Raw genomic sequence first — 72,089 nt, 5'->3', positions numbered from 1 at the left:
TCACAGATGTACTGCAGACGAAATGTGTTGAAAATCTGGAGTGGATGCTTCCAGAAGATGACACAAAAGACACTAGAATCATACTTTCCTTTCAGGGCCAGAGAGGTCTGGAGGAACTCATCGATACATTTGGCGGACTTGCCTCCAGCCTCAACGTGGATGAAATACCAGATAAACAACCTACTTTGCAGGGTAACTAGACTTTTCGAAAAATGTAACGCACAAAACAATTCTCCTAAACTTAAGAAGTGTCTTTCAAAAGTCTTGCTATAAGTTCATTGTATACAAATAAAAAATAACGGAAAATCGAAAACATTGACCATATTCCACGTATGAGTATCTTAGTTGAATTTTGTCAGTCCCATCTGCGGTGACAATCTCTCCAAATCTAGTTGTAGCATCTTGTAGGCTCGGAAACAATATGTCTTTATGCACAACACCCAGAAGTGTTTGACACCAAATTTCGTGTTCCAAGCACCATTCCCACAAACAAAGAGAATGTCTTCACTCTGTCAAAAAAATAAAAGAAAATGAGTTACGTAGTAATGGGTGCAATTCATACATAATTGTTTGATCTTTAATTTCCAAATTACATTATTGTATTTCTCACGTCTCACGTCTCACGTCTCTCGTTATTACAAGTTTGGTAGCTTTCATCACAAAGTGTTGTATATAACTTGGCTTGGCGAAATTCTAATTAACCTGCGTATGTACGTTTTCTCCTCAGATCTCCAGAAATGGAACATGCAGCTGACTTTAAAAGAAGAGAATATGCAGCTGACATTAAAACAGGAGAACATGCAGCTGACATTAAGAGAGGAATACACCAGGATGGTAATGTACTGCTCTTGTACAATAGACTCAATACACTGTTGAAAATGTTTTCAGAGAAAGAAGGTTAAAGGCGCTTATTGCTGAAAATCATTCATGGTTTGTATTCCATGTACGGAGATAAGGCATTCGATATAGCTGTGGTATATACAGGTACTCTGTACGTCGAAGTTATGTTCGGATATTTTTTACGTAAGCGTTGTTGTTTCAGGTACATAAAGTTCGCTGGCGTCAGCTTGGGGACATCATTCATCGTATCACAGGTAAAAGATGAAAGCTGGTTCAGATCATGAAAAAGGAGATAAAATACCGAATTAACTACATCACATTTCTGCTTTCAGTTGAATTATCGCATCACCGGTTGGTTTTATATAATATAGATAAGCTATACATAATAAGATATCATTGTCTTTATGTATTGAAATAGAGTTGAGACGTTGTTTGCAGCAGGAACTGTCCCCCGTCCATCTGAATCACCAGGATTACAGAGGACATCACAGGAAGTGCGACCTGAACAAGTGACAACACGGCAAACCGAACCTGAACCGTTGACGTCACGTGATGTTTTTGAAGCTGCTAAACATGTATGTTGAATGTCATACAAATATCCCAAAATGACAAGGTAAGGTCCATTTTATAGAAGAAATAGAAATTCGGTTTATCTCTGGTTCTTTGTCCACGAAGGTATTTAGATATATGTTTGAAATTCATACAAAGTAACGGTTTTCTCATTGTTTATTTTCAGTTCATAAGTCGAGCGTTCGTCCCTTCAGAGACACTTGGAGGTGGTTTATACCTGACAGGTTTGTACGTGAGGATTTGTTGTTTTGAGGTTGAAATTTTCTCTGAGTGAAAGTTATAGTTCCTAACATTTTTAGAAGCTGCATAACTTCTCCACGGAGAATTTCATTGTCCGGTAGCAGATGCTCAACAACTGAGACGGACAGCAAAGTATCTCGACTGTTTAGTGAACCGCCTATTTCCGACATATCACAACCAATTGCATCGAACGTACTTTCTGTAGTGAAACAATAAATATGTTAAAATAAATATGTTTCATTTAATTGGTATTATTGCTACTTATGAATTGTTGGATATCATGCAGTTTAAACGTACTGTGACATGTGACAGTGGAGCAGGGACTCAGAATGACCATTTTTGTTATCCGGAATATATTTGGCATTCTGGTGTCCGGGATGTTATGAGAAGGTACAGAATTGTAAACAATATTTATATCAATACAACCCCTTAAAAGACGATATGAGATGTGCCGTTCACTTAATCACGTGTTTCCTAACTTTATGTTTTGACATGGGTTGCCAATGTCGACTACAGTACCTCCGCTGATTGAGTAGAGCTGCGTTCCTTACATGTATGATATTTGTGTAATCCTAACCCAACAATGCTCAAAGTAGCGACGATCAAAACTCATTGACTCACTTTACTCTATCGAGCACATGTGATAGCCGAGTACAGAAACAAAGCCATGTGTTACCATGGAAACTCTGTTGCAGGGTATTCAGGGACGATTCACATCATCAGCTGCAAGGAGCGGGGTTCAGAATTCATCACCTGTAAGTAAATTCTATTCTTTTATGCAGTTTGATTGTCTGACGATTACTACAGTTCGTTTGACTCAAAAGTGGTCCGATGAATTGCAGTCTAACTCGAAACATAATAAGTAAAATATTCAATGAAACGTTTATCATACTCAAAACATCAGACCATCCCCGTGAGCTTTTTGCAGAATTGATGTCATAAAACTAAATTGTTGAACAGACTATTATTAAAACATTGACACTCTTCAGTATTTGTTACGAGGAAGGAGTACAGAGAAAGGGATAGCTTGGTGTACGAGAAAGGGTCAAGACGGCACAGCACACGTTAATAAATCAATAACTTTGTCGGCACTTGTGCACGTAGTTCTCGAACACCTGTCTGTCACTTGCACTCTACCCTCTTAACAATATGTGAACTGTGTCAACATTTTAGGGATAGTTCTAACTCCGGACACCACGTGTACCAAACCGTTCATTCATATATGTATGTAGTGTGTTTTTTATTTATGTTTCATTTTCTGTCTTAACTTGTCCACAACTGAAGGAGTTATTTAGGAGTTTCTGGTAGCAGTAATATTGTGTCTCCAATGTGACCCAAGCCGTTGTCCAAACCAGGTGCATTCATGTAGCAGAAGTACTTGTAGTTCCCTTGGTCGCTGCGGTGTGGCCGAACTCAGATACTTGTCTTGTTTCCTATAATGTGTCTTCGGCTTAGTCGACTTACTATATATTGTGTTTAAAATGGTTTCTATAGTATTAATAAGATACTTTGCTTATGTTACCAGTACCCTTACATGACATATTGTCACTATTTATCTTCTTTCCTTCCTTTCTTCCTCCCTCCCTCCCTCCCTCCCTCCCTACCTACCTACCTGCCTACCTTCCGATCGACATACATACATACATACATACATGCACGCAAGCACGCACGCACAGACAGACAGACAGGCAGGCAGGCAGGCAGGCAGGCAGGCAGGCAGGCAGGCAGGCAGGCAGGCAGGCACACAGGCAGGCAGGCACACAGGCAGGCGATGAGCAGCTGATAATCAAGTGATCAGTATACTGAACAGTGACTCATGTCATGGAGATATCATCACCTGGGATAGGTCAGAGTTTGGGAATATGTGAAAACCTGACGACCAACAAAATGTCACATGTAGTAAATTACTCTAGATGTCCGTTATAACACATCGGGAGTGACTTGACCTGGTCGGTAGTGCTAAATCATTGCTTGAAAACCATGTTATTAGGACAATCTGTTTTTCTGTAAAATGTGAATAATATGTCCACCATCTCTAATGTACCCAATGGAAATGCACTCTGCTTCTTGCATTTTGTTCAACACTTAAGTGGAAATTTAGGATGGGAAATCATACACGAAGAATGGTTTATAGATCCCTGCGATAAAACCACGTTTATATCTATTTTGGACATTTTTAACAGGAATTGCCGTGTTTGGCTATCCTGTTTGTGGCATTAATCAACAGGGATACGTGGAATAGGTTCACAGTGATCTGAAATTCAATTATTCAGTATATTTACACACACGAAGCAAAAAATGTTAGTAAATGAGAAAGAGTCGAGAATAATGGCATTACTTCGATCACAAACATGATACTATGCTTCAACATAGTGCAAATCATCGTTATTATACATCAGGTGGAATTATTGAGGTTTGTTGTGAGAATGGATGCATGTCATATTTCTTAATAACAATAACATAGCAATTTACTCAGTTCATTCACAAATATCTGTCCCCTTCCAGACATGAGACAAACCTCCTCACACAGCGGGTATCATGAAACTGTGTTCAGTGATTGAAGCGGACGTAGAAGATACCGGTTCACGTTCTGTCTGTTGAACACATAAATGTGAAAATATCGCCACACAGAATACTACCTGTCTCACTCTGTCCTATTTTAGGTGATATGACTCTAGAATACCTGTAGTGATAGATTTATTGTGAAATGATGTTGAAACATCTACATCTTTAGGCAGTAGTAGTGTCTATTTCTGGCCACCGTCACAACAAACTGCATTTGTGGGTCAAAATATTTGGGTGAAAGAGTACTTAAACCAAGGTTTATTTGTTTACCAATGTACGTAGAAATGAATGACAAACAGTTTAAATACCCATATGAATAGTATCATCTCGTTATTATTACTATCTAGGGCACGGGTGTCGTTGCGCTTACAGACGGACAGAAATGGCAGTCGATCAATTAGTGAGCTGTTTTGGATTCACTGAAACGGGACAAACAATACAATGACATCTTAGAGGAAATACAGTTGCTAAACTCCATTAAATGACACTTCTATATTTGCAGGTCCTAAACTCCACCTGGACGCTGGTCGAGCCAACACCTGCTGCTGCCATGTTACTACAGACGGTGAGCTGGTCAACTCGCCCCCCGCCACACAGCACACGGACAGGGACAGACGACAGAGACTGAGCGGGACACATAGCTCCAATCCCATCCCCCTTTCCCCATCCTCATCTGCTGTCACCCCAGTCCTACCCACAACACGATACTGGGAGGCCCACACCAGGGTGGGTGTGTTGAGTAGAGGGTGGTGGCCTATTATAGAGGTGGGGGTGGGGAAGGAGAACCAGGTGGACAGTAAGTGGTATGCTTGTCTACAGCGCCGCTCCTGGTGTGTCAATGTACTGAGATGTGACACACACCCGGGGAGTCTCTGTAACAGGGTGTGTCTCGCTGGGGTGTGGGGGAGGTGTTACAGAAACACAATGTCTGACACACCCGGCTCACAGGACACCCTTCACTATGGCGTTGTGTTGGATGTCAGGAGGGGTAGAATAGGATTTATTGATGTGGACAGGTCCGTTGTTTTGGGACAGGTTGATGTGAAGTTCAAGGGGGGTCTCCTGAATGTGTTTACTGTCAATCCAACAAGTCACTACACAGTAAACATGAAGGTATTCAGTGGGGAGGAGATCCTCATATCTGACACCAAGAAATCGCTCATTAGTGAAGCTCTGGCCTAAGAAATAAACTAAACATGACCCACTGTAAACTTTTAAATATCACACATCTACTTCAGACAAATGCAATACAACAGAACTGAAAGAAGCGGACAAAGACGTTACCCGTTCATGTGTTGTACGTCGTGTACAACAATGTAACAAGGGTAGCTAAATATGTCGGTTTTCTGCATGACAGGTTTCATGTGTGTACTACCAGCATTTTGCATCCACATATAGGTATTATTATGATTATTATTATGTAATAACTTATCACTTTATAAAACATTTCACACATTTCTGAGTTGATGATTGAGTAAAAAGGTGTTTCATATCATGAATATCTTGACATATTTTATTTTCACTCTCTAAAATTGATATCCACGTTACGTTTATGGATTGAAATACAATATTTGTAGCTGTAAAAATAGACATGTTGATGTAAGTTCAGTAGACAATGAAAGTGACTGACGCGGACATAAAATGTCCTAGTTTAAACGTGCAATGGTTCTTGTGTCAGCAAAGAAATGAGTTACTGAACTGTCCGTTTCTTCATTCTAATCAGTCCTGTTGTGTTTGAAATTATTTAAATTCCCCACAGAGTGTTTGTTTTGTGTTTTTCCTCTCGGTCAATTCATCTACACGCATAATGTCCAATGTACAATCCTACCATGTCAGCTTATTACATCACGGCTCCCGATGTGGTTAAATTGAAAGCTGTGTGTGATATACTGTTATGAAACACTTCCTCTAGTATGGAGTGTGTAGAGATGGATGTGCCACTCTTAGAAGTTTACACTGTGTTAGACTCAGATCTGTCGACTCCTCCTGTAAATTACAAGGCTTACCAGGGGATAAATTATCCCAGAATCCAGCATTTAGGAACTTCTTGTATTCAGTTACTTTACGATGTCAAGTTCACTAGTAGATGTGTCCGATAAATGTATGAGTTGACTGTCTAGTTTTCATACTGCATGTATATGATAAAATGTCTAATGTTCATTGTGCCGAGTACAGAAACAAAGCCATGTGTTACCATGGAAACTATGTTGCAGGGTATTCAGGCACGATACACATACCGTACACGGAAAACTGCCCAATTGGACAATCTCGTTGTGTATTTGCTTTATCGATTAGACTTTGATTTTGCGCCTAAATTATGGAAATTAGATGAATCAAATATATTTACATGGGGTTTAGGCAAGATGGTGACAACGGTGTTGCCATTGAACGGCGGTTGGTGGGATTTTCCATAGACGGGTTGGGTCGTGACCAATGAAAATGAAGGTTATGCGCGAATATCCGCCCAATTCAACGACAGCCGCCACAAATGAACAGAACATTAGGGCTAGGTTCGCTCTATGTGTAGGTAAGGGTAGTTCCAGTGAAACTCATGACAGGCAAGTTGAGCCTATGGAAGTTGATCACTTCCGACCCTGCCCACGTTGCCAGAACTGCAGTCGAGTAGGTCACGAAGCACGTGACTGCAGGATCTCAACTTATAGTTAGGAGATACCTACAGGGGAGACCTGATTCAGATGATGAAGACAACAACATTCCACTTGCAGAAATAGCAAAACGCATGAAGCAGAAGCCCATGGACACGAGTGTTGTTTCCGATTGAGAGAATCCAGTGATCCTGAGGACCCGGTAGAGAATTATCACTCCCAAATGGACAATGACACTGTAACGTGAAACCGACCCAAACAAAGGAATCGGTCAAAGCATTACTCAGAGCAGTACCCAAGCTGCTATAAGGCTACACAGTGGCAGGGTTTCGGATCATTTTATATAGTTGTCTTGGGGTTGTTTCATATGGTATTTTATAGTTACTCATTGTATCCACGTTCTGGTAATGGTCAATGTTGTAGGTAGTTTTAGTTAGTGAATGAATCGGCATTACACTACCTGATGTTATTAGTATAGTGATATACGATCTATACCTATGAAACGCCTTTTTAAAGAACTGTCACTCGTACGGAACTGGGATGGGAATATTGAAACGGGAAACCAGAAACATGCGGTTCTCATAATACTCTTCAACTCGGCATAGTGGTTACACTGATAATCGGTACCATGATTACACTAGGTCTAGTGTATAGACCCTGGTTCGCCAAAAAGTTCAGATTTGGTAGACACCCCCGATCCGATCCGGACCTAGAGATGGTGCCAAGAGAGCGGTTACCCTCTGCACCATTGCTGGCGGGAGGAACGACGGAAGGACTGGGAAACGGCATCCCAAGGTACGATCTTTGTATCCGGGCCTGGATGCTGGGCAGACACAGCGAATCTTATAAAGCTAGGTGCAGGTAGATACCATCCAGCTGGAATATATCAATGAAGACACAACGCAAAGGAACAACTACTGACGATTCACCGGACGATACATAGACTATAAGGATCCGTGCCAGGATCATTCCAACAGTCATCGACAGTGATGGACGGGATGAAACTAGTCGATATGCAACTCCAGTTAACTACTTGGTATCGCATGTTGGTTATGACCAATCATCGACAGTGGTGGACAGGATGACACTAGCTGATATGTAACGCCAATAATTATTAACAACTTGTTATCGCATGTTGATCACCATCAAACGTCAACGGTGTTAGACAGGATGACACTAGTCCTTCTATTGACCACTGGCTGATACGTGACCCGGATGCTGGGGAATGGGTATAAAAGCACCCCAGGCGATGGACAGAGCATAAGGGAGCTTCTCAGCAATCGGACCAGTGCATGGCCTCGGTGTACTGGCCTGGGGACTCGCGTGGACTGTCTTGCAACGTAGAAAACAAAAATTCCTGTAACTAATAAATAGTTCCTACTCAAGAAATCGCCTTGAGAGTTCTGTCATTGCTTTGGAAGAAAACCCGAGAGAACCTGACTTAACGATGTTGTGTGTAGCGTTACAGTAGTGTTGCTGCATTTTGGTAGTTTCGGCTTTCTGAAAAGAATATTGTTTGGCAACAATTTGGCTTCTACTGAAATTTGTGGTAGTACTATTTTCCTGAGCAGAACTGAAAAAAACATTCCGTTCGTTTCTCTCACTGTGGAATACAGTCACTGTGACTTGGGCGACACATATCATTTTATCCCAGTTGCGTAGATCCATGCGCATGGTGTTGAATCACCAGATATTGCTGAGTGGGATCTACAACTAAACTCGGTCACTCACTCTCTGACATTAATACCAAAACATTTGACATAGTCATAACCAGTGGACATTTATATATAATACTGTGTAGTTCTGGTCCAGCATGTATCAGCTGTCAAACTGCTATCAGTAAGGGAGATAACTTGTAAATGTGTACAACTTCGATGTGTGTATACATCTATCTTCAACTTAATATAAAAAAGTGTTGTCGTTTCTTTTAGCTTAACTAAACAATTCCATTTGGCGATGAAATTAGCTTGTGATTGTTAAAGAGGTTAAAACGAGTAAGTAAGACGAAATTCAGCTGAACAAAAATGTAACAGTTTGTTAAGTGTTGGAAGCATGTAGGCCATTAAGTCCCAAGGTCTCCCTAAAACCACACCTCCCTATCAACCATGAGTCGGCACGTACCAGCAGTCACTTCCATTTCGCTTCACGAAACAACGAAACACGTAACATAATAGCCAGGTGACTGTTTAATAGTTCAAGATAACGTCTACCATTTTTAGCAGAATGGTTCCCATTTGGCACAATCATGTGCCAGAGTAGGGATGCATTTTGTTCTTTCTTTAGGGGAAGGAATGCTGGGGTAACCATTTGATTAAACATTTACCAAATGGTACAATGTATTGAGCGTTTATTTTGCCAGCAGTAGCGATAATAATTACAAATATTGTTAAAGCGTAAAACACAATGTACCAACGCACGTGTACAAACAACCATGCACCACGATCTGACACTCACTCACTCACCCTCTCACACACTCACTCTCTCACACAGTCACTCACCCTCTCAGACACCCACTCACTCACTCACTCACCTACTCTCTCACAAACTCACTCACCCTCTTTGTCACTCACTCACTCTCACTCACACCCACTCACTCACACACCCACCTTCTCATACACTCACTCAGTCACCCTCTCACACACTCACTTACACACTAACACACTTTACTATTCACTTAGGGGCGAATTGTGTTTAGAACAAAAGTAATGGCAATGCAAATTCCCAAAATGAATGAGTGTTGTTTTACTGCCAGAACTCCATCCCTCTCACGGCTTGTATCTGGATCAGTCAAACCAGTATGGGAATACCCAATGTCTCAGTGTACCTGATACACAATCAGCGAAATCAGCAGGTGTGGAGACAACGCAATGGTGAATGACATCTTTCAGTTGTATCTCGGTGTTCAAGACCCAGGTTCGATTCTCCTAATGGATACAATGTATGAAGCCCATTCCTGGTGTCCTCCGCCGTGATACTGCGTGAATATTGCTAAAAGTGGCGTAAGACTCACTCACGCACTCACGCACTCACTCACTCTCCACACACTCTCAGATGGCCCAGGAATCTGTTACTGGACTTCTCAGATTCATAACAGAGCAATCAAAATCTAAACAAATCTAGAATTGAGTAAGCACCTTTTCACATCTTATCAAAACGTGTCAGATTATTAGGTGCTGTAATGGCATGACAACCCACGATTTCGGGTTCCTGGCAATCCTAGGGGACACAACTCTTGCAATTTTTCTTACAGAGCCAATTGTTCTCACAGACTTGATGCAGGCAAGAGTTCTCATTGGTTGTGTGGAATTGTTATCATTGTAAGTCTTAATAGAACAGACATGGAGAAATTTCAAAATATAATTGTATTCAAGCAGATAATATTTCTTTCTATACTGCTCAAGAACATATTATTTTGTCACGAATTGACACATAGAAAGTTCGAATTTTTCACTTCTGAACTCACATTTCAAATAAGTACGGGTGAGTGTTTCTACACGTAAACCAGGGCGTGCACTGCAACAATTACGACAACGTTTCCAGGGAAGATTCCGTTGCCATGGAGATCCGATCCTGAACCTGAAACAGTCAAACAGTATTACACTGAAATGGGTTAAAGAATGTATGCACGATCCTGCAGCGGTGATGGGGTAATTATAATGAGTAATCTCTCTAATGGCGCATCATCAAATAAGCAGATAGCAGATTCTGTTCTTGTTGATGGGTTATGTATGACTGACTGAAGAGCGTTCAAGCTACCGTTATATACCTGAAACATTGTTGGCGATACCGGTATTAGCAACAAACACAAATGCACGTTTCACTGGAGTTCGTATAAAGAACTATCATTTAAACATAGGACACATTGAGCTAGACAATACATTCACACATTCAAACAAGCTAGTGAATCCTGTATCTATAAGCACATCCCGTTTGATTCCGCATATTTCTACACCCTGTGAATATATTTTTTAGAGTTTGAGGTTGTCCTAGTTCAAATTAATTCACTAATGGTCATGCAGTGGACTATTTTTCCAACTTAATACCTGAACTATGCTGCTGCAGCATCGCCTGTAAAAGGAGAACCAGATTGTCGTCTGCCGCGCTGTCGACTGCTTCATACTGGTCCCGTGCAGTGCTGTGTGTGGGTTCCGCCTGCGGCTGGAGTGACGCCTGCAACTCCTCTGCCACCATGGCCATCTCCATGATGGAGCTCCCAAGATCAAAGAAGTCTGGACCATACTCCAAAAGAAGTTTAGCAGTTTTCTTCAGTTTATTGCGAGCAGATGCGGATCCCTCGTAAGCTCTCTTCATCGCCTCTCGGAACTTCTGCCTAAACACGTGCTTTTTCGGGTGATTAATCTTGGCGGTAAATCCATCTACCTGCTCCCTTGTCTCTCTGTACATTGGTTTGTCGTTATGTGGGTCGTTGGCGTCGTCGATGTCAGTGTTGGCATCATTCTGTCGTCGCGAGTCGTGACTGTGACTGTGACTGTGACTCCGCACATCATCACTGTCAGAATCTGTCCTGAGTCTCGGCGATTCGTCGATAGTCAGTTTACGCGGTGGCTTGACCTCGATTGGTTTAAAATGAAAACTGGGTGTTCTCATTCCAAAACGAAATCGTGCTCTTTTCATTCTCCGAAGTACTTGATCTTCCATATAGGTGTCCCCTCCGTGTGAGTCCCCATCACGTGCTGATGACGGCCCTGATTCCATGGTCAAGGTCAAGGTCAAAATGAGCATCAAGAGGAAGCAAATCAGCATGCTTGTGAGTGCCATCGTCGGAGTAACCGGTGGGCTGAAATAACGTTGAAATAGCATACATTTAAATATTATTCCGATCAAACAACTACAAGATCATACTTCTGTGGAACGTACAGATTAGAATGCATCCCTGGACGTCCGTCCCAAACAAACTGAAATGTCGAAAGGAGCTTCTCAGAAGATATCTAGCCGACACAGAACAGACAGTAAACTTGGCGAGTCGAAGATGGCTCATTGACAGATAGTTGTTATATATTGCTGGTCTTAGCAGCTACAAGAACCGGATTTTCATCCAGGACACATATGTATATTTGTATGCAAATGGTAACGGTAGGCAGTATACACGAAGCCTGGACTCTTCCCAGGTTTTCTGTGATTCATTTACATGTATATAGAACTAAATATATGTTATATATTTTCATAGCTCAGCGAGACACGTGCTATAACTCATTTAGCTGAAAAGCGGACAGATAAAATGCAGTCTATCTCGAAAACTACTAAACTTAGAAAGGGACACCCAGGTGTTATATTCATTAACCCTTGCTGTACCATCTCCATCCTGTTTCGCACACCTGGCTGTTCCATTCTCTGCACCCCTTCCTTGTAACAAATAGCAAACTTTGTCAATATTGTAATGATAGATTGCTAAGAAAACGCTTGTATGTTTTAGGACACAAATGCTGCAAAAACCTCACGTACTTGGTATGATGTTTTCATTAAGTATTTTATGTTTATTAGTTTTCGAGTTAGACTGCAATTCGTCTGACCGCTTTGGGGCCAGACGGACTATGCCCTGTTGCTGACGTGCGCTGTAGGGTAGATCGTAAGCCATTAACACCAAGTGTAGCAATACTCGAGCAGGGACACCATAAACAGTACCCTAGTGTACAGACTTACAGCTGGCATTATTAATATGTTCGTGACGAGGAACGCTTTAACCACTCAGCTACCACCCCACCCCACCCCATCCCCCACCTCCACCATACCCCCACAACCCACCTCGATTATTGCTGAAATATTGCTAAGAGCGGCGCAAAACCACACTCACTCACGACTTCAACAAGTCGGAATATATCTGAATGTGTTGACAAACAAACAAACAAAAAACATGCATACCAGGAGGCGGCCTACCCCGTCCGTTTTCGCTCAGCTGTCTGTACAACTTGATGTAGGGTAGCGTGTGTCTTGAGCCCAGGTCCGTGACGAGAATGTACCTTGCGCTACACTATCCCCTTTATACCCCATCAACAAGGAAGTTCTCTGTGGAAAATTTGCTCTGAGTGCAGCATCAATACATGAGAGGAAATTGGGGACATGAAAATATGAGATTGAAAAGGGGATTCACCCATCAGAACAAAAGTGTTGGATTCACATGTCTAACACCTTGCACCCTTTATTCAGGCTGAATTTGTCGCTATGGCGAAATGCGCTAATATACACTGAGTCTTAATAGTCAAAATAACTCGCAGCATATGTGAGCGGCCGTTAACCTGGTGGTTAAAGGATTACTCGTCATGAAGCCTATATCTGGTGTAAAACTCAGCTCACTTACTCGCTCTGCCTACGATACTTGGTTTCTTTGTATTTTAGCATTTCCATGTGACCAATGAATACAGCTGTAGCAAGCAAGAAGTCATGTGTTCCGGAATAATATTCCGTTATTAATGCTTCATGGTTACAGTGAGTGAGTGAGTGAGTTAGTGAGTTTAGTTCTACGCCACAATAGTTCACCTATATGGTGGCGATCTCTAAATAATTGAGTCTGGACCAGTTAATCCAGTGATCAACTACATGAGCATCGATTGGGAACCAATGACATGTGCCAACCAAGTCAGCAATCCTGACCACCCGATCCTGTTAGTCACCTCTTACGACAAGCATAGTCGCCTTTTACCTATTCTATACCGGGACTTTCATGGGTCGCTTCGTGGTTAGACAAAGATATCTTATGTGAACTGTCACATACTGGAGATGAGATTACTGTATTTGCAATGGAAGTACCGATCGCTTTTAGAAGGGTTAGTTCCCACGAAGTGGAATTCTAAAAAACATTGGAGTGAGCTTGGGGGACATTACCTGCAAGTAGAACAAAAGCCATTCTATATTTTACAGGCATAAGGTGGGAAAGGAAAACTGAAGTGGAAAAGAAATGAAATAGGTCTAAACTGATATGTGACATTTCATGATATAATTTACTAGTATTTGGTGTTACCACTATTAATCTCAAGTTGAAAACATATCATACGACATATCAATATATCAAATATTGCACCAGTTACTACCAAGAAGAATATATATTCTGTTGTATGTACAATTGAGTTCTGACGGTTAAGTAATTACTGTATTAATATCACTATAGAGTCACAATTCATATTACACATATTGCATAATTTTAAGCAGATTTCATTCAATGAGATACCACCTTTAAGCAATACAACATACGTCAACCGTAAGTCTGTGTTCCAGAGTGAACAATTCTCTCTGGAGATCTTGATACTTCTTTTTCTTTGGGAATGGTGTCTGGTCGGCACAGTATTGCAGCATGTTAAGTTTATTAATTTGTGGCTCCTCCAACGAAAATTTGTCATCTCGAAAACGTTGGGGTTGGCCTTTCCAACAATCTTCTTTAAGTTAAGTTAAGTTAAGTTAAATTCAGCATTTTTCGGTGTCAATTAAAAGCGTTGTGTCTTGATGATAAAACCGTGGACGGATTCAACTATTTTCTGGTTTTCACAGTGCCTAAGTTCAGTGTGTCCGTCCGTTATAATCCTAAGTATAACAATACACATTAGTTCACATCTGAAATAGATATTAGTTCACATCTGAATATAGTTATCTCAAATGAGAAAAGAGTGTAGGGCGTTTTCACACTGACATCCACAAGAACAACATGGACTGTACATTAAATGTCTGATATAGGTATCGGCAGGTTTAGGAACTTGTAATCGAACTGAGCCACTGTGAAAATGATACTATCTATTGTAACACATGTATGTACTGCATGACACTGATTGAGTTAACACATTAATCAGTATCATAATCACAGTGTGCAAAACAAGGGGATGTAAAAGAATAGTGAGCCTCACCAGGACAATGATACAAATGCAGCTGTTTCATGTTTCATCTTTCTGCAGAAATTCTGTCAACGTCTAGTAAACGATCCCCGTTTGTTTATAGATAATGGGGAAATGTGTGAACAAACTGATCAATATTTCACCATCACTATGGGTTATGAGATGATGATTTTAATGGACTTGCATGGACAGTGTCAATGGTCCCGCACCCCCCTAAAATTAATATACAAAGTAAGTGGTACACCCCGACCTCTACCTCCATGGACAGTGTCAATGGTCCCGCACCCCCCTAAAATTAATGTACAAAGTAAGTGATACACCCCGACCTCTACCTCCATGGACAGTGTCAATGGTCCCGCACCCCCCTAAAATTAATGTACAAAGTAAGTGATACACCCCGACCTCTACCTCCATGGACAGTGTCAATGGTCCCGCACCCCCCTAAAATTAATATACAAAGTAAGTGATACACCCCGACCTCTACCTCCATGGACAGTGTCAATGGTCCCGCACCCCCCTAAAATTAATAAACAAAGTAAGTGATACACCCCCACCTCTACCTCCATGGACAGTGTCAATGGTCCCGCACCCCCCTAAAATTAATGTACAAAGTAAGTGATACACCCCGACCTCTACCTCCATGGACAGTGTCAATGGTCCCGCACCGCCCTAAAATTAATGTACAAAGTAAGTGATACACCCCCACCTCTACCTCCATGGACAGTGTCAATGGTCCCGCACCGCCCTAAAATTAATATACAAAGTAAGTGATACACCCCGACCTCTACCTCCATGGACAGTGTCAATGGTCCCGCACCGCCCTAAAATTAATATACAAAGTAAGTGATACACCCCGACCTCTACCTCCATGGACAGTGTCAATGGTCCCGCACCGCCCTAAAATTAATGTACAAAGTAAGTGATACACCCCCGACCTCTACCTCCATGGACAGTGTCAATGGTCCCGCACCCCCCTAAAATTAATATACAAAGTAAGTGATACACCCCGACCTCTACCTCCATGGACAGTGTCAATGGTCCCGCACCCCCCTAAAATTAATATACAAAGTAAGTGATACACCCCCACCTCTACCTCCATGGACAGTGTCAATGGTCCCGCACCCCCCTAAAATTAATATACAAAGTAAGTGATACACCCCGACCTCTACCTCCATGGACAGTGTCAATGGTCCCGCACCCCCCTAAATTAATATACAAAGTAAGTGATACACCCCCACCTCTACCTCCATGGACAGTGTCAATGGTCCCGCACCCCCCTAAAATTAATATACAAAGTAAGTGATACACCCCCACCTCTACCTCCATGGACAGTATCAATGGTCCCGCACCGCCCTAAAATTAATATACAAAGTAAGTGATACACCCCGACCTCTACCTCCATGGACAGTGTCAATGGTCCCGCACCCCCCTAAAATTAATATACAAAGTAAGTGATACACCCCCACCTCTACCTCCATGGACAGTGTCAATGGTCCCGCACCCCTCTAAAATTAATATACAAAGTAAGTGATACACCCCCACCTCTACCTCCATGGACAGTGTCAATGGTCCCGCACCCCCCTAAAATTAATATACAAAGTAAGTGATACACCCCCACCTCTACCTCCATGGACAGTGTCAATGGTCCCGCACCCCCCTAAAATTAATATACAAAGTAAGTGATACACCCCGACCTCTACCCCCACCTGTGCGTGCTTGGCTGAATGAATGTATTATATCACTCTTTTTAAACAGAAGTGCTTGGGATTTTCTGATTCTGCACTTACGTGACACTTCCTTGCGGTTTGCAATAGTTGCCATGATTACATTTTTACATGGAGCGTAGGGTTTCCCCGGGGATTGTGCTGTGGAATTTCCTCTTTGTGTCAGATACATTACACAATATCGCACGATACCAGTGCGTGCTTGACAAACAAATCTTGACCGACACGGGTCGTCGCTTTTACGGCTTCCGTGGGAATAAAGAGCCGACATGAGGAGTTTCCGTGAATCTTCTTGAGCTTCTGAGACCCAGTTCTCAGTATATGGCACAATTAGTAACCTAGTGGTAATGTATAAGGAGTGAAATGCCGTACCTTTGCATCCGTGGTAAACGGCATTTCGCGGGAAAATGGCTACCATTATCAAGTGACGTGAAAATGACGATCTTTTTTTCAGTGGTTTTTACAGTTTGTCATTCTCATGTCTGAAAGAGCAAACAGTGACAAGAAAGCGATTTTGAATTGTTTCGTCGCTGTCTAGTTTTCTCGTCTAAAGGCACTAAACGTTGTTTCTAAGTCGTTAGCAAACAGTGGGTGGGGATGAAAATCGAGATGGGCTGGTAATGTGTGGAAGGATTGAGGTATTTAATAAAAATAATCCCAATTACCCACAATCGTGATGGGATTATGTAACTGCTTTAAAATCGTGAAAAATATATGTTGTCATTTTGACGTTATAAAGAACATTTGGTATAAGAACAGTTCTGTCTCATGATGATTTAAAAATAATGATAGAAACACCAATGGTGAGAGATTCGATGCATGCGTGTGTTTGTTCACATAACGGTTCACCTGTTTTCACAATGAGTGTTGTCTCTAACAACCTTGTGGTAATCGAGATTTAAGATGTACTGTCCGGCGTTTTCTGGTGCTGTAAGTTTAGACGAGTTTCAAAACAAGATCTATATATACTCTTAAAAAGAGTAGGGGAACTTCATTTTTAATTTACTAGTGAGTGAGTGAGTGAACTAGTGAGTGAGTTTTACGCCTCATTCAGCATAATTCCAGCTATGTGGCGGTGGCGGGTAAATAATCGACCATGGACCAGATAATCCAGTGATCAAAAACATGAGCATCGATATGCACAACTGGCAACGAATGACGTTTCAACCAAGTCTCTGAGTCTGACCATACGATCACGTTCGTCGCCTCTCACGACATGCATAGTCGCCTTTTATGGCCAGCATGGGTGGCTGAAGGCCTATTCTACCCCGGACCTTCACGGGTGTAATTAACTAGTGAAAATATTAGGTGATATATGTGTTTGTATTATAATAGTGAATGTTTTGAAAGTATCACCACTTGTACTTTCCTATGAAAACCGTAAAAATAAAACCTGACAACCATGCACGTGTGTTGTGCTACTGTGTTGTGCACGTGCATTCCATGTGTTGTGTTCGCTATCGCTATCTCCCACGTATGACTTACTATCTCCTACGTATGACTTACTATCTCCTAAGTGGGATTTTGTATCTGCTACGTAGGAATTAGTAAGTCCTACGCAAGATTTAGGATGAGACTCAACCAAAAATTACTATTACTATTATTTTACTAAAAAAGTGTAATTCCAAACATGACATACGTTACATTTGACCTTTTTCTATATGGCATTGTTTAATCATAGCTCTCGGCCTTAGGAGCCGTGCCAATTTACACTTATCAGTGGGGTACAAAAAGTGCGCTGTCTAGACTACCAGTTGTTCGGCATCCATCTTTTGTTGAAGTCGCGACGGCTGAGCGGGTTAGGCGGCTGAATTTGTGTGCTGGCGATTAGGTGCCTGACTCTGCGGGTGCGGGTGCGGGTGCGGGTGCGGGTACGGGTACGGGTACGAGTGCGAGTCCCGGATGGAACTCAACCAAGTCGACGAGCATCACTATCCTTTCCCGTTAGTCCCCTCCCGCGACAAGCGTGGGTTACTGAATATTATTTCTAACGTGGATATATCAAAAAAGCATGTAATTCCTCATAAGTGAGCTTGATATCTCAGGTTGTATCAGCAAGTCCTCAGGTTAGAAATATACGTCTTCTAACCTCTCAAATATTCATCGACTATAATCCGTGGGAACAGATCTTAATTGTTCAAGTTGATTAACTTCAGCATTTTTGATGATAAAAAATGTTTGGTATTTTTTGTATCTGTATTTTTATTTGTGTGTGTGTGTTTGTGTTTGTGTGTATCTGTGTGTGTGAGTGTCTGTGTGAGTGCGTGTGTGTTTGTGTGTGTATGTGTGTGAGTGCGCGCGTGTGTGTGTGTGTGTGTGTGTGTGTAGGGAGGCGGGGCTGCGGAAGGAGGAATTGTAGTCAAGCACAGGAACTTCATTCAGGTGTTAATAACACTCTTCCAAGTGTTCTCCAGCAGTAACGTCAAACTGAACATTTTTTATGCCAGCTCGTTTTCTGAATGTACATGATATAACTAATCATTACTAATTCTAGTCTATTTTGTCTTTTGGGAACTCCATCTCTCTTGCATAAATAGTCGGTTTTCGTTCTTAATTAATGAATACACGATGCAATGTCGAAGCGGTCAGATGTAAGAACTGTAAACTTTAGGATTACAGATTCTCAGTAATTTACAGATTCTAGTATTTTGGTTTGGGATGGGTCCCGGATTCGAATCGATACCTTCAGATTCAGGCAGCTTGTGACCAGCACACACAGGCATTCACCTAACCCGCTCATTCACTGTTGGAAGTAGGGGGGGCTAGATGGCTGACTTTTTGTGCTGGCGATTAGGTATGGTGATATTATGGTGGGACACCAGAAAGGGGATTCACAGATTGTACCTGCGTGGGCATTCGAAAATCGGACTTCAGGTGAAGAGTGGACTCTCCAGTCACTAGGCTACCACACCGACCCAGCACGTATGTGTACAATTACCGAAATGTTTCACAACCTCATAAAAAAGGGGATCTAATAGAGAATAGAACAGCACAGTTGGTTTAAAATCTAGTTCAGTGTATGTTGTCTCGCCACCACTTTTACCCTCTGACGGTGTAAAAACCTGAGATAACACAAGCCCTTTAGGTCAGTTGTGATGCTTTCTACAGATTAGGTTGTAATCACAATGAATGCAATACAGGTCTATTGAAGTGTGATGGTAGTTCATCTCAAGCATCGCATTTTATAAAGTGTATATTTAGTAATTTATTAATTTATCAATCAGTCAATCTTTATTTCAGTACTTAAAAGGTCGCAGGCCTGTAGTACATTTAGAGTTTACATGAGTAGACAGAAGTCATTTATAAGTTCTCTGTAACAATACGTTTTCTTAGTGTCATAGCGAAGTAGATGTACATTGCCAGATTCTGTAATAGTGATGTGGTAGTATCTGTTAATAGTGAAATTAATGCTCTAACACTTGGGTGCTTATTAAAGTTTGGTTTTAGGTAGATTGTTCGTAGAGTCCTATAAGCAGGACAGATTACAAGGAAACGTAGTTCATCTTCAACTGCATTCATATTACATAAATGACATACTCCTTTTTCTCTTTGTGTACCTGTATACCTGCCGGTTTCAATAAATAATTCATGAGAAGAGCAGCGTCTATTTTTGCTAATTAGTCTTCAAAACGTATATCCGATTTCCATTGACTATAGTATAAGCATTTTGTGGATAGAAGTAGCGATTCCGAGCAAAATTGGAAATACACATCTTTCATTCTTTGTGTAAATGGTATGATAAAGTTTGTGTACAACTGAACGCTGTAATCACACCACACATAACCCTAGCCAGTTTAGTACAGCAGCTCTCTGGTATCAGCCACCCCATTTCTTTTCCCATTTTTGTCATACAATTTCATCATATCATAACATTTTTTCGGAAACCTATGGCATGACAAATGCATAAATCTTACCCAGTACTTCATTGCTTTGATGGAAGAGTATATAAACATAGGGGATCTACCCAATTCTCCAGAGAGCATCATATTACACGTGTTCGGTTTTACCCCAAGGATTTTTTTGCATGCATATAAATGGACTCTTTCAATACTGGCATATTGTTGTAATCCCCATATTTCAGAGCCATATAGGACTATTGCACTTATCTTCATATCGAATATTTTAAAGAACGTGTTAAAGGACATTTTGCCCAATGATCGCATATTTTCACAAACACCGATTAAGATTTTCAAAACTTGTACCGACGCTTGTTTTGTGTGTATAGACCAGAAAAGGCTATTAGAGAAATACAGGTACTTATAAACGCTGGCAGTTTGGTGTTTGATTTTGTCTCTGTTTACATACAATTTATCTTGGTCAGAAAAATTGTCTAATCGTCTATTTGTTTCTGTAAACCGTTAACAGTACTAGAGAATAATACAATATCATCGGCAAAGAGTAGCAGAATTAGTTGTGTTATATCTGGTTGTAGCTGGATCCCATTCGTACATGCCTCACATATTTGTACTGCTAGTTCATTAATGGAAAGCCTAAAAAGGAAAGAGCTTAAAAAACAACCTTGTCTAACCCCTAGTTCACCAATGAAAGAACGCATAATTCATGCTTATTCCTTACACATATTTAACATTTTTGTATATACTCTTGAACAGTTTATTCATTTTACTACTAAGACCGTGCGATTGCAGAAGCCCCCAAAGTTTATCGCGTTGCACAGAATCAAAAACCTTTGCAAAGTCAACAAATAGTGCGTAGAACGTTCCACCTTTTGAGATGAGGTATCATTGTATTGGGCTATACAGTATAAATATATTATCTTTTGTTGTATATCCCTCCCTGAATACAGGTCTATTGAAGTGTGATGGTAGTTCAGTTCAAACTTCACGTTGTATAAAGTGCATATTTATTATCATACAAACTGCTGGGCACACTAGAAAGGGGCTTCACAGAGTGTACTTGTGTGGGCATTCAAACCTCGGGCTTCATCGTGAAGAGCGGACTCTTACTGGGCTACCATACCGACTCATTACTTGTGTGTACAACCCAAATATCACGATGTACGAAGGGTACATTTATTAACATAGAAACTGTACAGAATAACAGATATACAATATTGTACACAGGTATATGCCAACGGAAGAGATGTCATCCATGAGTCAAAGTAAGTGAGTGAGTTTAGTTTTACGCCGCACTCAGCAATCATGAGTCAAAGCATTTACATAATTAATGATTAAATTACAACATAGCATTTGACATGCGAGGACCAAGTGTTCTTTTGCTTGTTAAAGTTTTAAAAATGGTATTGAAGATGCTATTTGCCTTTGCAAACACTTCCATGAATGCCTTTGAATTTGAGACCTTAAACATGATTCATTTATAGTGTCTGTCATTAGAAATGTACCATTTGTCTTACATATTTGCTGCGTTATTGGCAATGCACACTATATGCTGAATAGTAAATGAAACGCAAGTTTCGAAAAAAAAATGAAATCTCATAAAAGTAAACGTTTATGTTGATGGAACGTTCACGGCAAAGTGACAAACAAGCTAGACTTGCGTTCCTTTTGCTGCTCATAGTAGATTTTTCTATGCATTCAAGGACTGTTCAACAAGTAAGGGCAAATCCATTATCATATCTATATAACACATAACTCCGGCACATTTAGCATCTATGGAAACCCTCAGATGGGTTCTAATCAATTGACTAATTTTTAAACGTCATAGCCAATACGAAAAGTGGTTATGACGTCACAACTGTGATTAAAATAGATGGAGTTTAACAAGGAGAACCTTCGCTTCTCTATGCATATACATCAAATGTAATATTTTCAGATAACACTAGGGAAACAATTTAAGAAACAAATCATGGCACGTTTGGCAGGTTTATTCTACTGAAAGCTGATATGTTTCAACTGTTTGTATCATTATACTTCTCATATGAAAAATACATCTCACATCTCGGTATGTCCTGCATTGCTGATGTTGTCCACTTCTATCTCATCCTGCCCTTTAAGCCCTTTAAAGTTTTCATACAGTTCCACATCTTCTGTATCTGCCGCCGTCTTTGACTGATCCTGTCTCCTCCTGTGTTTGTCTCTGACCCTTTCAGCAGGTGCTCGTTTCCTGGCTGGTGCATCAGGCACGCTCTGGTCAGCCTGCTGTCGTTCCTCCTTCATTCTCTTTGCCATGAGCGTTGCTTTCCGGACGAGAGATTTAGTGAAATGGGGACTAGATTCATTTAGACTCTTTAACGTCTTAACCGACTTTTTCCTATAGCGGTGAATGGTTTTCTCCCTGTCGTTTGGGAAGGAGTCTCCGGACTGTTCAACATCTTGTGCAAGCCTGGCAAGATTTCCAACGAACCTTTCATCAAAGGTCGTTGGTGTATCTGCCTCTGCCTGCTGTCGTATGTGTCTTCTACTCTGTATTCTGGCCCACTTCACTTTCTGGCTATTCTCAAACGGGTCGGAAGTTTCCTCGATCTCTAGTTCATCTTCATGGTATCGCTGGAGATCCTTTGTAAGTTCAACATACTCCTCACCCTTCACCTCCTTGTCAGACGCTAGTTTCTCTTTGGTCTTTCTCAGTGTCTTCCCTATGTCCCGGACGTCTGTGATGGACGTGATATGGAGGAATGTGGACAAGCGATGGACAAACATGGACAGGAACTGGATGACCAACAACACTCCAAACACAAGCATGAAGGTGATTGAAATTGGTTCAAACTGATCACCTTGGAATGTGGGATCTGGACATGGTAAATGGATCTTCAGGTTCGGTGTATAATCTGATACCATTTGCAGTGTGAAGATTAATATGATAAAAAGACCATTGATAAGAAAGAAAAAGAGACACGTTTTGTTCCGTAGTTCCAGCAAATCATTCTTTATCTTTTCTTGTTGTTCTTTATTCTCTTCCAAAGGCAACAGATATCGCTCAATCAGCTCTTTCCAAAACGTCACCTCTGACCCATCGAGATCCTTGAATTGCCCTTCACCGAGGTCAGGATCCAGGATCCAGTAGGGGTCACTGTCGAAGGGGCCATTTTTATCGACCTGCTCTTGGATGACTTCGCCTGAGATATAAAATATGTTCAAAATGTCAAATTTAGTCAACTAATCCAACAAGCCTGTATGCCAAAATGTGATACAGGCAAGTGGAAGTAGCTACGATGTCATCAATGTAGTAATACATACTGTACAATCAAACATACTGTGGAATCAACTCAAGCATACATGGACAACTCGCACAAGTATTATAATACTCTTCAAAACTAGCAGGGGATCTCCATTTTTTTTTATTTTCGATTAAAAATATTTGGGAGATTTATCGGAGTCAATCAATGTTGATATGATATTATAGAATGTTTTGAGAGTGCATCACAATTTACACTTCCTTACAGTCAAAGTTATTTAGAATGCATTCGCTCTTGACAGATGATTGGTGTATGGCATGTAATTTGCATGTATGCGATTTTCATTTTAAAACAAACGACTAGAAACAAACACTAACAAATATGTGATTCAAGAGTGTCAAAACTAATATTCTAAGTGATTGATCGACCTTCTTGAAAAACGTCAAACTGAATGGAAAGACATGCACGTGTGTGGGGCTACTGCTTTGAGTACGTGCATATCATGCGTTGTGTTTAGTGTTGGTAATAGAGGTAAATGGTGGTGCGTTCATATGATATCTGTCCTTGAAACGTTTGTTAACGTTTACACTTCCTATCCAGATTGGAAGTTCAGTATCCCCTACTTTCTTGAAGAGAATAATACTCATACGTTATCTCAGTTACAAATTCACTTTGGTTCATATTTGTTCTCTGAGTTGCCATTTGTTTCTTAGCAGCATGCCCATGGAAGCATCCTTAATATGACTCACAAGGCCCTAATGGCACATCTCCCAAGGCAGGAGAGTGAGTGAGTGAGTGGGTGAGTTTGGTTTACGCCGCACTCAGCAATATTCCAACTAAATGGCGGCGGCCTGTCAGTATTCGAGCCTGGATCAATCCAGTGATCAACATGAGCATCGATCTGCGCAATTGGGAACCGATGACGTGTCAAACAAGTCAGCGAGCCTGACCACCCGATCCCGTTAATCGCCTCTTCGCATAGCCTTTTATGGCAAACATGGGTTGCTGAAGGCCTATTCTACCTCGGGATCTTCACGGGTCGAGAGTAAGGAGAGATCCTTACTGAGTTATTTTACAAGTTCATGTCTCCATCGAAGTACCACCGGTGACTATTAGGAGCTATCTCTACAATGCCTCTCTTATTGGCCAGTCAGATTAAACGCATCGTACTAGTCATGCCACCTTTTTGTCATTTTTTTTTACTCGGTTCACTTCAGCAGGTGTACATTTGACTGTCCAAACAAAATGAAGCGCTCATAAAATGATGGACAAGTCAGGTAAATGAACATATCGATAGTATATTCAAACGTTTCAATGGATGAAATTTAGCCCTAACATTGTACTTACAAGCCATAATTCTTTCTACTTTACACAATCCTTGACGATATTAACAAGACAACCAATGGATAGTCCATTCTGTTTCATATGAATATATTTTGGCGAGCAGGATGATGTATGTTGCCATCAGACAAACAGAACTGTTGCAAAAGAGAATGTCTTGATCAGAAATGGGAACATTACAATGTGCAGGATCAATAAAGTTTTCAACCTTTCCCCAAATTCCTGTACAAGATTATATTAAATGAATACACATAGGACACTTTCTGGTTCTGACTGACAACAAAGAACAAATATTAGTTTCAGTTATATTCATTTGCACCAGCACTTTTCTAGCACAATCGGCACTGTTTATAAATCTATACTGAAAGTCCCATGCTTGTACTACATACTACTCATGTCATGCAACTTATTGTAATCAACTTTTCCTTGCAAAATGTATTAACTTACTTGACATACAAGTCAATGCCTAAAGGAAGGACACTTGCTTTGCAGATAAACTGCGAAATGAACGTTGATTTTTATCCGCGATTGCATTTCCTCTTTCGTCCAGTTGAAACATAACTCTACAATTTCAGCCTGTTTACCAAAGGTGGAAGCTGGGCATCAGGAACATGCAAAAGAACCATGCGATGCTGTTAAATGGAACATATCTCTCAGATACTTTTTCGTAATCTCCCCAATGTATCCGTGATATTTTTCTGATACACCAATATCTTTTTCTAGATGTCACGTTTAGCCTTTGCAGTCTTGTCTAACTGCGTCAAAATTGCTATTGCTTCTAGTACTTCTTTCACTTTGTGCTGGCAGTCTCGATATACATAGTTGGTTGTAAATCATCGTATGTGTTTGATTCCATGTTGTTTTTTCTCAAATGAGAAGTGAACGTCAATTTTATGAAACTGTTCTATTTTCCTATACAGTATTTCCACTTGACATTTAGTTAGACTTTTAAGGCAGTCGATTACTTGGCGTTCGTATATAAGCTTCAGTATAAGTTCTGAGATACACCTCCTGCCGAATCAACAACATTCACCTGCCTTCTCGCCTTTATCCAGATTGAAACTAAGTGAAGTCATTGCGATCAAATGAAATGACCGAATGTGCAAATTTTGTAATTGCTGAAGTCTGTATGCTTGGCACTAGTACGATACTGTCTCCCTTAATGCAAAACGAATTGAACACTAGTGTTTCTGAGTTATGAACCATAGCATTTTGTGATTCCTGAGAACCTACCTGGTAAAGATATTTGTCTTCGCTGTCGCAATTGTCTGGCATTGGAATCACTTCTCTGGGGACCTGCGTAACAAAAGACACGGTAGTCTTCAGTTGTATGCAAAAGATAAAAAAGAGTTGATATATATGACCGGGCCTATGGAAATGTCAGCTTCAAATTATAGTATTAGTATGTAAGTCTAATGAGATCAAAACAATTGAGTGTCTTCGTCCATAATTGTCTTTCGGGTCCAGCAGAGTTCAACGGATTATCACGTGAGTATACGGGTGGTTTTTTTATGATAAATATAATTAATATTTCTATTGCACCTACTGCTCAAAGGCACTTTGTCAAAGACTATGTTGAACAAGTGGGTTTCCTGGTGTTTGAACCACAGCCAGACTTTTGCGAAGCGAGCAAAGGTTGGCAACGTACTTTCCTCGCTTCTGTCAAAATAAAATATCGCCACCATCAAAAGTATACACCCATTTCTTCACTGGGTTGTGCTCTTACATTTCGAACCCCATGTTGGACAATTAGTCACGTGAAATATTTTTCATTCAAACTTTTAAGCGCAACTCGTGGTATATCTGACCGTTCTCCTTCCTCCATACCCCCTTCCAGCTTCCGGTTCAACGGAGTGAAGGAACAGGGGGTATTATTCAATATGGAATACTTACAGTTACCTCCCTTGCTTCATTCGACCATAGCGCCAGAAGTCTTTTATGGAGAATAAATGTTACGAAAATGCTACTAATGGCGACAACAGATAAGACAAATAAACTCCAACAGGTTCATGATAAAATTAGGCATGTGGTATTTCTTTCTAATTTCTGCATATTCTTGTTTTGTCAGTCCGTTCAACCGGAAGTTGGTGGTGTAATGGTGGCGAAGAACGATCTGAATACCACGAGTGGCGCTTAAAATGTTGAATAAAACATGTTTCACGTGAGTAAAATGGGGTAGAAATGCGAGAGCACAGCCAAGGGAGGAAATGGAAATGTGCTTTTGATGGTGGCGATATTTTATTTTGACATGAAAACTAGTTTTCGATACGAAGCCAGGAAAGTACGTTGCCAACCTTTGTTCGCTTCGCTCGCATATAAAAAGACTTGTCATATTCTCTATGCTGCGCTACAGTTTGCCTGTGTTTGAACTGGCAGAGACATACTGAGGCTCGAGTGTCTACAAGATCACAGCTCGGGCTAGACTAACAGCTAGTCTCTGAAATGAACATATTTTACTGAAAAAACGTTCATAGTGAAAAAAACATAATATAATGAAATGGAGCCCTGAGACATTTTTCATTTTCAGAAGCTATGGAAATGTAGACTTGCTACATTTTCTAGACTTGCGTGGGCTTTCCTGGATATATATACTTCAGGGTCTGTACGACAGACTAAGCTCGGGCAGCAGAGATATTTTCTTTCATTCTCTCATTGAGTGACACAATTTGTCTCAGAAAGAGTGTCCCCTTATGTTCATTATATAAACTGAAAAAGGCAAACTATCATGTACCCAACATATATATATAACTTCTCAGTCATATGTAAATCATTACTGTATATGGTACACACTTTTGGGTTGTTCCACCACTGCAGCTTCGATTTTCTCCAACCTCTTCATCACCTGGTCCAGCTGGTCCTTGCTGGCGGTGGAGGAGCAACAGACACATCTGCACAATGCGTCCCACGCTCCTCCTTCATCCGACCCCGTGATCCGAGTCCACATCTTCTGTAATGCATTCATCTTCTTCTCCGGCTGTTGACCTGGAGGAGGCGCTGCTTGCTTAGTCTCGCGAGTTCCCCATGAGACTACGTGGAGGTTGCCAAGAGAGTAGATCATGAGGATCATTGACATGGCTGGGAGGGCCAGGAAATACAGGAAGCCGTGGATAATGCACGTTAACTCTTGAGGATGCAAGATGGCGGCTACGAAGAAGATCCCAGTGACGATCACAAGGAAAATGGTTGCAGTGGAACAGAATCCGAATGTTGCGGCCTGTTGAATCAGCCCTACTATCACCAGCATCATCACCAGACTGTAGACGATGGATATGATCGCGGCATAAGCAAGCTGAAAGATGACGTACGCTTTGTTATTAATATTGTTCAACAGGAGATATATTAATTTTGATAAAACTGAAACTATTACGTATGTCTGGCTTGATGCCGCTTCTTATTTCAGATGCCAACACCTTTATCCTGAAACCTGCTTGATAACGTCAGGATTGTATGTATATATAAAACTGAATGCCCAGAGGAATATTTACCCTTTAAGTTATACAAATAGATGTGAGCTGCAGCAAGGACGTCGATCCTTTATTCGTTGGAGGTCTTGCATATAAAATACACGTACACGTATTATATATGATTCAAACCTCAAATACGTCCCCATGTATGTATTTTGTAGTATTCAGGTCGGAAATGCATCCCCATGTACGTATTAATAAGGAGCATATGTAATGGGCTGAATTCCACACAAAGGAGGGACATGATCAAAGGGTTACTATCTGATTATTACTACCCTGGATAGTGAGTGAGTGAGTGAGTTTAGTTTTACGCCGCACTCAACAATATTCCAGCTATATGGCGGCGGTCTGTAAATAATCGAGTCTGGACCAGACAATCCAGTGACCAGCAACATGAGCATCGATCTGCGCATTTGGGAACCAAAGACATGTGCAAACCAAGTCAGCGAGTCTGACCACCCGATCCCGTTAGTCGCCTAATGGGTTGCTGAAGGCGTATTCTACCCCGGGACCTTCACGGGGCACTGCCCTGGATAACCCAAGCTGCCACGTTGTTTATCCCACCGGATACCCATTTGCTGCCGGTTACTTGTGTCATGCGTGCCTCGTTGTGGGTCAGAACTGAAGTCCCAGAAGCTTGCGGGTTAAACCACGTATTCTAAATGAGTCAGGCCTCCAACGCACGTCATGCACGTATTGTATATTAATCAGGTCTAAATTAAATCTTCATACACGTAATTGATATAGGCCTCACATAGGCCTGTCCTGACACATTTAGGCCAAATACGAAAGCGAAATGTTTTTCGGGCATCGGCGCGTCACTTATGTTTGTGCGCGTTACATTTTTTATTGCCATTTGAAAATAGTAGTTTTGACGTGGCCGCGTCCCGATCATCCATTTGTCCACAATGAGAAGGATTGTCTGAAAGAACGAGTGTGAATGAATCTACTACTCATTAACACCAGCTAAACTTCCCAAATTGTATTTCTGGGAGAAAAAAATGAAAATGTGTTCCTTCTTCAACACGGTTTTTTTTTCTACCAAAACTTTAAAGCAAAGTCCTACTGCCCTCGTCACTTTTGAAACAAATGTGCCCGTGAAATATTTATTTGTTTATGCAGACTTACCTGTATGTTGGTTTTGGCCACGAAGCAGAGAAGAACGAAGACAGCTACTGGTACGAGGTTGAGGATGAGTGCACCAAATAAAGGCATTTCAGGGAAGGCAACATTAATGGCTCCAACGATGAGGAGGAATATGGTTCCTGGAGTTATGATGGAGGATGCCATCAGTGCCATCTGGTAGATGATGTACAGGCAGGAGATATCTGCATTCTTCCTAGTGACACTCTTCCAGTCCTAAAATACAGCATAATTTCACGGTGTTAGTGACTCTGAAAGCTGTACATTTAATATATTTAGGGCTAGCTGATGGATGGTATTTTTATTTGCCGGTTGGTATATTTCAGTGAAGATATTTAAATTACAGGTTGTTTTAACTACAGGTTGTGTTTCCGATGTATTCGACATAACCACTGTTAACTGAAATATCCACAGTATCGTGCATATGCTTTTCGTTGACACAAACACGTCCTATCAAAATTCGGCTTTTTCGGAGTAAGTGAGTGAGTTTAGTTTTACCCCGCACTCATCAATATTCCAGCCATGTGGCGGCGGTCTGTAAATAATCGAGTCTAGACCAGACAATCCAGTGATCAAAAGCATGAGGATCGATCTGCACAACTAGGAACCGATGACACGTGTCAACCAAGTCAGTGAGGCTGACCGCCCGATCCCGTTAGTCACCTTTTATAGCAAACATGGGTTGCTGAAGGACTATTCTACCCCGGACCTTCATGGGTCGGCTTTTTCGGATCTTTGGGTGAAATGATGGGAAGGAAAACAACAATATGGTCTTATCTGAATACATATGACTTATGTGTGAGCGTGTAAAACTTGTGTCGACTTTTAATGTGTCATGTGACAGACATAGGCATCGTTGAGGAGAATATGCAACTTCGCAACAAGTGGAAACAAGTGCCTTTTAATATTGACAAAACCATACAAAATCTTACCCAAAGAAAAAGTACTTTTTAGGTTTTTGTTTTCAATCCCTGTCTCATATTTTAACAACATTTTCTTATGCACAAGAACCAATGTTGTAATATCCCATAGCCTTGGCAAATATAGGAAAGGACATGTTCCAGTTGGATTTGTCAAGGATAGGGTTGTTAGAAGCTTAGCGTGGACAAATAAATCGTGTAAATAGTGATTCGATGGTAGGTCATGATGATTTCATCCCACAATCGTTTGTGTTACTGGATGTTGAGTGTATATGAAGCCAAAGACTAAAATGGCGGTCTTCCGGATTTGCAGTAATTGTACCGCCAAGACTGTTCTGTGTATGTGAGCTCAGGGGCACGTCGAGCAATATGCTAAGGCCTAGTCTCTGAAGGGTCTAGGACAATTCCCACCCGGACAAATCCCACCCGGACAATTCCCACCCGTACAATTACCACCCGAAAATTTCCCACGTGGGGCAATTCCCACCTAGGACAATTCCCACCTAGGACAATTACCATTTAGGACAATTCCCACCTAGGACAATCCCCACCCCAAAATAAGAGTAACATGAAGAACATAGTTCAGTTTCAACATTTAATCATTTAAACATATGTGCCCTATAAAAGAAACATGAACTACCTTCTTCTTGACATGCTTTAGTATCAGTTTTACTGATCCTATTTAACACATAACAAATGATAGCATTTAAGTAAGGAAGCACTATTTTGTGACACACATAAGGTGGGGATTATAAGTGAGAATAACCGGGTGGGAATTGTCCTAGGTGGGAATTGCCCTAGGCGGGAATTGTCATAGGTGGGAATTGTCCAGGTGGCATTTGTCCGGGTGGATTTTGTCCGGGTGGGAATTGTCCTGCTCCCTTCTCTGAAGGCGTATAATTTGACAGGAGGAAATAGTTCCTTATAAATTCAAAAGGAACTCCAATATGAAGGTGAACCTGAGGGACTCGTGCTTCATTTAGCAGCGCTTTAGTATTGCAGAAATATTTGGTAGAAGGAAAATGATGCATTTCAGACAGGGAGCGAAATAGTTTCCAGTCTCTCTCTGAATGTTACCACCCCAGAACATAATTCACTAGACCCAAATCTGAACGTAGTAACTAATCAGAAGGCTACAAAACTAGATGAGAATAAGATATTGTCGGTATGACACAGGTTTCATCATTAAGCTGACAAAATGATGAACATGTTTTCAGGCCATACCATTGCATGATTTAAAAGTGTTTTATAACTTAACGGAGAGAATCACATATTTTCAAAATGACCCAATGAAATTTCACCAGCCAGTAAGGCCAAAGACTGTGGGGCTTTACTGGCCCGACTTGACTTTTATTAGCCACATGCCAGCGGACCAGTGGTTACTTCGCATGTCGTGTTCAGGGACTGTGAGTCTACAAGAGTACCTGGAGAAGGTCCAACGTGTTCGCCATCGTGGATGGAGTCCAGCGACGACGCTGATTGAAGAACTCGTAAAATCCTTCTGGTGCATATGTAAATGAATCGGAAGCTGCGCAGTACTCGACTCGGTAGCCTTGCTGTAGGAGCAGTGTGCACAACCATCGATCCTCGCCTTCAAGTAAAAGAAACTTGGGTTGTAAATATCATTTAAAGTCTCAACAGTTATTCAACACCTGCTGAGGATCGTGGAAGTTTGGACAAATATTTAATGACATCAGTAACATGACGTTTTACAACCATCACATAGGTCTGTTAATGAGGCGTTTCATCTGATAACGGGGTGGTAGGTTAGGCTAGTGGTTAAGGCGTTCGCTGGGCACGCTGAAGATCCAGGTTCGATTCTCCATGTGGGAACAATGTGTCCATTTCCGGTTTTCCCGGCGTCATTGCTGGAAACGCGTAAAACTATACTCATCCACCCTTTCTTCTGATACCTGTAGACTGGATCCTTTGTCAGACACCTGCAGTGTCCGTTTATACCTGAACATACAGGTGCAGTGCGAAATAGCCACTATTTCCCGCTAGTCCGTGTTTATTAAAATTCCAGTAGGGCCAGTAATTTTCCACAGTCACTGGCCCGATGCCTGGTGGATTGTCATGGAGTCATTGTGTAAATATATCGCTCTCTCTGACTTGTTAAGTAATTACACAATTTTAAATGATGCAAGATTGTGGCCTGGGTCATCATATTAGCAGTCTAATGATGAAACCCGTGTCTGCAATCAAATTTCGGACTAGTGAATAGTTTTGTGGGCTGGTAACTTCAGGCATAGCTAGCCCGACTGGAAAATCTGGAAACTATTTCACACACTGTACAAGTGGCCACACAACCAAGTCACAACTACAGGTTCAGTATAGGGCTGGCTAAACTTACATATCGTCGCATAGATTATTAATGACTATGGACATCCACACTGTGTTATCGATAATATTATTGTATATTAACTTTTGTGAAAGGAAACGTCATAATTTTCTCACATAATATACAAATTTAGAACTTCGACATTGTTCTGACCATTAATAACGGTCAGGACCCGTTTGGTTCACAATCCATTCGCCCATTGGTTTATCGATAATCAGACCTGATATCTTGGCAACTACTTCTCACACCCAAGTTTTGATCCGGTTGGCAGGAACAACGCCGAGAGACCGTAAATTTCGCCGTTAATTCGCAAATTCCCATGAGTACGCCAAACATTCCGACAGCAATTTCACCTTGTGTCATCGAATAACTTTACTTTGTGACCTCAGAGGCATGATGAGATTCTTTTGGGTACAATGTTGTTGTCTCTCCTCCGGAGTAAGAAGGTAATATTGTTTTCAGTCTTGGTTATCGTGGTAGTGGAATCAAGTTGAGGATATTGCCTGAACAGAGGTATGGTTTATGTTTTACGTTTCCATTCTCCAATCAGAGAAATCAAAATAGGGTTATTGTTTTCAATTCTCTCCCAAACCTCCCAAAAATTATTTGTTCCTCCGACGAATTACAGATACAGCGATAAAAGTATTAGATCTTTCAACTTAATATCGTTCACTTCCTGAATGATTTATATATCTTAATGATGTATGCCCCATTGTATATGTCACTTGCAAAACAAGTGCTGATAACAGCATAATATAGAAAAGAAGGGAAGATTGTTCAACATTTTTTTGTGAAAGTGGTGTCAGTTCTGAAGGGTCTGATATCTGATACTGGTCTGATATCGAGGACAGTACATCCTCATTACGTGTCCACGTGCATCAAAAGGAGGATGGATCATCAGTGATAACAAAGAACGATTTTTTGTCTAGTCTGGTCCAAAGTCGACACTTTACACACCCTTCACGATAAAGGCCTAGTATTGCTAACTGAGGCAATAAGTGCATGAGTAAGTTTTACACCGCACTCAGCGATATGGCGGTGGACTGTGAGCAATCAAATCTGGACCAGACTATTCAGTGATCAACAGCATGAGCATCGATCTACGCAATTGGGACACGACAACGTGTCAACCACGTCAGCGAGCATGACCATCCCGTTAATCGCCGCTTACGACAAGCGTGGGTTACGGAAGATCAGTTCTAACCCGGATCGTTATGTATCTACAGCAACAAACAACAGATAGGTTATCGATCAGGTTATAACCTATGATTGATTTTTGTCGTTGATTATTCTACATTTAATATGCTCATGATTTACCTTAGTGCGGCGAAGATGGGGTACACTAGCGGTAAAGGTGTTCGCTCGTCAAGCCGAAGATTCGAAGATATAGCTAAAACGGAGTAACACTAAACTCACGCACTCACGCACTCACGCACTCACTCACGCTCTTTCTTACCTTGATCATACTGCACGTAGTGTCTGGCCTCAGTTGGCGTTGTCGTGTAGCGTTTCATCACGTTGTCGTCCATCATGGCGGAGCCTCGGAACAGGCTGAAACACCCGGGGCTGCACAGGACGCAGCCAATCACATGCTCTGTTGCTTTCTGCAGCCAATGACTGACAGCATACTCAAACTTCTGGTACCACACCATTGGACCTGGTAAGAAACGCAGTAATATACACTGGCAAGATGGTTCGTCATTGATGGTTTGTGTTGTTTGAATTATTCGTTTCACAACAACACCGGATTGTCTGGTCCAGAATAGACTATTTACAGACCACCGTCATATAGCAGTAACATTGCTGAGTGTGGCGTTGAACAACACATAAACCAACCACAAAAGCATCCATAAGGTTGTTGGTTTGGTTAGTTACAGAATGTCAAACGGAACCATTCCATTTGGACAGTTTGCAGAGCGTATTCCAAATAATATGTCCCACTACCTTAGGACGTTGTTAGGGTTTGGATCTGATGGTCCCGTCGATACCTTTAAGTCCCGCCCATATTAAACCATTTCAGATACTCCCGGGTAAACAGACATTGTGTAAGCTATATCACGAGCTATGTACAAAAGTACAAGAGGGGTATATGTAATTACTTGTTAATACTCGTAATGTCCAGTTTTGTTGCGTTTACGGTTTAGAGGATCACGTGTGCATGTCTGTCGTAAAAGTCAGCCTAAATGGGGATCGGGTGGTCGAACTACCAATCTCAGATAGTTGCTCAGGCTTACTGATCCTGATCGATTATTAACACTTTAGTGATATAAATAATATTCACGTCTGTAGCGCTTCCATACGCCAAGTGAATGCTCAAAGCTCATGCACACAGATGCTGAGCGATATGTAGCCTTATTTAAAACATCTTATGAAAAGTCTCTATTGGTCATGGGTATTCAAATTTTATCCCGTGTCTTTGCTCCCCACCTGAGCCAATTGGATGTATTCTTCCACACGCAGCTCCTACGTTCGGGTCCCGCCTCATCCTGTCCACCAACATTCGGAGAGCCTCGGGTTGAAAATCGACGTCACCATCAAGAGCCAATAGGAACGTGTTATCGGCTCGTACGCGCTTCCGGTTGATGTCGATTTGCTCAGACATGAGCCTATTGGCCAGGAAGTAATATAGGTACATCACCTGCAAGGACGACATGGTGAGTTGAAGTCATGTTCCTCTCATCTGTGCTGACAGTGATAATAGTATAATTATGATACAATCCATACAATCCAGTGATTAACAGCATGAGCATCAGTCTATTTTTTTGACTGGATATCGCTGCACTAATGCTGCTTGTGGCGTTAAACAACAATTATACAAAAATACAAATACGTTTTTAATGTTCGTAGGCTGGTTGGTTTATGGTTTAACACCGCACTCAGCAACATACAAGCTATACGGTGGTTGTCTGTAAATATTTGAGTCTGGTCCAGATAATCCAGTGATTAAAAGCATGAGCATCGATCTACGCAATTGAGTTATGATGACACGTTTCAACGTGTCCCGCTAGTCGCTCTTACGAAAGTATGGGTTACTGAAGATCAATCCTAACCCAGATCTAAACCTCACAAGACACTGGAATTTAGCCAGAAATGTTCAAATATTTAAAGAAACAGATCAAATATTTAAACACAGACCAATACCTCAAGCACATCCATGTTGACACTGTAAGCACAACCAGTAGTCATTTTCTTTCTTTTTGTTTTTGGTTTCTGTTTCCGATCATATCCATTATATATGGATTATCATATTGTATATCCGTTATGTATGGATTATTATATTGTATATCCATTATGTATGGATTATTATATTGTATATCCATTTTGTATGGATTATTATATTGTATATCCATTATGTCTGGACTATTGTATTGTATGTCCATTATGTGTGGATTATTGTATTGTATATCCATTATGTATGGATTATTATATTGTATATCCATTATTATCAATTATTATATTGTATATCCATTATATATTTTACACAACTGCAAGGTGATTTGTAATATATTCCACAACATAACATGCATAATGGAAGGCCAAGGTTATCCGATCTCTTAATTTATTCTTATTGAGCCATATTGGTTCCTCATCTTATCATTTAATCATTATCGAAATCACAATCACATGTAGAAGAATACATTAAGTGAAAGGAAAAGGTTCAACACTTAATTTACCTGTGTATTAAAACCAGTACTCAGGATACTCTCGGTTATATTTTTCCTAAAGGCGATAGTTAATTATGAGAAACATCTGTTTAATCATCACAGACGTTTGTATTTAGTATCGGAGTGGATGTCTGATACCAGGAACTGTAACTTTGGAATATGTTGGAACATGGTACACTCAGTTACTTAGTGCAAATGATGTGGATGTGAAATTCGCGATATTTTGCCCCCACTGAATAAACTGCTGTATTATCGAGACTGATCGGACATCTTTTCATTTTGCTTACCAAACACCTGAAATGATCCGTGTTCCTTCAAGTACATACTTGTGACTGAAATGTGTTGAAAACGCCCGCTTGATAGGCCTACCTGATTTACATCTGCCCAATCCTTGACCCATCTGTCTCCTGCTGTTTGCCAACTTTGACAATCCCTCTGCCGTGTCTAAACTGATCCCTGCCTAGCTCGCGACACGTCTGTCTCCACGTCTGTTACACCCGCTTCTAACCCCCACACTGTCTAACTCTGACCCTACCTCTCTGGCAATGCTGATCTTGAACTGTCTAACTGTTGGAATTTCCCCCTCTACCTCCGTCGCACTCTCGATGCTGATGATCCAAGTCTGCCAAATCGCGACATATCTGACCTCACACCTACCAAACCATCAACGCCCCTGACCCTGAGCTTCCTCACTCTGGGAATACCAGAATATCTGGGAATACCTTGACGTTCCTGTCCCCGAACTTTCTATCTCTTTACTTACTTTCCAGTCATTCCTAAGTCTGCCTCTCCAGTCCTACCTCTACCGATACGTTGGCGTCACGACATTTCTACCTGTGCTAAGGTCTCTCCCTACCTGACTCCATCTCTTTCGGTGACGTATTTTCATCTTGTCCTTCAGATGCACCGTCAGCGTGTTGCCCCCTTGAAGTGTCCACACCAGCCGGCCCCCATAAGGAGTCTCAGTACGTGTTGGAGCGGGGATAGTATGTGGCGTGTTGTATTCGTCTCTGTGTAGAACATAGTGAGTGAGCTTAGTTTTTACGCGGCGTTTAGTTATATTCAAGCAATATCACGGCGTATAACCAGAAATGGGCTTCAAATGTCGACATCATTTAACCACTACGCTACGCTGGATCATAAAACGCCTTTTCTAAAATCCAGCATTTAATTTTGGGACTGCTCTATGGTGTAAAGAGTCGAAGATCGGAATACCGGTGGTTCATCCCCTGAGCAGCACTAACCGATGGCGATTGTTGTTGCCTTGCATGAAGAGTGACATTAGATGAAACAGTCTTGTCGGCCCCCTAGAACTTTCCATATCACTTAAGGCTAACACAATAACACTGTAATACGTCTTGAGTAGTACTTGCAGCAACCCTCGCAAACCACACGCATATACGGACGCAGAGCAGCAAGTACACACCTGCGTGCATACGGACTCATGAATCTCAAGGTTAGAATTGATTTTCAGCAACTCATGCTTTCCGTTTGGAGAGACTAAAATGATACGGTTGTCAGACTCGCTAATTTGATTGATACGTCATCGTATCCGATTTGCATAGATGGATCCTCATGCTGTTGATCACTGGATTGTCTGGTCCAGACTCGATTATTTACACACCGCCGCCATACAGCTGGATTACTGCTGAGTGCGACGTTAAACAGCAAACAACTTAAAGAGAGGAAGTCCGACGTTCGTCCAGACCAGCGTCAATGACGTACCGTAAGGCGACGTTAATCACCCGCAGAAGTTGCTTCACCCAGTCGTTGACGTCGTAATCCACATCGCCGTCTTTGTGAGGCTGAAAGGCGTCGTCGAAGAAGATGTGAGCTGAAACAGACAAACTTAACAATCAACAGATCTGCCATCAAATCTTTGATGTTTGTATAGGGAAATTTCAAAAATATTATTTATAGGACAACTAATTCGAAGACGCCTCGCTCCAAGCTGATATTAATAATCTATATCTGTAAGTATCTATGGATCAGTGGTTAAAGGGGCACTGATGCGGGGCGAATAATGTTTCTCGCCAATGGTCTAACTGTAAAACCAAACTGCAAATTGGTCAGCACCCGCTCCCTCGACCGTGACGGACAAAGGGACTGGGGTCCGGTCCATATTAGGAGAATATCTTCACCTAAACAGTCAGGAGGCTGGATACCCATCATATGCCATTATTTAAAAACAACAAAATAACAAAGTAACAAAATATCCCAGCAGTGTAGGTTTTTTTTCCGGATGCTTGGATGGTATAGTGACTGATCCAATTCGATCCTATTTCTGTGTTTTTTACCTCGATACTAGTATTTAATCATGTCATGTGAAAATATATCTACAGGCACATAGCAAACCATTTGTTTCAGTCCGAAAGAATGGAAAGCTTTATATCTAGATAGTTTTGAGTGTTTCCCAAACTGTGATAGCAAATATCATACGTAAATTTTGGTAGATATGGTAGCTACCCTGGTTTATTATCTATGATAATAAAAACACAGAGTTGATTTATTTGTATTCGTAAACTAAAAACAAAGATTTTGCCATTGGTAGAGAAATCTGAAAATTGTCTTATCAAAAAATGATTACACCTATTTACCCAAGTACACAGCAAATGCCTGTGTGTATTTCTTATGTAACGAAGTTCCGTTGGTATCCTCAAAACAGTTTCGGCCCATAAGTATTTTCAGGCTGCATGCGACACTGAGATTACATCTTTCTTGCTGTAACTCGCGTTTGATGGTGTAAACCTACACGTGTAATTTGTCATCATTCTCTTGATGGTCAGTTAATGATTTTATGACAGGTATAATTAGGACAAATACACCTCAACTTCTAAAATGCCTCTCAAACAAGGTATAATTAGTGGTAACGCCACTCAGGTTACTCAATAAAGGTTCCCTTTTTCTCATTTCTCCTGTCTGGAGTAAATACTCAACATTATAAATTAAGGCCTGTAGTGGCAAATGTTTTTTACGTTATGTAATATGTGCATGTAAGTGATGCAAGAGGGTTTATCAGCTGAGTTACTAAAACAAACATCGATCAAAGGATTAACCGATAACACACTGATTGATTAATTGCTTTTATCTTCTACAGCGGATTTGTCAAAATGCACTGTGTGTTGATGTACTAATCTATACTGACTACACCCTGTCGTAAAGTGCGAGTGTAAAAACAGCATCCTCCCTTCAAAGAATTGACCACGTGCACCATTGCGTTGATTGATTGATTGCTCATTATTGGTTAACTAAATTACCTAGAATGGCGGACATCATACAGTTAGTTGCCAGGTGTGCTATCTTGGGTGACCAATGAGAAGTTTATCAGGTTTTGACCAATGTGAAAGACCTGAAACGATGTGTTACTTTTTCGCAAATTAGACTGTTGTAAGAAACACGACACAGAGCAGGATTATTTGCCAGCTGCAGATGAATGGAATATCGTTCTTTTATGTGGATATTGATGGATACATTCCTGAACAAGGTAGTAGCCTGACATTGTTGCTATAAAATTAGTCTGTTTTACATTCATTATTTGCATTTTGTTTTAATATATTAGTTGTAGCATTCAGCAGAATCTATATGACAGAAAATACACACTAGATTGCGTATGTGTGTGAAATAGGATCCACATTGGCAGCCTATACAATGTTTAAATGTTACAGTCATGTTAGAAATTTACTATAAGTACAAACAGACCGTGTATTCTTTTATTAACTTTAAACATCATACAAATATGACAATAAACTAATTAGGGTTATGATACAAAATATAGAGACGTACATTGGCTTCGTTATTTTCCCGTCCTAATAGTTTTTTACCATTTCTACCAATGGCAGATGATTAACCTTCAAAGTGCTTCATTTGTTTTCATAATGCATTTGTAATGAAGTAAAAATGACTTCACCTTAGTTGATCTGTCCATAATTAAACTCTCAATTGCGCCTACGGACTGAGGTCACAAACCAGTCACGAATTCTGGGATATCATCCGGGTACTCAGGGGAGAAAAACAATAACAAAAGTTTAAACGGGTCCACGGAAATTGCTCCGCCTCAGTGCCCTTTTAATTAATATAGGGAAGGTGCGCGATATTACTGGCAGAACAACTAGTTTTTTAGATTCTTTCTTCAGTCTCCTTGAGATCAATATCCGTTAGTATGAACACTCAGAACAGCCCAGCGATCAAATAATTCATGTTTAGTTTTGAATGTGGTGTGATACTATTTACATGACAACTAGTTCGAAGACTCGTAGTTAATCTGTATCTTTAAGCATCAACATGTCAGCGATCAAATGTCTGACGTAGAAATCTATATCCGAAAAAGTATCAACAGACCAGCGGGATCAAAGCTTCCATGCTGATTTGCATTTTGAGGCGCCGTATACGCCGTATTGAGAGGTCAATTAGTTCGAATATTCCTTACCTTCAAACTCGTAGTAATCAATATCGGTCTCAAACGTTTTGATGGCTTTTCGCCTGGCACTCTGATCCTCATCCAGTCTGGGGAGAAATATGTTCAAAATATTGAAACATAGATCACAATATATTTTAGACACAGAAGTTTGGGGTTATTTTTTCACAGGATGACAACTGATCATGAACGTTTATACAAACGTTCAGTATTATGTTTGAAGGTGAACTTGTTTGGCAGGTCCACCTAGATCATCAGAGCATGTCAGCTTACTTTATTCATTATTGCATTTAGAAACGTTTGTATGTCGCGATTCGATAATTCGATACACATAAAAATCTAAGTCTTGGCCGTATACAGAATTTACTAATAATGCTGAAGATTATTAACAGAGCACTGTATCCATCCACAATGTGCTTACTCAAGGCGAATAAAATGTGAGAAAAAGTAAACGACATGAAATAATAGTATGAAATACAGCCTTTGAATAAGAGCATGGAAGAAGGCCTGTGAATAACGGCAGGATGTGAAGTCTATGAGTTAGTGTCTTCGAATGACAGCGTGTAAAAAGTATACGAATAATAGCCTAAAAATATATGCGTCTTGAGTTTTGACTTGAATACAGGTAACTATTATGAAAGCTTGATGTCCAGTCCAGATGTTTCACACATGAGGTCCATTGCTGGTCAGATTGCACTGAATAAAACATTGTCCCACTAATGTGTTCAAACAAAGGAGATCATATGCTTCTCTAGATGCTAATGCGGTCTGATGTACGCCTCGTTCTAGCAGTGTTATTACTCGGCTGTAGGTGTGCGTCTCTTTGGAAGGGATAACACTGCTACAAAGAGCCATACATCAGACCGAATTAACCGAGAAAGAAGCATACAACGTGTTTATCCTACTGTCATATTAAATTACAAAATATCATTTCATTTTGTTATGAAGATCGCTACCCACTATGTAAAATGTAAACAAAATGGCGCCTGCCTCTCGGCTGGATTTTTAAAACCAGTGAAACATAATCTGACAGGGTTAAAACTGCTCTAAAAATGATTAGTTATGTTTATGTTGAGTGTGCAAAAGATGTAATGTATAAAATATATAAATAAAGTGGTGAAAGTGAACTCAAAAACAGCTGATCGAACGGTATAGAGCTCCGGGCACTGCATGTGTCACGTGTATACGCTGCGTTTGCAATGCTTTAATTTGCCAGTCGGCCATCGGGGCCTGCAGACTTCAAAACGTACAGTCCCTGAATGAAAATCTGCAGGCCCATTTCTTTACATTCAAACAAATAATAACAAAACAGACTACACTGTTCACATTCCTACGATCAGAACGCTGAAGTATCAGGAAGTGAAAAATAAAGTTATCGTAACTTGACAAACCGTGGATGATTCCCGAAGGTTAATAAAAAAAGAAAGAAAGAAAACAATTATGAGAAAACATTCCAGTTAAGAAAAGACAGAGAATTTACTGAAGGCAACGAGGGACTGCAAATATTAACCCGGCCGGCCCGATACAATAACAACCGGCACCGGGCCTCCGGGCAGACGGTTTTTTCGAAGGCGGTGTAAACATGAGACAGCTGATATTCTCACCTATACACTGATCTCAGCATCTGTATCATTTCATTCTCCGATTCATGCCACATGGTAGCACACACATAGATCATAGGGGTGTCGTCCTTCCTCATAGTGGTGGTGTCCCTCAAGTCAAAGACATCACTGTCGCCGAGGTGAGGAACGTTCACTCGTGATACATTTTTCTCCTGAAACAAATGGCATGTATCATCAAAGTACGAGCTAAAGGTATTCTCCCTTTGACAAAACTATTAGCACTATTATTAACGCAAACGCTCCGTGACACAAACTGATGAAAGAAGATTTATCTCATGAAGGGGATACATGTGTAGATATATATGATCTTACACCTCAGATTGTGTCGCAATTATGTGAAGCCCATAAAGTAATGAGTTCGAAGTAATGAGTTCCCATTTTCTTATGATGCGTGTGTGTCATTCTGTAATACGTATCCTGAAACAAATAATTCCATGAATATATGGCATGTAAAGAATGCCACAGTCTTTGAACTACGTTTCATATATTTCATGATTGTAACTTATGAACTGTTATTTCTGTGAAACATGCTCATTTCAGAGAGTAGATTTAGTATACGACATGGCCAAGTAATCAAAAATACCTTCTTCAGTCTGTTCTATTTTTGAACATAATGCCAAAAGGGTAACTATTTCAGGTAATTATTTACAGTTGAGAGAAGATAGATAACACTCCTAATGTGAGCTAATTGGGGTGGCACAATTGTTAAAGTGTTTGCTTGTCACTCCGAATACCTAAATTCAATTTCTTTTTTCAATTACAGTGCTTGAAACTATGTCAGCGATTCCTACCCGGAACATTTACGGTAGTCTAGTGGTTAAAACGATGGCTTGTCACCCCGAAGATTCGAATCCCCACATGGGTACAGTATCTGGTAGGGCTGGAACGGGTAATCGGTTACTCGAATCCGTCCCATTTCCAGGAATCGAGTACCCGGAAAGAGAGATAACTATGAAATGGCAAGGGCAGATAATAACATGTCTTTTTTCATTACTGACCTAACACACATTTGCTCCACTGGTATTGTCCGCTAATGGAGCTTATTACTAACGACTGTAATTTATCTGCGCATGAGCAGTGCGTAGTAAAGTGACAGTAACAGCAGGAAAAATGTTCTGTGACTTTACGAGGAACATACGTAATAGTGTTATTCTTACACTGGTTAAACAGACGTATATAAATAGCTACAGATACGTTTTAATGTCTTATTGCCACCCTTTAAAATGTTGAATAAAAATCTCTGTCAAATCGTGATTGAATATTCAGAACGTAGACAGAAAGGGCTGTATTCTTTACATTTCCGGGAACTCGATTCCTCTCTCTGCTCCCATCCCCTTAGATGGTACCGTAATATCCCAAAAGAACGACCCATATCCTCATAAAAACCATTCATATTCATTGAATATCAAGTCACGACTATACTGTCAAGTGTAGACCTTTGCTCATAAAATCAATCCATCGTTCATTCAACTTAAGAAGCTTTCGAATATTACTGGCAAGGCAAAATAAAAAAATAACCAATGTTGATGGGGTTTTTTTCGCATCCCATAAGTAATAGGACCGATAGGTCGTTTTTCTGTTTTCTATTTTTTAAATCATGTTTTGATGATTGACTGGTTGATATTTTATGTCGCCCAAAACAAGGCCCCTACGTTGTGAAATACATTTCAGTTAGGTGACACGCGAAAAGTAGATTGATGGTATGCCCCTCCAGATTGTCCCATGACACAGATAACTTTTCATCAGGGTTAAGACAACAAACTTTCAGATAAATAAAGGTTATATTTATAAAACCGACACTTTAAGAAGATTTGAATTTGTTATAGAGGCCTATTGTTGTCTACTATCGGACTGCCGAGTAATGTAGCCTATACTAAACAAACAACTCACACCGAGCTGGGTCACATAAATATTCTGTTACGCTTTATTAGCTGAAGTCAGTAAGATAAATGTATGACTCTCAAGGACTTCAAGGAGCTCCCAATGGCTGTACACGTACTTGGCATTGTTTATGGTCAACCCGACCTTGCAGTTTATTACATTCACGACAATAAAGCAAACCTTGGGTGTACGGGTAGAAATGTAGGTATTTGGCTTTAGCCACGGAGTTGTGTTGAATTTCGAGTTAAATAAAATGATTCAATCTATTTGTAATGTTGGAACTAGATGAATCATAGATCCTTGTGAATCCTGAGTCAGGGCCACGGGGTAGTCTAGTGGTTTAAGCGTTCTCTCTTTACACAGAAGGGCAGGGTTCGATACCCCACATTAGTACAACACATGAAGCCCTATTGTCCCCGCCGTGAATTTGCTGTAATATTGCCAAACGTGGCGTAAAACTCACTCACTCACTTCTTAGTAAAAAATTATTTTAGTCAGACTGGACGAGAACACTATGGTATATAGAATACAGAATGGTATATAGCTGGATATTTGGTGAAACTACGATCACTTCAAGAACACTATGGTATATAGAATACAGAATGGTATATAGCTGAATATTTGGTGAAACTACGATCACTTCAATGAATTCAAACCATGCAGCAACTCAATAAAGGAAAGAGTGAGTGCGCTTTTACGCCGTTTTTAGTAATATTCCAGCAATCCACTGCAGGGGACACCAGAAATGGGCTCCACACATTGTACCCATCTGTGGAATCGAATGCGGGTCTTGAGCGTGACAAGCAAGGACTTAAACCACTAGGCTACCGACCCTATTCATACAGGAGTTAACATCTGAACCATTGGGCGAAAGGACGAGAGTATTGCTAGTCTGCTATGTGAAACTAGGTCACTCGTTCACAAAGCTTACCCATGGCAAAGGCAGTTAACCGTTAAACGTATCTTGTGGAACTGAAACGTTTTTCAAAAGGACAAAGACAGCTGTAATCTTTTGAAGAGTGTAAAAGCCTCTCGTGACAGAAACACGCTGAGCAATTCAATAAGATTTACAGGGAAAACTCTAAGAAACATAACACACCACTGTGGACAGGACAAGGAAATATTGTGCTTCAAAACATCCGGGTAATCTATGGACGTTAACCCATGAAGCAGCTACACCCACACACAGACCAACAGCCCAGGGATAACGTGCGGACTGGGCATATCCTCATAGGTATAGGTGCGTCTCTCATACTGAATCAAACCCAAAATGTACACCGCACCCCCATCGATTTAGAGTTATACAACCCTCCCATATAACTCCATGTTCCCAATCCTTCACATGACACTCCACCTTCATAACTTTAGAAATTATGAAGGGTCTACAAAAACACTCCCAATCGAGTTACTCTTTCTGTGTACCCGGATCCAAATCTCCGCAAATACAGCCTGCCATCCAAAAACTAGAAGACATGTTGCATCTGCTCTCACACAAACACTCGACCTACCAACCCAACAATACATCATATCTACCCGATCCAGATCTCCTCGAATACACCCTGCCCTCCAAGCATTAGAAGACACAAACATTGTACCAACCAAACAAACAATATATGCGCATACCTTGATCCATATCCCATACACCCCTCAAAGATTACAAAAGAAGACATATTGTGTCTACTCTGACCTATCAACTCAACAATACATTCGGTCTACCCCGATCCAAATCTCCTCATATACACCTGCCATCCAAACACTAGACGATATGCTGCATCTGCTCTCACACAAACACTCGACCTACCAACTCAACAATACATTTTGTCAACCCCGATCCATAACCCTTCACACATACCCCGCCCTCCAAACACTTGATGACACATTACAAACACTCGACTTCCCATATAAGTCTCCTCTGCCACCCCGTACCCGCACTTCACCCTTCTAACACCAAAAGACACGCTGCATGAGGGTCTCACACACTGCACTCACATGAACAAGGTACACATTACTGTGTATTCTCTCTTCCTCTCTGTTTCTTTCAAAAATAGCGTTAAAGACATTGAAATCTTCAGATGAGTCGGTTTGTTTTTATACCTATGTTTGGAAGGTTCTGTAATAGTATTTGGGATTCACATTTAAACGCTGGCCTTTGACATCGAGAGCAGTTCCTTAAACCATTATGAACACGCAGAATGTCTCATTATCAAGAGTGAGAAAGTGAGTGGGTTTAGTTTTACACCGCACTCAGCAGTAACCCAGATATATCATGGTGGTGTAAATAACAGTCTGGACCAGACAATCCAGTGATCAACAGTTGACCACCGATTTACGCAACTGGGGCACGATGACTTGCATTAATCAAGTCTGCGAGTCTGACAGTCGATCTCGTTAGTCGCCTCTCACGAGACACATGGCTGACTGATGATAAATTCTAACCCAGATGTTCTCGGGTCTCATCAAGAATGACCACTGACAGCAATACTTCACTCTCATCATCAAGATTGGTCACTGATGGCGATACTTCACGTACCTTCGTTTCTATGTGGGCTTCCTTCACACGCTTCCGGTTCAGGATCAGTGACTGGTCAAGCAGTATTCCACAGTACAGCGGCTTGGCAAATAACCTGTAATATTCGTAACTGGGTTTATGAGTTGGGCTGCCACTGGATTTAACAACTTATACAAGTGAAAAATACAAAGTGCTTTACGGCAAATACATTTTGAGAAATATTTCCGCTCTTTAATGTCACTTACAAACCAGCGAATCGGCATATCCGTAAATATCTGTACACGTATGCATAAGTATAGTGTTTCAAAGCAAGATAGCCCGGAAAGCATGGTCTCCGAACACACTGGATATTGACTGTCGAGAATTTATCATATATTACGAAATAATACCAGTTCTCCTACCTGTATGTCCTGGCCAGTCTCTCGTCGCTCGGATGCCAAATATGATCGACAATGCAAAATAAGGTTATGTACCCAAACACGCCGATCGGAATCCAGTAATCCACGGTAAACTGCAGCAGGAAGTCTGAGAACTCTGGAATTGGTTGCACCCACTCGAAGCTGCAGCCCAGGAACTGTCCATTAATATTACTGACGGAGTAGGAAAGCAGGATGAGACCAAACGTAACAGGCGTCGAAAACAACATTGGGACTGAAAAACACGGGATCTGTGCACGCACCTTGCAGCAGGCCTTGGACATGCCGTAGCACACCGCGCTGCACAGAATGCACACTGCAGCTACCAGAAAAGGGAGTTGCGCAGAGCATGAAGATGTTGCATCTCTAACATCTTCAAGAGTCATCGTCCCATATATGGAGCATCCTGTAGCATTCTTCTTTGTAAGGAAAAAAGTTGCGGCGCAGTCATCGCCACCAGGAGCAAAGATTACAGCCGGAACAACAAGTGTAGTAATTATTTTAATGACGGAGGTAATTAAATCAATCTTCACCCTCTGTTCACGGATGTTACGTCGTATTGTAGCCAAACCTTTGATTCCACTCACGTAGTTCTCCCACCACGTGACCGATATCAGAACGAGGCTGACAGGAAGTAGAATTGCGTTTGTGATGTTGTCTTGCTGGGTGTATGTTCTCAGTGCCCACAGGGCAACAGTCGTTATGTGTACAACTGCCAGGACGCAGTTCAAAACTCCCTTCACGACCTTCATTGCTGTTGATTGCGTGGAGTCATTTCCTGTGTCAGCATTGCCATTCTGTTCCTTTCTTTCAAATATTCTGAAGATCGCAGGAATCACAGCTACGCTAAACGTCACAAAAAAACCGAGCAACGGGTCAACGTTTGGGAGGACGAGGAAGACAAAGACGCAGAGGCCGATGGAGTGAATGATCTCGACGAGGCTTGCCTGGAGATAGAAAGACATCATCGGTACCAGTTATATTTGTATGGAAACAAACGGGATTACCACAGCAGTACAGTGTAGTTCTTGTCCTTTAAGGAGCTTGCACTTACAATTTCATTAACGACTCACCCAACACTATTCCAGGTAAATAGTCGCGGCCTGCAAATAATCAAATCTGGATCAGACAATCCAGTGGTCAGCAGGATGAACACCGGTCTACGTAACTGGATTACACTGACATGTGTCAGCTGATACGCATAAAGTATAAATTGCTGAAGGCCAGTTGTAATCCGGATCTCAATCTCACAAGACACTGATATTTGACCAGAAGTGTTCAAGTATTTAAAAATAAACGTGTAAGTGCGTACTTGCAGCGCGTCATGAGTTACCCAATAAGTTGGTTGCTTCGTTACTGACACCTAAAATGCCGATCAAACAATCAATAGCTGCCTGTGTCTGTTATTTCACCCATCAGTCGTGACCATTGTCCGCATGATCACTGATTCTTTCCCAGTCACCGAGGCTGACCACCCGATAACGATAGTCGCCTTTTAGTGCAAGTGCGTGTAGCTGAACACCAATCCTCTGTAGAGTGGAACCAATAGCCAAAGTATATTTTATGGAAAACGAAGTCTTGACTTTCTTTGAATAAGTTTTAACTGGTAACAACTCATGGAACACTGTGTGCACAAATCACGAATAGGGAACACTCCCCTGGCCCGTTTCAGTCTTATAACAAATGCAGGCATCTTCAGACTTTGTTTTGTAATCTACCTGATTTGTGTGACAAATCGAATAACACAGACTAAGAACACATAAATGTAATTACAGTAAGGTTGATGTTCCCCTTTTTTATAAGTACAACACTCTCCATCAGAACCAGGGACAGTTGGTGGGATACAGCTTGTAACTTTGGAAAAATAAATCTCATAGATGTCTCGTTGAAAACAAAAATCATGGAATCCACGTTACTACCATCTGCAATCTACCTTACCATTTAGTTTCAATCATCATAATGTTACATGAAACAAATATGGAATAAAACTTTGCCTTTTGCATAATCTCAGCTACTATTGACCACAAATCAATACAGTGTTCTTCTTGAAAAGGGCACAGATGGGGATAATGAAGAACTTCGGAAAATGTAACATTTTTGGTAATCTCTGTTACCCCTCATTGTATGATAGCTCTGTAGCTCATAATACACTTATTATCATAATACACTTATTATCATAATACACTTATTATCATAACTTATTACAAACAAATGAATATTATGTATTGATGAAACAAAACCTATAGATGCCATGGAAAGGTATCGAAGGATAGCATTGTTAGAGGGAGTCCGATTAGGTTAAGAATGTTCACTTTAATGTAATTTCGTTACCAAGGTCAAGACGCCTTAGAAACATAACCTAGCAAATGCATTGATTAAGTCATTAGCTGGATTTTATATAGTGCGTATTGTATTAGCGATAGGTATTAGTTCTATAAGAAAAGAATGTATTTTCGCTGCCAAGTAGATCACATGTCATCTCGTACATTGCATCACAGGGATTTTTGTCTTGTTCTTTTTGTATCATCTGTGACATATTACTGCAATTTGCTGTATCCTCTTGAAGCATCTGCCTCGCTATGTCGGTTACGTCCAGTATTTTATGTTAAATATTGTTATATGTAGGTCAGGTAGGTTACGCCCTTAAAAGAACGAAACGATATAAACTTTAATTATGTTTTTATTGTAAAGGAATCTGGAGTAACCTGCTGTTTAGCTTTAACACATTTTCCTCATTACTTTTTGAGCTATTTCACATCATTTTGAGATTTTAACAAGGTATTTGCGTGTTCTAGACTTTGTTAATTCATTAGTAACGTAGATCACGCATACGAGGGGATGTCAATACGTTTTGAGCCTTGAGCATTTTTCATACCCAGATGTTACAGCCTATGGTACGACATTGAACCTTGGGGTGTAGCTGATGTGATATATGAGTTTGGGTATCCTACTCTCAGAAGTTATGGAACAGCTCACATTGACAGAAACACACACACACACACACACACACACACACACACACACACACACACACACACACACACACGCACGCACGCACGCACGCACGCACACACACACACACACACACGCACACCACGGCAGGGAAAATGAATAAAATTGAGTATAGAGCAGTAATTAAGTTTTTAGTTCTTGAAGGAAACTCGGCGAAGAACATTGAAGAAAGGCTTTCAGCAGTTTATGGGAAGTCCTCCCCTTCATCTGCTACCATCAAACGATGGGTCAATGAATTTAAACATGGTAGAGAGAGTCTTGAAGATGACCCCCGTCCAGGTCGCCCAACAGCAAGCACTAGTCAGGAAAACATTGACAGAGTGCATAGACTTGTGCTGGAAAATAGTCGAATCACACTCCACGAGATAGAGGAGACCACAGGCATTTCACACGGATCCATCGAGACAATTCTTCATGAACATCTCGTCACGTCTAAGGTGTGTGCAAGATGGGTGCCAAGAATGCTGACAGATGAAATGAAGCAAACAAGGGTCACCATAAGCAACTCCATGCTAACCAGATACAACAAGAATCCAGAAGATTTTCACTTTAGGCTAGTAACCTGTGATGAAACCTGGATCCACTACTATGATCCTGAGAGCAAACAAGAATCCATGGAATGGAAACATGTCACTTCTCCCAGGACCAAAAAGTTCAAAGCCTCCAGATCAGTGCAGAAGGTAATGGCGACAGTCATCTGGGATAGCAAAGGCGTCATCTACATAGATTACTTACCAAAAGGAAGAGACAATGAATGGGGAATATTACGCTAACTCGTTAAGGCAAGTGCGACAGTCAATGTAGGAGAAGCGCCGGGGCAAGATCAGACGTGGTATTCTTCTACATCAAGACAATGCTCCAGTACACACCTCTCGTGTTGCAGCTGCTGCTGTCCAGGAATGCGGGTACGAAAACTTGCCGCATCCCCCCCGCCCCTACTCTACCATCTGTTCCCAAATCTCAAGAAACACCTGTGTGGTCGTAGATTTCAGGATGATAATGAGCTTATTGCTGCTACTGAGGCTTGGTTTGAGGACCAAAATGGCGCCTTTTACAGAGATTTCATCAGCGACTGGCAGAAAAGATGTCTTGACTCACGGGGACTAATATTTTGTGTTTTTCGATGCAAGGCTCAAAACTTAATGACATCCCCTCGTAGAGATAATGTACAAAATGGTAATCTTGGCTAAGAAATATACTAAACGTCATTCTTTCTTTTCTCTTGAGAGAATAACATAATAGAATATTTATAAATGCTATTTCAGAAAACGTTTTCAGGACTCTCTGTCGTGGGTTGCATTGTACTACCGTCTGGCGACAAAAGTTAGTAATAAAATCAATCCATATGAATATCTGTAGGTAGTCAGATAAGCACGAGGGCGTGCCAGTTAACGCTGTTTGCGATGCCTCTGGGTTGATATTTAACCGCTAACATATTTTTAAATACAAATCCCAACTCCCCAGGCTACAGTTTAAGTGTGACACCAATATTCATAAATGGCTCCTCTTTACAGACAATCGGTGTGAACATCAATTCTAACATAGGTTCTTCACGGTACTATGAAACATGATTTCTGAGTATGTTTTCCAGTATCACTCACCACAATGACAGGTAGTACTTGCACCGATTTGTTCTGTTTTGTGATCATCCTCCACGTGCACGACATCGCCGTGAATACATAGGGGGCCCACATGACGAGAATAAGTGACCACACCCATTTCATGTCTACAATCAGGTCCTTCTGTTTCAACAGGAACCGTACCCTGTTGTTCCCATTATGAGCCGTATTGTTGTCTTTGATTTGTTCTTTGCCAAGTATAAAATGATCATGGATGGGTAGATGGTACGTCATATAGAATATGCAAAGTTTGGACATCACGGACGAACCGAGAATAAGACCAATGAAAACGATGTACGTAAACAATTTGACGATGGCGTTGATGGTCTTCCATATTTCGTATTCCGAGGAAGTTGACAGGCTCGTCTTGGCATCTTCTTGGAATATATCCCATGGCTTGGCTTTCTCTCTGAAAATAATCGAAAATGACCATCGATTATTTGTTATAAACTTTGCTTGTGATGCAATGTTGCGAAACCCCCTTCCAGACTGAACATTCATTTACCATAAATTATTTTTGGATGTTGTTTTAAGGCTTGATATATGTTTGTAAAATATTTATGTTAGACGGATCTACATTTTTTAACCAAAGGGGCATGGTCCTCGTGAGCTCACTGTTTTGAAATCGGTGAATCTGACAGCGAATTGTAAAAGTACTTCAGCTATTCTTGCGCATACGACTTTATATTTGATTAATTGAATACATTTACATGTTTATTGTGCGGCATTTGGTAATTAGCCATTAGCCACGCATGTATGTAATATAGTATACACGCAAGTATATCTTCATCAAACCCTACATCACAATGTGGCTGTGTGTATGAGCGGAGGCTTATTAAAGCAAGCAAAGCTAAGCTACTTACACATGAAAGGGTATGACTTCATCTGAAATTGCTTAAATTAAGAGAAGTTAAGCTGACCTAACCAAACCATACCGATTCTTTTCTTACCTTAACATGCTTTAGATTAGTTAAGAATATCTTACCTTACCTTACCTTACCTTACCTTACCTTACCTTACCTTACCTTACCTTACCTTACCTTACCTTACCTTACCTTACCTTACCTTACCTTACCTTACCTTACCTTACCTTACCTTACCTTACCTTACCTTACCTTAACTTTATGCAACCTAGCTTAGCTCAGCTTAGCTTACATTGGCTTATTTTACCTTATCACACCTTCGTACAAAGCTAAGCTAAGCTAACATTATCTAATCTAACATGATGTAATGCACTCTGTTCTAATCAGGAAATGCATTGTGCTGTGGCCAGTACTTGAATTACATCGAGTGCTGCAAGGGCTATTTGGGACAGTGCCAGCTCCACCTCCATCTCAACTATGACAGTCGTAAATTACTTACATGGGGGAGGTCCTACGACCGCTGTGAACGTTATTATCATACGATGAAACCCTGTTGACGGTGTCAGCCTCCTCGCTTACATACCCGGGATTGTCTGTTCCCGTTGCCATGGTAACGGATGTGATGTAGCGTCTCAAACCACCAACTCTACATCATCAGGTATTACTCTGAAGTTTCCCTTGGTTATCCCAGCACAGGTCGTCAGGTACCTAATGAATCCAAACACAAGTACATTAACACAAACATTAAACAAAGCACTCACACATGACTAATTACATGCAACTATTAACTCAAAGACATTAATCATTGGAGCATAAACACAAAGACGATACAAACTGTCTGTGACACGACAAACCCTGTGACACGACAAGCACTTTATCCGATCACACCCCGGGTAGGTCCACAGATTGACTCCACCCTCAAATAGCATATACCCATGGATACCCAGGGACAGAGGCAAGCGTCCGGCTGTTCCAAATAACACTCTTGTCTCCCTCGGACAGCGCCCGATTGTAACTGCGACAGGCGCGGCCGGTAAGGCTGTTCCAATTAAGAACAAATCTCGATTGTTTCCAATGGACACGCCTAACTGAACCCAGAACACACGAAACCGACAGACTGTTCCAAAGAACTGACTATTGTCTCCCACGGACACCACCCGATTGCACCCAGGATAGTCGCAGCCAGCCACTAACACTGTTTCACATATATGACTCTCCGCTCAGGAGTGAGCTTTTCCAAGAACTGACAACCATGTAAACTGACATCTGATAACAGAGGAGTTGTTTAGGTCCATATTGTGTTATCTGTACAAATTCGTCGCTCTGATAACCCGGATGTCGCGTTCCATTGCTTGAGCATGACGAGCTGTCGCTCACTGTTACTTCACCGACACGATTCATATCAGAGTCCTCTGTGAAGTCGTTTCAAATTGACGTTTCTGAACTTTGACACGAAAGTGGATTTACATACACAAATGATAATCGTTGAATGAGCTTGGCTTGAAGTATAACATATATATTGATATGTATGTATGTATGTATGTATGTATGTATGTATGTGTGTGTGTGTGTGTGTGTGTGTGTGTGTGTGTGTGTGTATGTGTGTATGTGTGTATGTAATTCAATGCTATATAGCAAGGATTTGTCTGTTTATCAATAGGCGCAGCATGTGGCTCGATGCAGTTAAGGGATTGATATACGTGTGATACATGGATGTGAGGTAATTTGTAAATTGGCGTTCGGGGATGGTGATTGAGGAGGGGGGGGTGGTATAGGGGAGAAGTGGTGTACGGCGGTAAGGGTACTGGGGAGGCGGCTGCAAGGAACTAGGTGGTCGGATTGTCTGTACTAGGTACATTGGTGTGAAGTTGCCACAAGTCAACGTGGAGAGGTCAGGAAGTACAAGCTTGAAGTGATCAAGGTCATAAGAATGACCGACAAGCAGATTTTTTTTTTTAGCTTTTCCTGTTTCCTGGGATTCTTTTTTTTTTTCGAAAACGGACCTAAGGCATGGTGACGTGACTGTGTGCTCATCATATATCTGTTCATGGGTACCCGTTTAGTTGATGACGTGACTGTTAACCTAATGACCTCAAATGCGAGTTGTTGAGAGTTGAAATCGAGTTTCTACATCATCATCGTTACATCATCATCACCTCCACCACCAACACCACCATCATCATCATCATCATCATCATCACCACCACCATCATCGTCGTCGTCGTCGTCGTCATCGTCATCGTGGTCGTAGTCGTTTGTGTTTAAAATCCAAACAGGCAATTTGCTAACCGTTCTCAGGGGTACCCTCAGCAGCAGAAAACGTCTCGTTACAAAACAAGCAGCAATCACCCCCATCAGTGTAGACACCCATATATTTACACAACTTTTCCGGGATGTGTTTTGTGTGTACGGAAAGAAATCGTGAACTGTTTATAGTAAAGGACTTATGCATACTTTACATGTTTTCATTCTCAACGGAGTGAAACGCGCAAGGGTATAACTTTCCAATGGTGAAACGCAGTCACTTGTGACAACGTAATCTGACGCTCCTTGTATGTGGTTCACGCTTGACTGAGCCATGAGGGCGTTAAGTCTTTCTCACACAGAAGTTCTATTTAAGGAAAACCTTAATCTTAGAGGTATAATTTCACATTGTCATTATGGAGATGCTTGTTCAAGTGGATTAGTTGCCGACTATTAGTTTCATGTTATGTCCTTAAGGTGTAAGTCAAGGTGATGCTGTATTTACCTCCGTCTCTTTGTTACAGTTTTTCTTTCCCGTTCTCATAACTACCTCTATGTTTGAAATGCATAGAGGGTATATTTCGCAAATGAAGCCAGGGGGATCTGACGATCTGTATTGGACGGTCTTTGCCCTACGAAGAGGAACAGACGAGTGAGTGAGTGAGTGAGTGAGTGAGTGAGTGAGTGAGTGAGTGAGTGAGTGATATGATTGTGTGAGTGAGTGAGTGTAAATTGGCACATGCTTGGACTCCACACTTTCAGTGTCATGTTAGCTTTCACACCAAAGAGATAATTCAATGACTGAGGGGAGACACCAGAAATGGACTCCACAAATTTTACCCATTTCGGGAATCAAACCTAATTCGTCGACGTCACAAGAGACGTCTTTAATGCCTAGACTACTACCCCATCCCAAAAAACCCATTACAGTGCTGTCTCCACAACTCACTCATATCCCGTCTAGTGAACTCTCAGATTGAAGGGAGTATCAAGTGTCGGTGAAACACAAGACCTCGTCCATCCGTGTCCAGTTGTCCCTTGATATAGCCCAAGCTTCAAGAGACCTCATTAAATATATCTACTCCGGAATGTTGGTCTACACACAAAGAAAGAGGTGAGCAAACGTCTCGGGCTAAGTTAACCTAGATATCGGCTTCATGATCCTACACTGCTATCAATCAACGTGGCATATTTTGTTTCATCCACTTCGGTTGGTATCTACAAATATTTTAAACATGATCATGATATTCATTCCTCTTAACGCGACGCTTTATTTCCATCTCCAAGAACAAACATACTTTATTTGGATGTATTGTGATCTGTGTTTAGGAATGGTATGCTGTTATCGTTATGGACGTGTTATCTTGAAATCGAATAAATAAAACAGGAAAAGCATACCAAAGTTCAGCTCTATTATCGTCCATGCAGTAAACACCATTCCGGTGAACGGGAAACTGTGTAATGATACATTTTCTGGATACTTATACATCAACCTGTCTACTCTTGTCATTTAGTCATGGTATTTTTGTCTTGTATGGTGCGTTTGTGTTGTTCAGTGTTCGGAGTTCATGCCAAAGACCCAGGTTCGATTCTCTACATGGGCACATTGTGTGAAGTCCATTTCTGGTGTTCAATGTGGTGATATTGTTGCCATATTGCATAAAACCCTAATCTATCACCTTTAATGTATGTCACGTCATGTGTCATTTTACTAATCATATCGCAATATGTTACTTTCAAGATGTGGAGTAATACTGTAAAAACTGTGGATAGGGTGGTCACAATGGAAGTCAGGTACGATTTACGTGTACGAAATCAAACTCACTTGTTGAAGTGCGCGTCACCTTACCAAAGACATGAGTTAAGCTCGAGCACCATTTGACCATTTCACGTTTGTATCTACTTTTCATACGGCTGTACCACAACACAATATTCACCCTTGCGACTTCGCTCGTCCACAAAGGGGTGAAAGTCCAACGGTGAAAGCATTCGCTTATGACACCAAAACCGCGGTGTCAGTTACTGGATTGTCACGAATATTTACAGGTGGGGATGAGGGTATATAGTAGCCAAGTGGTTAAAGCCTTCGCTCGTTCGCTTCCCCACATGAGTACAATGTCCCCGGTCGTGATATTGCTTGAATATTGCTAAAGGCGGCATAAAATTAAACTCGTTCATTACAGTTCGTCGTCACTTGCCTACAGTAATACTGAGAGTGGCTTTGAACGAACAAACAAACAAACCCCAATGATAATAGCAGGATATCCGGGTAAGACTTATGGCACTGAGTGAGTGAGGTGGTTTTGAACATCACGCCAGTAATATTAGTGTACAGGAAAAAGAACGCAACTCTTTTTGTCAAGGTTTTACACAGAAAATAAACATAAACGTTTACTTTTATAAGATTTCCTTTTTGCGAAACTTTGCGTTTCTTTTGCTGCTCAGTGTACATGTAAAATTGATATTAAACGACACCCTGAAGTAATAAATACCTCTCACAGGGTACGGTCAAGTAACACATTCCAGTGCAGGTAATTCCGATGAGGTAGAGTTCTCAGTCCCTACCCCCGTGTAACTACACTCTGAATATGACAGACGAACAGCAGATCAAGTCTCTGCCCTACTCCACTCGACCATTTAAATGGGGTGGTGAAACAATCATACGATCTTACCTTATGCTGTGAAGGCGCGCCCAGTTTGGCATGTGCAAGAGCAATGCCGAGGTTAAGAGATATTTGTGTGTGTCTATATATCGCGGGGCGTCACGGAGCCATGCCAATAGAACCAGGAAGTAGATCTTGTTAGGTCAATCAGGTCTTACGGATGAATATTGCAGTAGGTCGACGACTCGGCATATCCTGTAAAATGATCGGCAACCTATCAATGAAGAGATAAAAGCCCTGCACAGTAATTATCGTTCTCTACGAGTGTGGTGGTTGAAAGTTGCCGCAATGCAACTGTGTGTTGTGTTGACGAAATTTGTGTTGTGTTGACGAAATTTGTGTTGTATGTTGTGTTGACGTATCGTAACCTGGAAACTTTTCATTGTGCGACCCGATACATCAACATGATTGCTGAATGTTGTATGTTACAAAATCAGTAATAACAGGAAGGTGGAACAAGCATTCAGAAATTAAGAACAATATTACTGTTTGGTCCAACAACTTGTTTCTCCTTTGAAAGGGTGACTGACAGCTCCTTTGAACAGGTACCTTTCTTGTCAAACTTTCAGAAACCAGCACCTCGTTTACCCACATGTTTACCCACTCGAACCAGCAACTTGTATCTAAACCCGAAGGAATTAAGAAGTTGTTTAGCCACTCAAACCTGCAACTTGTTTACCGACTTCAAGCAACAACTTTTTCCACACTCGAACCAGCAACTTGTTTACACTACTGAACCAGCAAATGGTTTACCCACTTGAAGCAGCAACTCACTCGAACCAGCAACTTGTTTACCATGCGAACCTGTAACGGGTTTGCCTGCTCGAACCAGCCACGTGTTTGTCACCTCGATTTGTTTCCACACTAGAATCAGCAACTTGTTTCCACACTCGAACCGCAACTATTTTTACCCGCTTGAACAAACATATTGCTTACCTTCTCGGACTAACAAATTGTTTACCCAACTGATCCAGCAAATTATTTTCCTTCCTTCCTTTGTTTTATCTTTGAATAATAATTTTGTTCCACACTTCATCCAACAATTTGTAACCTGATTGAACCAGTTAATTGTTTCCTCTCCTGAGCTAGCAACTTTTTCCCTTACCTGAAGCAACAACATTGTTGGCAAATTATTGAATTGTAATAAATCCTTTGCCCTGAGATAAAGTCACGACTAGTTCTGTTATTTTACTTCAGTGTGACCTTTGTCCCACGTGAAGCATTAATCATTAAATGGTGAATTATTTGAGATTTGATCATTTAATTTCAAGCGTTAACTTCTACCACCGACCAAAGTGTTTTTCATTAAAAAACGAATGTGACAAAAAAAATGAAAATTACGGCCTTAGACGCTAAGATGTTAGAATGTAGTTACACAACCAATTTAACACATTGCACAATGATCAGAGACCTTATCGGATTGAAATTGAATAGGTTATCTAAAAATATATAAGCGTACGCTGGGCGTTTTCGATACCACGATTGTATTATGGAAGTCGAGTTTTAGATATCAGTGACTCAGACGTCTTTAGAAGAGATTTATATGGATCATTTGATCAGTTTGAACTACTTCCTCGATCTGACACGTTCACTTGAGAGGCTGTTGAGAACTACGTCACCTTTGACAATACTGAAAGCAGCATGCGTCAAACAGATTCCGTGAACCCTTCTATAATTCCCTAAGCCTTTTGCCACATGGTCACGAACACCGTGCCTCACGCTACACCAATCCTACAGAATTTCAGTGGGTGAATGGGAGTGATATGTAAAACTGGGCCTTCTTCAAAGCGAATATACAACTGAATGGTGCTTTGAGTGCAATGAATGACGACGTTGTGTTCGAATCTGAGGGTCGGGGAATTTCCAGTTTGTCCTCACTTCACCCTCCCACTATGACTTTGGGGAAGAGGTAATTGTTGGTATTGTCAGATAATGTAGAGCGTGACAGTGTCCAGGTACCAACAGTCTACGGAGTATTGTTGTTTGCAATTTTCCAGCTAAGTGACGGCTGTGTGTAAGCAAGATAAACCATTAAAATATTTAACGTTGGAGGTCCCTGCGTAATTAAACAAAATTTAGTGAGAAGGACGTGAGATGATTTGGGGTTAAGTTTACTTGGTGAGTATCGCGATGACCATTTCCTCCGTCTATTACAGACTTACTTGCTTTAATTAGAGATCCTCGGGACTCTCATCTCCAGTATATGACATTTCATATCAAGGGTCTTGTCATATCAAGCAATGGAATCCCAGTGATTGACGGAAGAAATATGGTCCTATATTGTTTCTGTTTTATGGCGGATGGTAGCGAGTCATCCAAAGATGACATATCCCCCGGCATTTAAATCTCAGAATTAATTCAACTTAAGAAAACGCTGTTATGAGTTTGTATGAGAAGGGGGTAAGCATGAAAGATAGAACAGTGAAACAAATGAGCGTGCAGTACGGGATGAATGTTAACTTCGACTACCCTTACTTGTTTTCGGTGTTTCATTTTATGAGCACTCCTCCTTGTGATACAAACCAATGATAAAAAATTGAATTTATGACCGCTTCTGAAACAACTCTTATCCGCATTTGAATAAAATTCTGAGATTTAAATATTCAACCGGCAAGGTAAAATTATGAGCATTTGCAATTTTAATTTCACTGTATTCGAATAATGTTTAATGGTGTAAAGTGAAATTCATCGGAAGGTTTTCATTACAAACATATTACAGATGAAATAAGAATACTTTGTCAAGTATATTTCTAAGAAATAAACCAAACCTGTTCTTTGGGTGATTGAGTGAGTTGTTTTACGCCGCGTCCAGCAAGATTCCAGCTGCATTGCAGAAGTCTGTAAATAAGCGAGTCTGGATCAGACAATCCAGGGATCAACAGCATGAGCTCCGATCTACGCATTTAGGACATGTGTCAACCAAGTCAGCGAGCTTGACCACCCTGACCTGTTACTCGCTTCTTACGACAAGCATCAGTTATTGAAGGCAAATTTTAACCTGTACCTCTTCTTTGGTGTCTGATGAAGTTAGTATGATGGGTGTGAGTGTAAGACTTGATCAGAAGTACCTCTATCCTGACAGTGTCTATAAGTGCGCGTAGATTCGCTCAATGATTACTTAGATGGAATAACACGTACACTCATTGCTCAGCGCCCAGTACTTAACACTCGCAGTACTGTTAGTGAACTCGCGTCTCGAACCGATTCTATAAAACCAGTCGGCTTAATTCTTTAAAGCTAATGGGCGCTACTAAAATGAAGAGTGGATTTTTCGATTCTCAATTTCGAAATTATGCACTGAACTGGAACAAGTATGCTCTAAAACTGCTTTGATTTAAAAGTTCATCAGTTTATAATGTTTCTGATCACTAAAAGCACAATATGTATTTGTCTTCGAGACGATAGAACACTCGATTTCCGTATTAGAAATGAAGTAAAACGAGACAATTATTTCGGATTAACCTATGCTCACGTTGCTCCTAATTTACTACAGCTATGTTCATTGGTCATTTGGAATTGCCCAAATACATACAGACTGAGTAGCACTGGTCGTTCCTCTAGAAGGTGGGACCTCAAGAATGTGCCGGCCCTCATGATCGTGGTCTCTTACGAAAGCGGTCCCTCAAAAAGGTGGTCCCTCAAGAAGGTGGTGGTTTCTCGAGAATATGCACCCTCAAACAGACGATCACCCAAGAAGGTGATTCCTAAGAATGTGGTCCCGCAAGAAAGGTCTTCCTGAATAAGGTGGTCCCTTAAGAAGGTGGTCCCTCAAGAGGGTGGTTCTCAAGAAGGTGGGATCCCAAGGGGGTTGGACCGCCAACCCATAAATAGAAATAGAGTCTGGCCTAGTGGCCAACATCAACATCTGTGATAATTTGCTTGCCACGCCAAAGGCCAACGTCATATTGATTAACAAGCCTCTGTTTGATTCAATATCCCAGCTATACGAAGGCGATGTGAAACTACTACACTCTTTGAAAATCTAGAGAATTGATCTATTTCACCGGATACGGTAGCATGAGCGGCGCGGTGGGAGAGCCGACTTAAGCGAGTTTGAGGTGTCGGGATCGAGCCCGCCTGTGACCGGGTGTAAAACCCGATGTGTTTTGTGTGCAGACTCTTTCCGTGTTTCCGTGTTGTCAGACCCCTTAGAATACAATATACAACTCTGCACACTTATGAGAACCCACGAATCCGTTGAGGTATAACCAAATAGTGGCCACATGCGCAAACACTTATAGTCGATCTGAGGGGAAAACGTACCTATGAATTCCTTTTTTAACAAATATGTGAATCAAATAAACTCAAATTAAAGTTAAGAATCCTCATAATTTTACCCCTCCAATTGAGCATATAAACTTATTAAATTGAGAATAAAACTTGTTTAACAAACGGTCTTAGTTTCAAAAACCTATTATTGGTTTGCATTACGAGGGGGTATGCACATTAAACGAAACACCGAGAACAAGGACCGTTGGTCTTATTTTATGCCCATTATCTGCCGCCCTTGCATTAGTTTCACTGTTTCATCTACTGCGTCTACCCCCATGTAATACATACCAATATTCGCTATTTGAAACCATGATCGCTTGTTAAAAAACGTTTATACTAAGTTGAATAAAATTCTGAGATTTAAATTTTCAAATGGCAAGTTGAAATCAAGAGGATTCTCAGTCATAATTTCACTTTATTTGATTTACATTTTTGTTTAAATGAAATTCATCGGTACGTTTTCACCGCAAAGAGACTATAGTTGCAAGTACAGCAACGTGCAGTGAACTTGGGCAAAATACTGTGACTATGTGTCCAAGTGCACCCAGCTACGAATGGGTATCGCGTTAGGATTTGAGGGCCTTGAAGCAGCAAGAGTTGTATACTTCCAAGGGGGTTGAGATTCATAATACGCAATGGCGTTGAGACTGACATCCAATGATCAAGGGGAAAAAACAGCGCCTTCAGCAAGCACTAGCTGCGTGGATATATGTATGTGTATTATCGTATAATAACGTAAATTGTACAACCACATCCTGTACATTATGTCAACCAATCCTGTTACACGTCGTTTACAAGCATGGGTTGCTGAAGATCCTTTAAATTCCGGATCGTCAGGGGTTAAAGTACTTTTGTTATATCCAGGAGTAAAACAGTCAAGTTGACTCATACTACGCGCATTACTGTAAATCACAACACATTCGTTGAACAAGGTTCTTGTTCTGATAACACCCTAAAACCTGTCGCTGTCAGTCGCTTCTGAAAGACAAACAAGACCCGAATGACACATGACCCCATAAACACAACATAACTCATCCAACTTTATTGCACAAACGGTAAAACAAGCCTCTTCTCAGAACGAATCCATCTGATATGCCTGCTGGTTGACAGAAGTTCCGAGATACTTGATTCTTCTCATGGCAATAGATCGATTCCACTGGTGTAAAATAACTTGAATACCCTGAATCTGAACCTTCCAGTCGCCTCCTGATCCCCAAACTGCACTGACTCAAACTTTTGTGGCATGAAAAAGGATCTCATTGTCAGTTTGCACTCCTTCTCATCTTTCAAGTGGGCCATAAGCCAAAACTTATGGCCCCTCAAGACTTCCGTGAAACATTTTTTTTGTATAATTGTTAATGTTAGGTTGCATTTCGTTTCAACACAGGTTGACTGCACCTTAAATATTTGTTAAATGTCAAGTTAAGCAATACGTGGTGTTACCACAACGTGGGTTACGTTAAATAAAACTTCATTTTACCCAACGTGAAAGAATCTAAGGTCTAGAGCTATATCATTGAAAGCACTCCGTCCGTTCCTCCGACGAAAATGTTGTTCAAACAATAAACTAAAATCTGTTAGTTGGATTGTTTCAAATTGGGAGACCACATTCTCAGGGGACAACCTTCAAGGGTCCCATCTTCTTCAGGGACCACCCCAACCGAGTTGGAGTACCACCTTCTTGAGGGACAACCTTCTTGGGGGAACACCTTTTCGAGGTTCTACTTTCTTGGGGGACCACCTTCTTTGGGGACCACCATCTTGATGGACCACCTCCTTGAGGGACCACCACCTTCTTAAGGGACCAGGTTCTTTGACTCCAACCTCCTTGGGATTCCACCTTCTTGAGACCCACCTTCTTGAGGGACCACCTTCTTAAGGGACCACATTCTTGAGGACCGTCTTTTTGAGGGAGCACCTTCTTTGGGGAGTAGCTTCTTGGGTGACCACCTTCTTCAGGGACCACTTTCTTGTGGTCCTTTCTTTTTGGGGACCACCTTCTCTAGGGATCACCTTTTGAGGGAGTACCTTCCTGAGACCAATATTTTTTTGATTGACCACCTTTTGAGAGACCACTTTCTTAACGGACCACCTGTCTCCGGATCACCATTTTCTTAAGGGTTCACCTTCTCTAGGGACCACCTTCTTGAGGACTACATTCTTGAGGGACAACCCTCTTATTGGGTCACTTTCTTGAGGACCATATTCTTGAGAGTCCAGCTTCTGGAGGACGACCTTATTGGGGACCTCCTTCTTAATGGAACATATTCTTGAGGGATCACCTTCGTCAGGGACACCGTCGTGTTAAGGTCTCACCTTATTGAGGGACCACTTTGTTGGAGCCGCCTTCTTGGGGGAACACGTTCTTGAGGTGTCTCCTTCTTGAGAGACCACTTTCTTGACGAACCGTCTTCTTAGGGGGCCACGTTTTTTGATGGACCACCTTCTTGAGGAACACCTTCTTGAGGGACCACCTTCTTGGAGGACCACCTTTTTCAGGGATCACCTTCTGGGGAATCACCTTTCTGAGGGACCCCTTCTTTAGTGTCACCTTCTTTGTCTAAAGGAAAGGACCAGAGTGGAGATATGTCAATTTGAATGTTTAGAAGTTTTTTTAAAAACATGAGCTAGATTTTTTGTCCAAACAATAACTTGAACACACTTGAACTCAAATTGAAGGATAATTCCCCTAATCTGTTGGAAAGATTCTTTGCAACGTTGTTTAATATTCGATATTAGTAATTTATCAATAACTGTAACAAATTAAATCTCATGAACTCTGAAAATAGCGAATTTGTTCAACCAATAATATTACAGTCATTTACAGAGCTCCAGATAAGATACATATTTGCGTAAAATACGATAACACAAAGTTGAAATACGCGAGAAAAATAAATACCACCGAATGAAGAAAACACAAAACATTTAATTTTGCGCTATATCTAAATAACAGGGCGTATTTCCCCAATGCATCAAAATGATGTTGCGTATTGTATCAATTCAAGTTAATCGAACTTAAAGTTTTTCCATCTCTAAATACTCTTGAATAATGTTAATGCAGTTAAACTGTGTGACAGAAATAGAAGACTTATGGTGTTTTATCAACCCTTCACTGATTGGCCCATGTGTAAATAGCGACCAATCAAATAGCTGTTTCTTTCTGTAACCAAATCGACAATGGAGAGTAAGTGTGAAAGAAAGCTTGAACTCGCTCAGCATAAACTACATCTAGTTCTATCTAGTTCATAATGTTTTACAAACAACAATTATCTTCATTAGAGAGCTGCTAGATGCAATGATAGACAAGTACTGTGTTTCACAATCACAATCAATTGCCGACGATGTAACATTAGTTAGTTCATTAAAATGAAAATCTAACATTAGCTATACTTGCGGCATGGAATTGAAACAATACGATGGGAACAAGGTTTAAAAAAAACCCTAACTGTTCGAGTGAAGACATGGCTGTTATATCATAGAACAGCCATCTTGGTGTATTGTGTACATATACCCATGCAGTATGCTTGTCATCCCCTTCTATTTTATTAATAGGACTGATGTGACAACCTTTATTGGCATAAGTATATTATTATTATTATTTCTTACAGCACGTACATAAAGTTGCATTAACTATACTTTGGCATTGTTTGTTGGAATTTGTCTTATTCTATTATTCAATAAAACAATATTACACCTGCTAAACGTATCTGAAATGAATACCCATATTTTGACAAAACAAAATTATGGGTATCTAAAGCTGTAGATACCTACATGAAACTGGAAATACCCACTTTGTTTTAAATGTGTGGGTATCATACCCACATGGCCAAAAGCTTATCTGAAGCTCCTTCATTTAAAAGAATGTGTCAGATCTGGGCAATGGTGCTGCGCAAAGTCTCACAAAGCTCTCATAAGCCTAATATCTCGTAACTTTCCTCGTAGCATGAGTGAGTGAGTGAGTGAGTGAGTTTAATTTTACGCCGCACTCAGCAATATTCCAGCTATATGGAGGCGGTCTGTGAATAATCGAGTTTGCACCAGACAATCCAGTGGCCAACAACATGAGCATCGATCTGCGCAATTGGGAACCGATGACATGTGTCAACCAAGTCAGCGAGCCTGACCACCCGATCCCGTTAGTCGCCTCTTACGACAAGCATAGTCGCCATTTATGGCAAGCATGGGTCGCTGAAGGCTATTCTACCCCTAGACCTTTACGGGTGTCGCGGCATTTGTACCTCAGCGTTTCAGTATAGGGGGAACGAATGCTACGAGAAAAGCTACGATATCTTAGTCTTACGACAGTCTATTTTCGTAGGAAAGGTGGCATGCAAAGTGTGATACAGATATTGTCTTCATTGTCAAGATTAATCATTATTGATTTAATCTGAATTCTAAAAACATGGCAAATTTGTTCAAATATCTTGAAAACTATTTGATAGATTTTTTTTACTAATTTGGGGAACAACTTCTATGTCTACGGTGCAGGTGTCCACAATTATTATGCTGTCATCATAAAATCTGCATTACGTATGAAGGAAACGGGCCCATATACATACAGATTGTAACACGAACAAGTGTGTCATACGAATTAGACGAAACGAGCGTGAAATATTGCGTTATCACAACGACAACGAGGGAAATGGATAAATTGTCCGAGTTTTATATACAGTGAGCCTTGCTACAGAGTAATGATTTCTTTACCAAGCATTTTATTCATGTACATTTGTGGAGTAAACACGGTAAGCAAGCATGACGGCAATCTTCAGTCACATTCAATCGTCACAGACGACGAAATATAGAAACAATGGTTTGTAAGCAAAAGTAATAAGTGCACGTGTGCGCATATGATATATAGGACACTGGTTATGTTTAACGTATGGGTAATAAATATTAATATGCATATTCCAAAAAGGGTTGTGCAGCTCGCTACAGAACCTCGCGATACCTGTTGCGATATGGTTCAGATTCTGTAAACCGTTGGGTCACCCAGAGTTAGCTCCCTTTGAATTATCTACCTTTGTCATCCACAGCAACAAAATGGGCTCTAAAAGTACCAAATATGCCAGTATTTATTCTGGTTTCAAGTTACATTTCACAAGTGGAAGTATCTCTGTAATATTCTAAATGCACCAATGTCTTACGTTTTGTCGTTTTGAATGGTTTCGTGTGTGACATTTTGGAGGAGTGAGTGAGTTTATTTTTACGTCGCACTCAGCAAAATTCTAGTTATATGGCGACGGTCAGTAAATAATCGAGTCTGGGCCAGACAACCCCGTGATCAACAGCATGGGCATCGATTTGCGCAACTGGGAACCGATGACGTATATCAACCAGGTCAGCGAGCCTGACCACCCGATCCCGTCTGTGTCCTCTTACGACAATCATGGGTTGCTGAAGGTCAGGTCTAACCAGAATCTTCATGGGTCCAAGGATACCTTCTTCTAATGTCAAATGATACCATTTATACGGTACCACACAAAAGTTGCATTATCAAAATGCGGGGTGTTTGCATCTTTTTGTGTGTGCATGTATAATTTGACACGTTGGGTGGACCCACGAGAGAAAGGAATTCTTTGCTATTTCGCGGCGTGAAATTTTCGACTTCCAATTCGAATCACGATGAACATCATGCACAAATAAAATGATTCCGAACTAAAAACAGATGAAGCGTTTGAACAATGGTGAGTTGTCTCCCTTAGCTGTTCTTAGCTGTGTGACTTGTGTGCACTTTAGTATAAACAGCCCTAACATTTCTAACCTAGTATCAGGAGCCAAACTTGTACAAACACTTGGAAAAAACATGTTTCTCATCTTGTACGTGAATTAACAACGTGCACTTCGTCTTCAACTGCAGATATGAGTCTCAATGGCATTCTTGAACAACTAAAATGATTCACGAAATAAATGAAGCGTTCGTATAATGGTGAGTTGTCTCCTTCAGCTCTGCACAGACAGCTGTGTGATTTGTGTGCATTTTACAAAATGCAGTCCTAAAAATTGTAACTTTAGCATGAGCTAAAACTTGGCAAAAACTTGTTTGTCAACTTGTCATGCACTTGTGACATGAAGTAACAACGTGCAGTTCGTCTTCAACTGCAGACACATTCAATTTCGAGTCACAATATCCACCATGCACAATGAAAATGATTCAGAACCGAAAGTAGACGAAGCGGTGGTAAAATAATGAGTTGTCTCCCTTGGCAGTTAACATTAGCGGTCTCGTGAGTGTGGACTCAAGAATATACAGTGCTAAAGATTGTGACAAAGTAGCATCCTCCATAACTTTCTTAGATTTGTCTACATCACATAAATTACTTGTACAAGTTCAACTTCAAGTTCAAGTTCAATTTATTTCGGTAGTAGTGGCCTTGGGCCCCGGGTACAAGCAATATATAACATTTTGTTTTTGTGCTTTTAGGCAAGAGCGTGAATGGCATAATTATACAAGCAGAAACATTGTACAACTGAATAATAGTGACTATAAGTTGACAGAATGGTGATGCAAAGGTTGGTACAGTTCACTCTCTTGCATTGGAAAAGTAGCAACAATTTGATGCAAAATTGCTTGAAAAGGAGATTGATGTCTAACAATTTTGAAGCAAAATTCTGCACGAAAAGCATACCGAATGATGGCAAATTATATTTGTATACAGTGATCAATGAGAACAATATGTAGTTGTTACAAGTCAGACAACTAAACCATAACAGCTGTAGGTAGACAAGGTGTTCTGTGAAATATGACGGAGTTATCTCCCTTGCATCAGGTATTGGGCTACTTCTGTCTCACAACTGAGGCCTTGAATATGTATTTTGCTAACAATGACCGATTCTTGCACGTCATAATGTGGACAAATTTCCATTCATTGGACAGATAATGTTCAGCAGTTGGGATCGAAGATCATCACATTGAGGGCTACTAGTAAGAAAATTAATTTCATCCTCAAGTACTTTTGGGCATAGTCAAACAGGACTTGAACATCCTCTCTCTCTTTCTCTCTTCTCTAGCAATTCTGACCATGGAATCATAATTTGTACATCTGAATCTGGTTAAAGCTGTTCTATATCTGTCTATTTACACCACACTAAAATACAACTCCATTTCAAATGAAGATTTCTGTTGGCCAATAAAGAGATATAGTGTTTGCTGACCAATTTTGAGCAAACATGTAATTGAAAATTCCCATGATTTTCTCCCTGCACCATTGAGGTGAGGTGAGGTGAGGTGAGGTGAGGTGAGGTGAGGTGAGGTGAGGTGAGGTGAGGTGAGGTGAGGTGAGCTGAGCCTTGAGGCTGAGAGACTGTCAGGGGAGATAATTACGAAGGACAAAAGCCAACTAGTGAAGTCCATGCTAACACGTGTATGTTTCGAATTAGATTCACAACTAAGGCAAGTAAACCTTCCATGGATATAAAGGGTGGGGGAACCGGAACGGTCCTGCAATGACTGTCAGAGTTGGTGTCTGGCGGGAGGTGGAGTGGGGGTAGGTCGTGGGCCTCCGTATGTTGTACGGTCAGTTTGTGATAAGCTTCCTGGATGAATCTTCTCTGGAGGTCCATTTCTCGTCCATGCCTCTGTTCCTTCACCGCCTCCCAGTTTCAAGGGCAGTAGACTTGGCATCACACATATTTTCTCGAACCTGCAATTGAGGCACCGGGAGAAACTTACAAGCTCACATTAAACAAAATGGTCAAAGACAAACGGAAACTACTACAGCAGGAAGATCGTGTAAAGTACCGGTTTTGTATCCTTTCAAAAATAAATCCTATATTCAACATAAGATTTGTCAAACATTTAACACCAAAAATTCTGTTTGTTTTCACCAATCTTTTTGAATGATTTGCAGAAAGTGAACGAGTTAGAATTTAATGTAACAGAAGAAATTTCATGCAAATCAGCCCTGACCAGAGATGACAAACACTGAGAAGCCAACAGGTGAATAAACGTTTCTTCACGTTCACCTTTCCTTGTCCTAGAGAGATACAAATGCTGGTAGTTGCCTGGGGAACATTAAGAAAGAACAGTGCTAAGGAACATACTACAATAATATATAAAGTATCTGTACAAAGTCACCTACTTACTAAAGCAGAATAATTACAATGAGAGGCGTAACATTTACCATCATTAAGGCACCTTTGTCAGATCCGACAAGAAATGCAAGGAATTGAACTGAGTGTGGCCTACCATTATTGAACGTTCCTGATGTTAAGAAACCCAGCTCTGTACAGTCCTGTTCATTAATGTGCACGGCATGAGAAAAGAGAACAGAGTGTACTGTATTCGATGCGTCTTCATAAACACGACATAAGTGGGTAATATTAAATAAATAAAGCAAAGACTGAAACAAAACCAAAGGAAGCGCTCGTAAAATAACTTGGGCACTGAACAAAAAAGTACGTAATACGTATCGGTAATGAGTGACCATATATCGGTATATGGTCTCTGTTTCAATTGTTGGGTTATACGTCGAAAGGCACGGCGGTTCATGCATTGGTATTATACACAGCAGAAACCAAGAAGTTCCCTGCCTGCTGCCTCTCCATGAAAAGCAGTTGGCATAGAGGCACGAAAACGGGTGACACTATCTTCCACGAAAGAGGTGCAGCAACTGGCTTTGCAAAAAATGGCAATGTTCAAAAGACGTCAATCAGATGGGCGGTAGGAAAAATAGAATGTGGAGCAAAGACAACAATGTACTTACCTCCATATTCATATGACAGTCGTGGCTGACCAGCGACGGCGTAGCAAAGAGACTACAAGCCCTCGGTTCCTTGGTGTGCAGTGTACGCCGCCATGATCAGCTGACGGAGGTAAACATTGGCATGTGGCCTGTGATTGGTGCTTGCGGCATGCTGCTTCCGGTATACGGAGGAATGCCAGTGAGTGCGGGTCACAGTGATATCCCCAGCTGTGTGTTATTGTGAAAAGTGGACATGTGCAGAAATGAATTGGAGCTGTTATGGAAAAGAGAATACACTGTAAAATAAGGGTCTGTGTAGATTCAGAAAATAAAGAGAATTTCTGGAAAGTTAATGGTGGAGGGGCTAAATACAGGCGAGGTGTATTTGAGAAGCGCGAAGGTGTTAGGTAGGCATGTGTGTGTGTGTGAGTGGAGGCGATAGTACTACGTGACCATATATGGGAGATGAATGAAGTTGAGGCAGTGTGAGTTGATTTTTTTTGTTTGTTTGAAGTTTTTTGCGGGGGGTTTGGTATAATTTGGTGGATGTGGATGTGGATGTGGATGTGGATGTGTGGTAGATATATAGACATGTGTTGGTTGCGAAAGCGAAAGCGTAATGAAGATGGTTGTGGCGAAGCGGTTCCGATGTGTGGCGGAGGGAGTGGTCTGGTTGAGGATGTGTCCGAAGGCGATTGGTCGGTCGACATTGTTTGCGACGTTATGAATAGTGCATGCGATGGGAAGGTGGTGCAACGGTGTCCGAAAGTGCCCTCAAGAAAATGAAAAAGGGCACGGATTGCCATGTCTTCTGGCAGGGATCTCGATGCTTCAAGTCGGGGATGCCGATTTGGTGCTCAGGCCGAGAATTTGGACCACGACGTCGGGCTGTGGAATTTTCGGACCCTAAGATGATCCAGGAAAGCGCAGTCACACCATGGAATCGGTGGTAAACACGACAGCTTCCGGGTCAGAGTTCTTTTTAATTATGCATCCGACCCCAAAACTATTGAAAATTTTTTTTTCGGTTCTTGTTGTGATTGCGACAATAACACTCATTAATGCAATTTGGACACGCTTTTTTAAAATCATTCAAGAACCACAACCGCAAGTGTGTCCAGTTTTTAATCGCTTCCTCATTTCAAGAAACAATACATCTGAAGCACATGTTCTAAAGAATGTACACTGTTTGGGGACATCTGTTACACCTATGCTGGAAATGAAGGGAAAATTGAATATAAGTGAGCGCTATGATGACATAACCCGTTCTTTTCACCAACCACAATCAAGGAACATTCATGAGAGTTAATGAAACTTTATACACACGAGCGGCATTAACTCACCGTAATTAAGAAATGCCAATGTGTGCATTAGTAAAATTAGTCAAACTATTATGGTATGAATGGTGTTTTTGATTTTGTTGTGAATGCAAATGGACGGTCGAAATGGATTTGTGTGTCTGTCAGGCGAACTAAAAGTCAGTGATACAAGCGTAATGCTCTGCTGACATCAAGGCGAGTTGGGCCGAGTGCAAATGTTCTGC

The 72,089-nt window shown here is 41.0% G+C and overlaps 2 protein-coding genes, 1 long non-coding RNA gene and 1 pseudogene across 6 annotated transcripts; 1 reads left to right on the top strand and 3 right to left on the bottom strand.

The window, feature by feature from the left end:
* LOC137280782 (uncharacterized) overlaps positions 1–5,397 on the top strand; it is a 9,608-nt pseudogene extending 4,211 nt beyond the window's left edge.
* A 4,767-nt stretch (positions 5,398–10,164) lies between these two features.
* LOC137282283 (uncharacterized) lies at positions 10,165–12,795 on the bottom strand. Its single transcript, XM_067814016.1, has 3 exons — positions 12,702–12,795; positions 10,865–11,619; positions 10,165–10,397 (listed from the first exon to the last, which is right to left on the bottom strand). The coding sequence occupies exons 2-3, from the start codon at positions 11,598–11,600 to the stop codon at positions 10,312–10,314; spliced, it is 822 nt and encodes a 273-aa protein (XP_067670117.1). The 5' UTR covers positions 11,601–11,619; positions 12,702–12,795; the 3' UTR covers positions 10,165–10,311.
* Positions 12,796–21,399: 8,604 nt separating this feature from the next.
* LOC137281303 (chitin synthase chs-2-like) lies at positions 21,400–53,914 on the bottom strand. 4 transcript variants are annotated; one of them, XM_067812474.1, is made up of 16 exons: positions 53,822–53,914; positions 53,186–53,394; positions 51,806–52,232; positions 47,178–48,139; positions 46,798–46,891; positions 42,369–42,538; positions 40,777–40,853; positions 38,076–38,184; positions 37,207–37,360; positions 35,113–35,323; positions 34,142–34,342; positions 31,769–31,935; positions 29,410–29,640; positions 27,608–28,106; positions 26,051–26,113; positions 21,400–23,416 (listed from the first exon to the last, which is right to left on the bottom strand). In XM_067812474.1, exons 2-16 carry the CDS (start codon positions 53,293–53,295, stop codon positions 22,293–22,295), a joined length of 4,599 nt encoding a protein of 1,532 aa, XP_067668575.1. In that variant the 5' UTR covers positions 53,296–53,394; positions 53,822–53,914; the 3' UTR covers positions 21,400–22,292. The 4 variants fall into 4 exon arrangements, with proteins under 4 accessions (XP_067668575.1, XP_067668577.1, XP_067668578.1 ...); XM_067812476.1 differs by having other exon boundaries at positions 53,270–53,394; positions 53,822–53,899; XM_067812477.1 differs by having other exon boundaries at positions 53,270–53,394; positions 53,541–53,849.
* Positions 53,915–68,198: 14,284 nt separating this feature from the next.
* LOC137282282 (uncharacterized) lies at positions 68,199–70,741 on the bottom strand. Its single transcript, XR_010956795.1, has 2 exons — positions 70,568–70,741; positions 68,199–69,505 (listed from the first exon to the last, which is right to left on the bottom strand). It is a non-coding gene; the product is annotated as an uncharacterized lncRNA (long non-coding RNA).
* Between the last annotated feature and the right edge of the window lie 1,348 nt (positions 70,742–72,089).

Source organism: Haliotis asinina, chromosome 4, assembly GCF_037392515.1.
Source record: "Haliotis asinina isolate JCU_RB_2024 chromosome 4, JCU_Hal_asi_v2, whole genome shotgun sequence".
NCBI lineage: Eukaryota > Metazoa > Mollusca > Gastropoda > Lepetellida > Haliotidae > Haliotis > Haliotis asinina.
The sequence above is the reverse complement of the archived record's forward strand: the minus strand, read 5'-3'. Positions and strand labels throughout refer to the sequence as shown.

What these genes read in the sequence shown, in the direction of transcription:
- LOC137282283 (XM_067814016.1), bottom strand. Translation starts at nt 11,600, where the DNA reads ATGGCACTCACAAGCATGCTGATTTGCTTCCTCTTGATGCTCATTTTG. An exon ending in GCTGCAGCAGCATAGTTCAG is followed by an intron (nt 10,398 to 10,864) that starts GTATTAAGTTGG and finishes TGACTGTTTCAG; the next exon opens with GTTCAGGATCGGATCTCCAT.
- LOC137281303 (XM_067812474.1), bottom strand. Translation starts at nt 53,295, where the DNA reads ATGGCAACGGGAACAGACAATCCCGGGTATGTAAGCGAGGAGGCTGAC. An exon ending in AAGTACTACCTGTCATTGTG is followed by an intron (nt 48,140 to 51,805) that starts GTGAGTGATACT and finishes TTCTATCTCCAG; the next exon opens with GCAAGCCTCGTCGAGATCAT. An exon ending in ATGCTGAGATCAGTGTATAG is followed by an intron (nt 40,854 to 42,368) that starts GTGAGAATATCA and finishes ATTTCTCCCCAG; the next exon opens with ACTGGATGAGGATCAGAGTG.